We start from the raw sequence: 72,089 nt of genomic DNA on the forward strand, positions 1-72,089 counted from the left end.
CCAGGGCCAACCAACTTCTCGGCTGCCGCCAACCGCTACTCCGCTTGGTTGTTGCCGCTCAGCCCAAACTCCACCTCCCTGCCACCAACAGGGGGGCCTTTTTTTCCTTTAAAGGGTTTTTTGACAAGGTATTGGTTTTCTTGTCATAACTTGGGCAAACAGAGTTGAATTTTGAAAAATATTATATCACCGAAAAGCTCTTTTTGAGATCTATTTAGATTTAGAGGTGAGATTTGCTGATTTTTTCATTTTTTACCCTTTTTTTTCGTCAAAGTCAGAGCTCCTTTCTGCACTCTGGGAGCCATAACTTGGGCAAACAGACTTCATTTTCGGCAAACAAATAGGCATCAAAAAGGTCTTGAAGAGCCCTATTTAGATTTAGGATTCATTTTTTCTAGAAATATTATTAGGTACACAAGATATTCATCTGAAGCTTTTTTTTTCTCTTGCCTTTCTTTCTGACTCTCAGATTTTACTAGGGTTTGGTTTTTCATCTTGTGGGGGTGTTATTTTACTACTTTATGTAATTTCCTTCAGAAAATAAGAACACCTAAAACTAAAAAAAAACCCCTTCTGCATCCTCTATCTAGTCTAAAAGATTGCTTAATTAAAAAAAAAAAAAATCAAGAGCAGGTCCAGGTACAGGTACACATGGCAGATTCTTTAGTTGAGCTTCTTACATCCCAAAACTATCACCTCTGGAAAGCTTGTATGACGAGGCTTCTCAGATCAGGAGGGTTGTGGTCCTGTTTGGATGCAGATCATCCTCAATTGTAGTGTACTTTTGAGATTCTTCAGCACAAGAATAAGATGGATGAGGCTATGGGTGTCATCTCCTTACATGTTTCAAACAACTAGCTTTTTCACCTTGATGGTTTGCTCACTCCTCGGGCTATGTGGTCCAAATTTGATACTCTCTTTGGTACTATCAATGAGTTTAGAGCATTACAAATTGAGGCAGAGCTCTCTTCCTTGTTACCTAAGTCCTTTCCTCACATTAAGGACTTTCTGAACAAGTTTAAAACCACTAGATCTATTCTCCATAGTTGTGGTAAAAATAAGATAGACATAGAGTGTATCTACTCGATTCTCTCTAAGATTTGAGGTCCCTGTTAGATATTTGCTTCCACATTTTATTCTACTATGGATTGTTGCTATTTACTAAGTTTTCATTAGTTTTATGTCCAAATTCATTCTATATATACTGTAGTCGGTTATTTCTACCAAAATATTCAGTCGTTAAGCATAGTACAGTCGGTTACAGAAGTTACAAGTCATAGAGTTTAGTATACATCGAGCTGTCTACTGAGTAATGTTCCATGACTACCGAGCAATAATGATGGTATATCGAGTTGATACACACTGAGTGAATCGTGTTACTAGATTCATTGAACCTAGACACATATGGGAAACGTGTTACAAAGATTGAGGAACAAGAAACTGTTAACACATTGGAAATTGCACATAGATTTTATATGATTTTGAGGTCATCTATCCAATGAAATAATTTTGTATGGTTATTCATTTAATGAATCATGTTTGTAAGATCGAAGCATGAACAAGATCACCGTCACAAGAGATCTATTTATACAACATGAATTGAGGATCAAAATATATGTGAAAAGCAAGACATATGTGAAAAGCAAAATCATGAGAAAGCATAGAGTGTTATGACTGTTACGATTGACAGAGATACTCAGAGGTCACTGAGAAGGATTTCAGAGAACAGTCAAGGAATAGAGTAAACAAAAAGGTTTACTGAGTTAATTTATGATTTACCAAGGTATGCTATAAGCAAGGTAATTTCATTTTGAGCATATAGAATCTGCTATAACATTTCAGATGTGAAGTTGCAGATATTTTGTAAGATTTTGATTGTAATATTTTGAGTTGTAAGAGAAACCTTTAACAGGGTAAAAAACTCTAACAAAGTCTATAAATTGTAAAGCCTTTAACCAGGTGCAACATTTAGAATAAGTGTTGTAAAATCCTTTAGCAAGGTAGATCTAAAGATCTTGATACTCCTAACAGGGTAAGCTATCAGAAATAGCTAAACATGTAGCTCTAACTGAGCAACCTTTATTATTGCAGTAGTGAAGTTGTGGGTGCCATCCCCACCGCAATTTTTCTCTCTAACAAGGAGTTTCTGCGTAACCAAAATATATGTGTTATGGAGTGAATCATGTATGATTGTTATTTATTTGTTTTAGCATTATATTATGTTACAACAGTTTTCAGTTTATGCTTAACAATAAAGTTATTGTTGAAGAAAAGATTTGAAGTACTGATTCACCCCTCCCCTCTCAGTACATTAGCTTTCCATATTGGGCCTAACAATTCGTATCAGAGCTTTAATCTTGGAAAAGGGTTTAACTGCCTAAAGAGAAAGATCTTATCAATGGAAGGCTACAAACAATCTCAGAGAATCGTGATCTTCAAAATGAATTGGATCATGCTAATCAATGATTGCTGACATGCAGAAACAAATGCAAAAATCTCTGAAAGCTAGAAGAAGATTGTCTGATGATTTGCAGGACTCTTAAGAGCTGGTGGAACAAATTGAGACATCATCTCAGAATAGTATATCTGAAGAGATTGAAGAAATGATTGGAGCATTGAAAGAAAAGAACAAAACACTGACTGATCAGCTAAAAGCAATGAAAAGAGAACATGAACATTTTAGCACACAAATGACTGAAAATCTTGATGCATTGAGGGCAACCGAGGATAAATTAAGAGATCTAGAAAGAGAAAAACAATAGCTTGAAGCATTAGTATCTAAAAAGAATGTTGAAATCACAAGGTTGACTAGAATTCAACAAAATCTGTTAGAGCAATTGGGTTATGCACATCATGAAGCAAATCTGAAAGATGATGAGAATCAAGTATTGAAACTTGAAGTATCAAGGTTGATCGATGAACTTGAAACAAAGAAGAAATCCAAAGAAACACTGAAGAAGAGTTATGAAGCATCAAATATGTTAGGTGAGTAACTGAATACAAAAAGACCCAACAAAGTTGCAGGACTCGGTTACAAAGTAAAAGACTCTACTGAGAAGGGAATCCACAATACCAAGAGAGGAGAATCATCAAAGCAAGCTGAAAATAAGAAGAACATCAAAGGAAAGAAGCCTATTTGCAACTACTATGGAAAACAAGGACATACTACCAACATGTGCCAAATCAGAAAAAGTAAGCAACCGAATGTCACTAGGTCCAATGGTTATTGTTACAGTTGCAATAAATATGGTCACACATCTAACCAATGTAGGACAAAGTCTGCTAGTAATTGTTAGAAGGCAAAATTCAAAGGGTTTTGTAAAAACTGCAACAGATATGGACACAATACTGAGAAGTGTTGGTTTAAGTAGAAGAACTATATGTGGTCTGCACACCGAGCAAATACTAGAGGTTACCGAACTCACACAGATCTTAACCAACAGTATATTACAGTACCATGGGAGTGTAATACAAGGATATGGTGTGAATGTTGTGGAAGATATGGACATATAAGTGCCAACTGCTTTATAAGGTTTGGAGTGAACAACCGAAGATCATGGAGAAATCCTGGTATGGCATGTTTTCATTGTCACAAAGTTGGACACTTGGCTAGAGATTACAGAGATCAACCTAGAGAAGATATTGAAGAAATAAAAAGCAAATTCTAGATGATTTGGAAAAAGAAGGAAATTGTGTTAGATGAAGAAAGCACCTTATCTACTGAGTTAGGTGCATCTATTCCAAATTAATCAGTAAAGGTATGAAGGGACTGCATTCTCTCAAGGTTAAATCTTAACAGTTCCTATTTTATCATGTGCTTAATTCAAAATCTGCATAGCTAAGATGCATTAGCAAGTTTGAAATTTTATCAAGTCTTTTGGAGTACTAGTTAAGTCGGTAAATGCAGGAAGCCTGTCAAGTTGGTAAATGCAGGAAGCCTGTCAAGTCGGTAAATGCAGGAAGTCTGGCTACTCAGTAAAAGCATAAAAAGGAAGGTAAATCAGTTTAATGGAACCGAGTGCATTTAATATTTTCTGACCTAACTGCATGGAGCCCGCTAAGGTAAAATGTGTACTTAAAGCTTTTGCACGGTCATTTTACACTTACCAAGTTTTTAGAAAGCAGAGTGAAGCGATTCAAAGGCGATCAAATCTCTTCCAAAGTGAAATTCAAGGTATTTATATCAATCACAATGCATTGTCAAGCAAGTTAACTGATCATATGAGTTGTGAATATCTATGTTATATTTACTAAGAGGAAAGCATCTGTTGGTTAAAAGTTTTCAAATCCTAAGGATTTTTTATTAGTGAATATCCAAAGTTTGAAATGGCTCCTAAGATTCAAAAACCCATTGCTGTTGAAAACATTGAGAAGCCCTCACTGAAATAGTCTCTACCTACCAAAGTAGCATCTGAACTAGATGATAAAACTGCATTTTCACTCATTCCGGATAGGGTTTTATTAGTTGAGGATGTCAGATTCTTCACTAAGTGTTAGGTTGAGGAACTAGGTCACACAGAGATCAATGACATGTATGATGAATTGTGTACCGATGGAAAACTGGATAGCAAGTTTGAACATATTAAATTCAAGGGATTGACTGAAGCCCTAACCTACCCGCGAGTCTTCAAACCCCAATGGGTTAAATTTGTTTTGAGCAGAGTTCATGATGACTTTATGTGGTTAAAGGAGCAACCATTCAAGATCACTAAGGAAATCATCCACTTGATCACCGGTTACCCTATATTCGACCATGCTCGAGCTCAGAAAATGATTTCACAGAAGGAATTGATCACTTTAACTAGAGTTGAATCTGATTGCAGAGGTCTGAAACTGAACAATGTCACAGATGCAGAGCTGAAGTTTGCAATTAGAGTCATAGGTTATTGTTTCTTCCAATCGGCAAGAGAAAATAGTGTACCATGTGTAGATGTTGATTTAGCTTATAAAATTGTGAAGAAAGGTATGAAAATTTATCTATGCGAAGTGTTGTTGAAAAATCTGTTTGAAAATCTTAACACCATAAGGAAACTGAAGAAGAACAACTCGGCGAACACACTGAAGTTTGGATCACTCTTGGTATGCATGTTTTTCTACTTTGAGAAATTCTTTCCATCAATCAATAAAGTATTTTGGGAGCTACACCGACCAATCACCCATCAAATCAACGACTTCATTAAACAACTAGGTGATAACTTCAATGAGATTATGGATGATTAGTTTAGCAAGTTTTAGGAAAAGATGCATAACAGGCACAAGATTCCACCCTAGCTAGTGGAAAAATATAAGGACAATATATGTTTTGAAGTGGACACCAACTACTGCTATGTCAATGTGGTAGAACCAAGAACTCAATCTTTGCCGCCTATGGGTTATGAGATTGATTTTGACATTACACAGCAACAGATAGATGCTTTTCTTGCACTGCCAAGGCATGCTACCGAGATCAGATATGGTACATATGAAGAAGTCAAAGAAAAAGTTAAGATGAGCATTGTAGTACCAAAGGCTACAAGGAAAGCAACTAAAATGATTAAAGCATTAACGAAGAAATTTGGAGAAGGTTCTTCCTCCACTCCTATCAAGAGCATTCAAGTCATCACCGAGGAGGAATCTGAAGCCCAAGAAGCAGCTATTACATTGAGCACCGAGTTGCCAAAAGGAAAAATTTTGAAAAGGAAGAAATAGGATACATCACATGTATCACCGACTCCTTCAGTAAAGTGCCCAAACACTAGACCATCTGCAGTGTCACCGAGCAAGAAACAGAAAAATGTTGCAGTTCCAAAGGTAACAAAAAATTATAAGAAATCTACTCGGAGACTCATTTTGAATAAAGAGTCCAATGACACCGAATCTGAAGATGTAAGCAAATTTCAGATTGTTAAAAGTGAAAAGGAAGAAGTACATAGTGTTGATAATTTTTGCAATAGTTTGAAACAATATGGTGGATTTGAACCATTTAGATATGTAAAATATGACTCCAGATCTGATGCAGAAAAGAGACAAATAGAAGAAGCTGTAATCTGCACTCTTCTGAAATTTTGATTGGTCCCATTGGAAGTAACTAATTCTCTTCCAAAAGAATTGTATTTCCATATTGATAATAAGTGGAAATATGCCATGGACTCGAAAAAATAGATAAGAGAAAGAAGTCTGGTACATCTCTTTCCAGACATGTCAGTAGATGAGATAAGTGAACATCTGAAAAACTACCATACAAACTTCCTAGTCAAGCAAAGAGCCTTGAAACTGATGAATGGCCTTTATCTTGAAGTAGAGAAGGAAACAAAAGAACAGTGGCAAGAATTTTTTTGAATCAAGAGTACTATTGAGTAAGAAGAAGTTGAAATAGTGGACATCACCGAGTAAGATCCCGCTGAAACTATACAACCTGATGAGGATGTCATGGATACTGAGGAACAGGAACAGGAAATGATAGAAGGGAATGCTTATGCCAAACTGGTATCAAGTGAGTCAAGTCCTATCCTCCGCTAAGTCAACATGTTTCAACCAAGACACCTCAGGATACTGAACAAGGAAAAGAGGGTCACTAGTCTACAGAAGGAGAAGCTACTTCTCAGGCCACCGAGGAACAAACTTCTCAAGCCCCTTCAAGTACTGACAATGTTACAACTAAGACCCCGAGCAAGGATTCACCGAAGGCTACATCTGAGGCTAAAGAAATTGACAAAAGTGTTGCCTCTACCGAGCAACCTACCGAGGGTGAAAAAGCCTCATCCTCTAAAGAGAAGAAAATGAAAAAGCATAGTTTCAAGTTAGATTTGTCAAAACCAATTGTGTTACTGAATGTAGACATATCCAAATTAAAAGGGCAAGCACTTATTGAATTCGATGAACTATGCAAAGCCAAAGCAGAACAAGAGAAACAAATGGCTATACAACAGAAAAATAGAGTACTTCAGAAGGCCAAAGCACTATTAACAGAAATGCTACCTGAAGCTGCATTGACAAAAGATGCAGCCATCCATATTCAACTGGATGAACTCCTTAATAAGATCGAGACATCTAGAGTAGACGCATCTGAATACCTGAGCAAATTGAAGGACAAAGAGCTCACTGCAAAAATGATTGAAGAGGTACAGAAAGCCATAGCTATCGGTAAAGTAAAACTTGTCAAATTCATTGTTGAGTTGTCCCCTCAACTCAAGCACATTCTTTATTTATTTCAGAAACTCTGTACATTTTCTTTATTCATTAAAGATATCAAGAATAAAACAAAAGTGATTGAGAAAGAGATCACCGATCTCTCAAATAAATTGACCACTGAGCCAAATTCTATTCATAATTTCTATACCAAGTTACAAATGCTCATGGCTCAACAATTGGAACTTAGGAATGAAGAGCACAAAATAAGGATGGACATTATGACTCTTCAAACCTTATTCATTCCACACTTGTCCTCCATCCAAGAACAAATCAACAAGGCTACCTCCTTATCCACTGAGCCAGAGGGAAGCATTTTAGATGGACTAATTTCACTGTTAGCTGATATTACAACTCAAAATTCACTCATGGATAGTGTCAAGGATGCACTCTCTTCCACTCTCACCGATGCTAGAATAAAGTACAAATCCATTTTTGACCAGTTGCCTCCACCGAATGGTAACTAGTTTTTATGTTTGTCAAAAAGGGGGAGTATAGTGTATACCGAGCAGATAAGTGTACAGATAATTTTGATAGGGGGAGCAGTGATCACTGAGCAGTAAACCAAGCAGTGAATGCAGAATATTGATCACAGTGCATGCATAATCAGAGTTATGTACAGTATATTGATAAGGGGAGTATATCTGTGTATACTAGTTTATTGACAAATGTATATACTGTCAGTTTAGTCAAATTTTGTAAGTATATAGATTTTTGAGTTATGACTTTGAAAGAAGTTTTGTCAAACATTTCAAAACTAATGTCAAAAGGGGAGATTGTTACTATTTACTAAGTTGTCATTAGTTTTATGTCCAAAGTCATTCTATATATACTCTAGTCGGTTATTTCTACCGAAATATTTAGTCGGTAAGCACAGTACAGTTGGTTACAATAGTTACAAGTCACAGAGTTTAGTATACACCGAGCTGTCTACCGAGTAACGTTCCATGACTACCGAGCAACAATGATGGTATACCGAGTTGATACACACTGAGTGAATCATGTTACTAGATTCATTGAACCTAGACACATATGGGAAACATGTTACAAAGATCGAGGAACAAGAAACTGTTAACACATTGGAAATTGCACTTATAGATTTTATATGATTTTGAGGTCATCTATCCAATGAAATAATTTTGTATGGTTATTCATTTAATGAATCATGTTTGTAAGATCAAAGCATGAACAAGATCACCGTCACAAGAGATCTATTTATACAACATGAATTGAGGATCACAATATATGTGAAAAGCAAGACATGTGAAAAGCAAGACATATGTGAAAAGCAAAATCATGAGAAAGCACAGAGTGTTATGACTGTTACGATTGACAAAGATACTCAGAGGTCACCGAGAAGGATTTCAGAGAATAGTCAAGGAACAAAGTAAACAGAAAGGTTTACCGAGTTAATTTATGATTTTCCGAGGTATGCTATAAGCAAGGTAATTTCATTTTGAGCATATAGAATCTGCTATAACATTTCAGATGTGAAGTTGCAGATATTTTGTAAGATTTTGATTGTAATATTTTGAGTTGTAAGAGAAACCTTTAACAGGGTAAAAGACTCTAACAAAGTCTATAAATTGTAAAGCCTTTAACCAGGTGCAACATTTAGAGTAAGTGTTGTAAAATCCTTTAGCAAGGTAGATCTAAAGATCTTGATACTCCTAATAGGGTAAACTATCAAAAATAGCTAAACATGTAGGTCTAACCGAGCAACCTTTATTATTGCAGTAGTGAAGTTGTGGGTGCCATCCCCACTGCAATTTTTCTCTCTAACAAGGAGTTTCTGTGTAACCAAAATATATGTGTTATGGAGTGAATCATGTATGATTGTTATTTATTTGTTTTAGCATTATATTATGTTACAATAGTTTTCAATTTATGCTTAACAGTAAAGTTATTGTTGAAGAAAAGATTTGAAGTACTGATTCACCCCTCCCCTCTCAGTACATTAGCTTTCCATATTGGGCCTAAGATGGATGCCTTGGGTACACACTTCACCATGCCTACTTTTGATGTGTTCTGTGATTGCTTGACTTGTGAGCAAGTTCACCTATCTCAGTTGGACACTCTCATAGGATCAAAGAACAAAGCATTGGTTGCTTAGACATCTAAAGAGAACAAGAAGCATAAATCGAAGCCTAAGAAGGATTCAACTAGTAGTGAGAGTTCCTCCAAGCCACCACCAAAGACTGATTATAAACCAAAGTCATATCCCAAATAGGAGAAATCTTCTAAGTCTGATGAGTCTTCCTTCAAGACTAAGAAGAAATCAGATGAACTTTGTAGTTTATGTGGCAAGGAAGGACATCCAGTTTCCCGGTGTTGGAAACGATTAGAGGCTTTGGAGGAAGCCATGCATCAACATCATAGTTCTTATCCTCAACCTCCATCTTCCTCTTCTACAGGGAAAGGACATGCTCTTTCTGCATGAGCTATTACTTCTGCATCCACTTGGATTATTGATTATGGGGCTTCTCACCACATGGCACACTCACAATAACTTTTTACCTCAGTTGCTCACAGTGATACTTTACAGATTGCAATTGTGACTCAACACAACTTTCAATTTCAGGTTCAGGTTCTATTCCATTGACAGGTGGTTGTTTTTCAGGATGTTCTTTTGGTTCCTGACATTTCGATGAACCTCCTCTCTGTTTATCATATTTGTCATTCTGGCTCTGGTAAAACAATTGAGTTCTCACCACATGATGTGGTTATTAGAGAGCTCCATGATCCTGATTTGGTTGTGGCTACTAAGAGCATTGATCTTGATCCTCAGTTATACCGGTTTGATGGCTTTGAGAGTTCAGATAGTTCAGGTGTTTCTCTTGTAGCACATACAGATTCAGTGAGCAGACTTTGACATGAGCATTTTGGCCATGTCAATTATAAATAATTACAATAGATGAGAACACAGGCACTTGTGATTGAGATCCCTCAGATATCCTATATTGATGGTGTATGTCGAGGTTGTGCACTTGGTAAGCATCCCCGAGATCCTTTTCCTACAGGAAGAGCCACACGTGCTAAGGCACCCTTGAATTTGGTACATAGTGATCTTATGTCATTTCTGACTCCATCTTTTTCAGGGTCCAAGTATGTGCTCACATTCATTGATGACTTCTCCAGACGTACATGGGTGTACTTTCTTAAGTACAAGTCTGATGTCTTTGATTCATTTCGAGTCTTTAAGACATTTGTAGAGAAGTAGTCTGGTCTTTCTATCAAGAGGATATGCACAGATAATGGGAGAGAATATGTGAATTAGGCTTTTACAAATTTCTACATAGAGCATGGTTTGCAACATCAGTTATCAGTTCCTCACACTCCTTAGCAGAATGGTGTTGCTAAGAGAAAGAACAAAACACTATGGGAGATGGTCAATTGTATGCTTCAGTCACGTTCTATGCAACCTACTTTTTGGGCTGAGGCAGCTAATTGTGGCACTTATATTCAGAATTAGATGCCTCATAAGGCATTACGCCAGATGACTCCCGAGGAGGCTTGGTCCCATGTCAATCCTGATGTTTCATCATTATGAGTTTTTGGTAGTGAGGCTTGGGTATTTATTCCAGATTCTCAAAGGAAAGCCATGGAGAGGAAGATTTGACCACTCATATTTGTTGGCTTCTGTGAGGAAGTTAAGGTGTATAGGTTGTTTGATCCTGATTCTCGAGAGGTCTTGTTTAGGCAGGATGTCAATTTTGATGAGCGCCTTTCTCAGATGGATTCTCCATCACCAAATTCTCCCTCAATTCCTCCTCCTCCCTCTTCATCTTTTGAGGATTCCTTATTCTTTGAGGATGATGCAGATGATGATCCACCATCCCCACCACCACCACCACCGACAGCTTAGCCTTTGCCCAAGTGGGCCCAAATTACAGTTGATATTGTTGGTTCTATGACAGGCGATCCTTCAGACACTCATCATACTCATGCACATACATCTGGTTCTAGTCTTCTGAGTCATGTCATTTCAGATGATCCTCATAAATTTTCAGAGGTGACAGGTCACCCAGAGTGGGATAGGGCCATGGATGAGGAGTGTTCTTCTTTGACAAAGAATCATACTTGGGATCTTTGTACTCTTCTGAAAAAAAGAAAGTTGGTTAGGTGCAAGTGGGTGTACCATACTAAGTATGCTGCAAAAGGTTCTATTAATAAGTATAAGGCTCATCTTGTTGCGAAGGGGTTTTCTCAAGTGGAGGGTATTGATTACTCTAAGACCTTTGCTCCTGTCACCAAGATAAATTCTATTGACTTTGTACTTTCACTTGCAACTTCACAGGGATGGATGGTTTTCCATATGGATGTGAAGAGTGCCTTCTTGCATGGAGAACTTCATGAGAAGATCTATATGGAGCATCCTCAAAGATTTGTGCATGATTCTTCTTTGGTTTGCAGACTTCGACGTTCATTATATGGTCTCAAACATGCTCCTTGGGCCTGGTATGAGAAGATGAACTCTTTCTTGCTCTCCACATGCTTCACACGTTATCATTCTGATCCCACGGTATATATTCAACGTCAGGGGGATGATATAGTTATCCTTGTGCTCTATGTTGATGATCTTATCATTACCGGTAACTCATCCTCCTTGATTCAGGATATTCAGAGAGCCTTGATGGAGTAGTTTGAGATGACAAATCTTGGCCTTATGCACTATTTTTTGGGCCTATAGGTTATTCAGCCTTCTGATGGGATTTCCATACTTCAGCAGAAGTATGCTCTTGATATGCTTCATAGATTTGACATGCTTGCTTGCAAGCCTGCACCCACACCATTTCAGTCAGGTGTTGTTTTGTCTGCCACTTATTCTACACCTTCTGTGGATCATGCCTTATACAAGCGGTTGGTTGGCAGTTTGTTATACCTGACACATACTTGTCCAGATCTTTCCTTTGCGGTTGGTCTTGTCTCTAGGTTCTCCCATGATCCTCATGAGAGCCATTGGCAAGCTGCCAAACGTATTTTGAGGTACATTCGGGGCACTACACAGTTTGGCATTCACTATACTCTAGACACCTAAAAATGTCTCATTGATTCTACAATAATTATTCGTCTATTTAATTAAGTAATTATGTAATTATTTGATTAAATTGATCACATTTAACATTTCTAATTATCGAATTCCTATCAATTCATCATTTAATCAATTAACCCTATCTCAATTATTAATTAAATATCAATTATTTAATTAATTGCGACATTTTCCTTAGTTAAATAATCTTTATTATTTAATTAATTCATTTTCCTATGATTAAATAATTTCATTTAAATAAATAAATAAATAAATAAATAAATTAATTCTTCCAAATCTCCAAATTATAATTCCAAAAAATTCCATCTAATTTCATTTCTCTGAAATTCATATTTCCCCAAATTCGAATTTCAATTAATTTCATCTAATTCCAAATCATCAAATTCACATTTCACCAAATCTAAATTTCAGTTAATTTCATGTGCATTTCAGCATTCGAAAGTCAAAATTAAAATCCAAATTGAAAATGAAAATCAAATTCAATTTCAAAATCCTACAACACATGTTGAAATCATATCTGAATGATCAAATCAATTGACTAATTAGTAAACTCAGTTAACTCTTCAATCACCCCTTTCCACTCCAAATCAACTTTTTTTAACTAGTCAATCAATTCAGTCTTCTAATCAATCAATTCAGTCAACTAGCTAGTCTATTCAGTCTATTGGTTAATCAATTGAGTTCACTCTTCAATCAATCCTGTTAATAGATCAATCAAATAAGTTAACAAATCAATCATGACTAGTTCACTAATCAATCAATCTCAGTTTACTATCAGTTAGGACTTGAGTTCTAATTCTCACCTCCTCTATGTTGAAAATCTATATAAACAACATCATTTTCTTAATCAAGCTAGAATCACAGTCTTCAAACAATTGTCTAATCTATGCAGGAATTCCAGTGCAATACCTGAGAGCCACCTACTAGCACAATTCAGAGAAGAAAAATGGAAGCCACGATGCAGGATGAGGGAGTTTCATTTATTTGAATTTATTTTTATCTTGTTTTAATTTCTATTGGTTTATGTTTGAAATTTCTTTGATAGTTAAGGATTTGGTGATTCATTCTTATTTCCTATTTCTGCATTAATGATTATTAAGCATGAAACATATACTTTAGGATCCCCTCACATTGTTGGCTTCACTGACTCAGATTGGGATGGTGATGCTCATGATCGGAAGTCTACTTTTGGCTTTGTTTTTTGCCTCGGTTCTGGTCCTATCACATGGTCTTGCAAGAAGCAGTCTGCTATTGTATTATCATCTACAGAGGCTGAGTACCGAGCAACAGTGTTACCTAGTCAGGAGGTTTTATGGCTTCGACAGTTGATGACTGAGTTTGGGTTCCCTCTTGATAGTCCCACTCTTCTTTGGTGTGACAATCAAAGTGCCATTCACATTTACCGCAACCTAGTGGAGCACCAAAGGACTAAACACATTGAGCTTCACATGCACTTCATCAGACAATTGATTCAAGATTGCTTTCTCATATTGGAGTACATTCCTATAGAGGAGCAAGTTGCTGACATCTTCACTAAATGTTTGACCATCTCTGTGATATCTTCACTTGCGCTCTATGCTTGGGGTGAAGGAAGTTGTCCTTGGGGGGTCTCATTGAGGCCTTCCTTCCTTCATTTTTTTTTATAGCATGCTTTTCCTATCTCTTTTTGCAGTAGAGTTTTTTCCCATGTGGTTTTCTCTATTTCTCTGGTTCATAGAGATTTGGTTGTGATTGGGTACCTCATCAGGCCTTGTTGCTGGGACCCAAATTTGCCTTCTTCATGTAGTTACATTTTTCTTTCATGCATTTAGTTTTTAGCTACTCCCTAAGTTCATCTTAAGGGGGGGTGTTAGAGTTATCTTGTATTAGCTAATAATTATTTATTTAATTATTAGTCTATTATACTCTACACTTAAGCTAAACTTAGGCATTTAATAATATGGTAGGTATTTAATAATTATTCTAATTATTAAATACACTATCCCTTTAGGGTTGCACACCTTTAGGGGTTCACATCTTTAGGGTTTCATATTCTCCTTTTATAAGGATTGTATTGTATTTTTCTATTCGATTCCCTCTCTAAATGATAATCTTTTTCTTCAAAGCCATTATTGTGTTTTTGTCTTCAATCTTCTCTTGTGACAGGTAGTTTGTTTGCAGGTGCTCTTGGGATCTTTGAAGTTGTATTTTCTCAACTTCTTCAATTACTATAACCACCCTGAACCACAAGGAGAGGCTTATTTAATGACTGAGAATTTTGAGGGGGACTAGCACCTTGAACCGTGAAGAGGGGTTTATTAGGTGTTTCATAACCTTTCACATGTATCATATTGATCAAAGATGGATTGGGAACATGAGAGGAAGGTCTAGTAGAGCTGAAATCATTCAGTGGTTCATAGGGAGGATTATCAACCTTAAACATTTCTTCATAAAAAGGTTTTTATTTGGATTGAATGAAAGGGGCATTCTCATAGAGGGGATTGTTACTGTTATTTAACCCTTGTAACCTAAGATCATTCTCTTGTTCTAAAGTATCCTTACAAGGGGTATGCATTTTAGGAGAAGTATCAACATCATTCATATGGTAAGGATTACTAAAAGAATTGTTGATAGTCTCTTCTTGCACCAAAATTTTATCATGGATAAGATCAATTTGGGAGAAAGATTAGCACTAGTCATTAATACTTCATCTCTAGAAGGAAGGTTATTGAAAGAAGGAAAGGTAGCCATCATATCATCCTCTATCACCAAAGGATCCATATGGGGGAGACACGCTCTAGGAGAAGGATCAACATTACTCTTTAAAGCCTCATCCTTGGGAGGGAGATCTTTGAAAGAAATATTAACAATTATTTTTTGAACTAGGGTATCCTCATGGGTAGAACCAAGTTGGGGAGAGGTGTTGATTAGGTTGAAAGCACCAAAATACTAAGAGGGGGGCGTGAATCAATATTCCCACTTAATGAAAATAATAAACTTTTTACCAATTAAAGTTGTCCTAAAAAATATCAAACAAACTTGACTGAAGTAAAATAGTTAATGCAAAATAAACAAGAACACATCCACAAGATAACACCAAAATTTGTATGTGGAAAACCCAAATGGGGAAAACCGCGGAGAGTGTTAAGTCTTAGGAAAATATAACTAGTTATAGTTGTGTTTACAAATAGGTAGCTGATTGCTAGATTACAAAAATGGCTCACTGCCAGACTGCTCACTACAGATACAAAAATAAACAACTAACTGTTAGAATGCTCACTGTAACTAAAAAGGTTGAATTGAGAAGGTTTGCATCTCCAAATGCATGAGATCAGTTCCAAGTTTAAGCTCAAATTACAAATCTTAGATTTTATAGAAGATCTGGTTAGAGATCTCTACACCACTATTCTGCAGCGGATCCGGTAAAGGACTACTACACTTTTGTGACACTGATTGCCTTCGCTGTCTGCAACTCTCACATACATTGCTTCACTGCCAAATATATTCCATGCATCACACTCTCTCTCTTGATCAATGTCTCTATTCACCTCTCATTTACATGTATATATATCAAAGGGTAAAATTATAGAGTAGTGTGTTAGCTAAGCCCAACACGTTATCAACAAGCTCATGTCAACCTCCACAATACTTCTACACAATTCCTTTACATACTTTTGATTACTAATGCATATACAAAGATTATCAAAAAAGGGAAAGGGTCATCGGGACCTAAGAGAATAGACCTATCATCACAAGACTAAGCTCAATATCTACAAAATATAGACTGCACACATACCAAGGAAACCACAATCACAAAACTCGAAGAGATACTTTTGATATCCATCAAAAACACAAGCTCGAGCTACATAACAAATACCGGGATCAAGAGGAATTAACACCAGAATACTAGGATTGATGAGAACTCAATGGACCTCAAAAGGTCATCATCCAAAGTTGTCCATGCTACATAATAGCTTCAAACCAAAAACCACAACACCCGAACTACACATACATATTGACCACATACAATCCTTGCATAACTATATCCATAACATGCAAACTCTAAGCGATTTTCTTTAGGATACAATTAGTCAATTAATTTCATGCTTTTAAATTCAGAAAAAATTGTCCCAATGAGATTGGACCAACATTTGCAAGCTGGCTTGATGAATAGTAATTTGCAACAGATATTTGATAAAAAGATTATTGTTAGTTCTTAAGACTAATACAAGTGGAAAGGGCCCAACAATTGTTAATCTTCCTCTCTTATGTAACAAAATGAAATGTGTTGGAGACAAATCTTAAATAAAATTTGTTAAATGACACTTTGTAATGACCGAGCCCACCATGATGGATCATAATAGTGTTGAGAATAACATATTTGAAGGATTGTTAGTGGTACACTAAATTTGGCCCAAAAACCGTTGCATATAAAATCTATAGAAATACAATCTAAGTACAATTTTGATTTTTTATAAAATAGATTTGTCAAGAAATATAGAAAATAAAATATAATTTTATATGCCCCATGCATATATAAAAGGACAAAGAGAAGAAACAATTAATGAAATTCCACTACTCCTGGCTATATCTATGGTTTTAACTTAGAATACAAAGTAGTAACAAATATTGAAAGGTTGTTCAAAGTCTCAATAAGAGAATTTTTACTGTAAAAACATAATTGTTTAGGTACATATAAATATCCTTAACATCAAGTTTGATAATGATATTAAGAAAGGAAAGCACAATTAAGCACACAATTAATGATACTTTTAGCTTGATATTTGATTATGTCACTCTACATCACCATCTAGGAAAAATATATTAGCAAGGAGGATGCAAAATAACATGGTGTGTAGCCAAAAGAAGGACACATTTGAACATGAAAAGAAATTGATTCATCCAAGCAAGGATTCAATCAAGAAAGGAGTCTAAACTAGTAGTAGTAGAGATTTGAGAAGGGGAATATCTAAAGAAATGAAACAAGGGTCAGTTCTTCCTTGTGAAAACAAAGAAAATTTGATCTAACGTGCAAGTCAAGTTGTTCATATGGTTAATTGTTGTTCTCATAGCCTAGTTATTATATTCATTTAGCATTTACATGATGAAAAAATTGACTCCTCAATTAAGACATTCCTTTGACATTCCTTTCTTTCCTTCAATAATAGAGAACACAAAAAGTTTTAAACTTGCATACTTACCATTTTGTGCACTGTGTTGATACATTGTGGCTTCCTGATTCCTCTTCTCCACCACCACCCATTTTCTTGCACATTTATTCTTGCTTTAGTTCTCCACTATTTCTTTTTTAGTTAATAGAAACAAGACACTAGGATTTATTTATTTATTTTTTAATTCTCAAAATGCCCTATAGATTGTGTTCATATATGTTTAAATTGGATATTAAAAAATTCTAAGTACATGATGCATATTATGTCCAATAAATTTGATCATTTTAAATAATAGGTTTTTCTACAAACCAAGTGTAATGTGGTGAAAATTAGGGTTTCCACCATCACATGTGAGAAGATCACTAATTTTGCTTAGGGACCAATCAAATTAAAGAGGGTGAATCCAATAGATCTAGCCTCAATCCAACAAAGATAGGGCCGAGAATTTTGATTAGATTCACTTGTTGGAATTTAATACCCTCTTTTTAAGTTGAATTGTGAAAATGTTGAAATTAGGGCAAATGTGTGTAAATTGAAGCAATTATGTACAAACAGTGAGCTACAATTGCCAAACGGAGCCACAAACTTGGATTTGAGAAGAATGTTAATGTTTTGATCTTTTCCCAAAAGGTCAACCTAAATTTTCAGGACTAGAACACCAGTCACTCTGGTCCTCCACACATTTTGTCTTCCAACGGTCATGTGGAGCCACATAATTGAATTCCCACTAGAGAGATAGGACCCTTGCCCTATTTCAAAATAAGGCCCAACTAAGAGGGACTATGGCAAGGGTGCTTTAGTAATTCTCAGTAAGAGACCTCAATTTAGCCCTAGGGAGAAGGACACCCCTCCAGGAAATCAATTAGTGGGTGTACATGGCATCAAAACTGGAGATAAGGAACATAACATACCTAGATAGGAGATGAGGAGGGGCCATGCTAAATTAGGGGCACAAAAATGAGGTCTAAATTGGCTCGGTGATAATTTACAATACTTCATTTATCCCTCACTTTAATGGTAGTATGAGCCTATGCAAATACTGACAGTAAAGTAGACAAAAGAGATGAAGGAGAGGAGTAATTAGGAGCATAATCACAAGGAGTATAGGACATCACTAATTTTGATGAACTAAGTCCCAAATATTAGGATCTTAACTCACTAAAATACATGCAAGGACACACAAAACAAGACAAAAAACAAAAAGGCAAACAAAGATAAACAAAGACAAAAAGGAAAAAGACACTCACAAAAGGCTAAAAACCAAAACAAGACCTCAAGTCAACTAGCTGAAGAGACCTTGATATCAAAATGTCTCAACCACTAATATCATTCTTGAAAAATGTCATCTCAAGAACACAAGTGATCACACAAAAGAGAAAGAGTACACATCATCCATGAACTATAAATAACAAAGCTATGAGCTCATGAGAAGAAAGGAAGAAGCATGGAAACACATTATATATGTGTTTTTCTAGATGATCCATGAGAATAAGAATGAGAGAGGACATGGATACACATTTTAGATGTGTTTTTCTTGGTGATCCATGTTGGGGAGGAGAGTAGGAATAGTCTAGCTATGTTTTACTAGTTCCACTCACCCTCGTGCACGTGTGCAAGTGATGTCAGGTTTTAGGTATTAAGCATCTCGTATAAGAATTTTTTTTCTCTGGTTTTGAACATGCGACAACCTGTGTAAGACATGGAATGAAAATATAAATGTATTTGGTATGAGGAACATCTTGTATAAAAGTTTGTTTGCTTTGATTTTGAGGATGCGTAACCCCGTGTAAGACAAAGATATGCCTGGTTTGGAGGACATCCAATGTGGGAGTTTGTTTGTTCTGGTTTCAAGAATGTATAGCCTGTCTAAGACATATATGAATGCTACGTTTGGTTTTGGGCATGAAGCTTCTTGTGTAAGAGTTTGTTTTCTTTGGTTTCAAGAATGAACACCCTGTTTAAGACATTACAACAATATACTATAATATATTACAAAGAGGGCAATATGTATGCCCCCCCTTAAGATGTCAATATATTGTTGAACAAACTAGAATACTGAGAAGGGGGGTGAATCAGTATTCCCAAAATAAAACAGTCTCAAATTCTGAAACTTGATTTGGTCTCAATTAACCTTAGCATGAAATGATATATGCAATATAAATGAAATGAAAACATACACATCCACAAGAGAGACACCATAATTTTATATGTGGAAAATCCAAATGAGAAAAACTTTAGAGAGGGTTAACTCTCAAGATAATATAACTAGTTATATGGGATTACAAGGGCTCACTGCTAGAGGGCTCACTGCTTAGAGGGCTCACTTCCTAGATTACAAATGGCTTATTGTCAGAAGGCTCACTACCAAGGAAAAATAAGAATGAACTAAGAATATTGCATCTACATATGCATAGGATCAATTCCTATTAAGCTCATACATCACATCAACTACTTGTAGTAGATTTGGTTAAGAAACTCTGCAACTCATTTGCTATCTGCTTGCTCCAATCCACTCACACTCAAAATATTGTTGCACTCATTCTGCTTTTCTTCTTCACTTGCAAATGTCAACTCTCTCACTCTATCACTCATCACCTTCTTTTTACTCATACTTCACTATATACAATACATAATATGTATATATGTGTGTGTGTGTGTGTGTACTAATAAGAATATACATTAATTCGACCTCAAATACACTTTCCCAAAAGACACTCCAATGGTCAAATGAAACACTACAAGCACCAGAGAAAAACAATAATAAAAACATTCAAGGTCGGCTTGACCCATAATGAAAACATCCTCAGATTTCCACAAAAAACATGCTTTTGTAGCATAAAGAGCATGATCCAACTCAACATAAAGAAAGTTAAAGACATGAATAGTAGATCATCAAAACATACCAAAAAAATGGATGAAACCAGAGCTCATAGAACTATCAAACACTGCACAACCGAATACATCTCTGGAGCACAACTTCTGAGCACCAAAACTAGAATACACCAATCTCAAGTAATTACCACCAACATACCAAAAATGTGCTATCATATCTACAATGAAACAAAATATGGAGCACTGCAATCTTGACAACTATCAACTAAATACCGCTAGACTGCATTATCATTAAAGCATATACATCTGGAGCATGAAACCAATTACTACAACCAACACCAAAACTTAGACACTATGAGAAACATATCCACATACTAATACTACACAATTCCGGAGCAACCATCTACCGAAAGAGTATACCAACAACAAACTTACAACTACTTATGAGTGTCTTTCATACGTAAATACCTACAACCACTGTTGAGTGACTTTCATACATACATACATACATACTTACAACCACTGTTGAGTACCTTTTATACATACTTACAACCACCGTTGTTCTGCATTGCCAATGTCCTGCATACTCAACATAAACTGCAAACACTATATAATGCAATATATAGACCAATATGGATAATCAAGATTGACATCAATGACAACCAATCAAGTATTTCTAACAATATCCCCCTTTTTCATTGATGACAAAACATAAAAAAAAACTCGCCATACCTCCCCCTTAAATAATGTTGTTAGTCCCAACTGGTGCTGAGAGGGGAGGGGTGAATCAACACTTGATCAATTTTTCACAATTAAAACTTTTAACTCTAATCTGCACTTATCTAATATGAATAAATATACTTAATCATCAAAGTAAAATATGCAATCATGAAAAGTTGACAGTGACACCAATATTTATCTCGTGGAAACCCAAATGGGAGAAAACCACGGTGTGAGTAGGAACTCACAAAATTTGTACTCTTTTAGAGTACACCTAGTGAAGAGCCATCCCTGTTAGGAGATTACAAAGACACTGTTAGGTGCCACCCGGTTAAGGGATTTTGTTTAAGGTCAGTTAGTGCCTTTACCCTATTAAAGCTAGCCCGATTAAAGGACTTAAGAACATCAATTAATATGTCACCTCGTTAAGGGATTTTACAAAAGGGACTTGATAAAGTCCACCCGGTTAAGGGATTTATGTTTTAATGGTTAGAAAGCAACAAATGGATAATCTGCTGAATTAGCTACTGATAGCTTGATCATATCTCAATATGAATCACACTCTATCCACACTGGTTGTTTCTTCTCTTCACAACACCGATTTTTTTCTTACACCTTCAGCTCTTCACTTAGCCGGTCCTCTGTCCCTTGACTCTGCACTCTGCTGATCCTTTGACCTTCAGCTCTGCACTTTGCAGTTCTCTGTCTCTTGGCTCTACACTCTGTTGGTCTACCTCAAACACACTCTACTCTACTAAATCCTTTTAGCACTTCCTCTCTCTCTCTTCTCTTCACTTTGGATTGCCTTCAACAAGATCTGCTTATTACAAATTTCACGATCAAGTCTTTCTGAATGAACTCAAAAACATTTTATACATTTTTTATCGACACTTTCAAGTGATCCCTCAATCAAAGCAATCACAGATTTCAAAAGATTTCAAATTCAAAATCTCCCACTCTTTCTCTGCACGCCTTACAACATTTCCATCAAGTGTTCAACAAATTATGCCACCGCATCTTCCAAATATAGTAACTTTGGGTTGTGTTCAGTCAATTAAGTGCGAACCGAAAAATCCACAAGTAATCATGCTTGATTACATGATAACTGAAGTTAACCTTACCAACATGAGATTTGGCGTAGATACAAGCTCACCAATCGTCTCTTGTCACCGCAACTAAATAACCGATCACCACTCAGAGATTTATGGTGAACACCTATCTTCCTTCTATCATACCGGTGTACCGGTATGCCACTGCACTTCTATATTATCGGTTCATCGTTTGATTGCTGGTTTGTTGTGCTAGTATCAAGTCTCTTCCCCTATTTTCCAATGAGGTTCCGGTTTGCATACAACCTCAAGTTTTCTTACCTGAGTCATCGGTTGGCTTAGTCTATCTTTCCTTGAGTTGATTGAACTTTTGGTCATTTGTTACCAATGTTGTTTCCATATGTTTGTAATTCATCACCTTTTCTTACTGAAAAAATGCCACTCTACCGATACCACTTCACCGGTTAGTGTCTTCACTGGTTAGTGTTAGACATCAATGACAAGTCTTAGTGCATATACCGGTTCTCTGGATTGACCGGTTTATTCAATGCAAACAATCCAAAAATATCCCCCTTTGGCATTGATTGCAAACACTTTAGAATCTATCTAATCAGTTGCATGTTCTTCTTCTTCCTTCATCTCTGTACCGGTCCGGTCATTACTTCTGCCCTGAGTAATGAATACCTCCTCCAATCATTGGTAATACTCTGATACAACAACTTCATCTCAATCACTACTTACCAATGCTCAAACACTATAATCATATCTCCCCCTTTGACAACAATGCCAAAGATTCATTTTAGTATACTTACAAGAATTCTGTAGTCCACACTTATCAATCTAGTCTTAGAAAAAAAAACTTGAAATCATACCAAATGATGTAGAGCCCTTTTTCCTTACTTTACTACATGTAGGGGCACGTAATGCCCTACCCTAGTCAGCCTTGTAAAACCCGTTTGACCTTGGTTGACTTCCTATGTGGCATTCTTGAACGATTGATTTACTGTTATGCAATATGGTAGAATAGATAATATAAATAATTATGCATACCTATTATTTTGCTTTTGCATCGATTCTTGTGTAGATGTAATTGTTTCCCTAATTCTTGTTATAAATCTCGAGCTAACGCCTTCATAGAATATGTATATATATGTATGCTTGCGTGACTCATGGTTGTAGGAGATTGCAGGTACAACACCGCCTAGGTGCGAGGTTCATCTCCATCGGGATCCACAGGGTGGAGTATACCTCCTTCGTCCTTAGAATTTGGATTAGGTGGTCATAAAACTCTCATCTTGCCTTAGCCATGATTAGGTGAGCATCGTGTGTAGTCCGTTAGGATCCTTTGTTGTTTGGGTTGCGTGTCATGTGATGGGGGGGACTTTCTTGGTTTGCGCACCTTGCATGTGGGGAATGGAGTATTTTATCCTAAGTATTTTAATTCAATTTAATGTGTTGATTTACACATTAGTAATTGAGAAATTAAAATAGATAGGTTTCTTTTATATGATTAATCATTAATTTAAGAGATCGCTTTATTTATATTTGTAGCAATCTTAAGTATTTAAATTGAATTAATGTGTTCATTTACGCATTAGTAGTTGAGGAATTAAAATAAATAGGTTTCTTTCATGAGATTAGTCATTTATTAAAAAGATCGCTTTATTATGTTGTAGCGAGTTTAATTTAATAGTTAATTTTAAATAACGAATTTAATTATTTATGCGCTTTAAAAAGGAAAGATTTAAAGTCATTTGGAGATAGAAATAATTTAATCATTTTCACATTTTGGAAAAGAAAGATTAATTTTCACTATTTAAGAAAATCATTTTATTAGAAAAGCAAGTTTAATTTATATAAGTAAATTTGATATAGTGTGAAAGATTGATTTTGGAAATTAATTTAATTTAAATATTTTACCCTTGTCAATATTTCGAAATATAAATGTTGGCCTAATTAATATTGAGAAATTAAAAGAGAAGCATTTAAATTAGAAAATCAAGTTAAATTAATTTAATAATTGAAAAGAATTATTATTTCCTCTTTATTTTAAAAAAAATGCTTAATTTTCAAAATTAGAAATTAGGTCAAAAGTGTGATTCATTTAACCTAGGTTTTGAAAATATTTTGGGGGGGTTCTTCTTGAAATTTTTTTTTCCATGGGGATGGAGAATTTTTTGGAAGGAGAAGGGAGCTTTCTTGGAATGGCGGTTTGAGCTCATCTTCGAAATCTTGCCCAGAAATGCGATAGAGGTAGGATTCGAATGTACCTCTTGTTTCCTTTTAGAATTTTGGGTATATCTTTGAAATATGTTCTTGAAGATCTCTTCCTCCAAAACCCCCATGATTGTTGTTTAAATGTAGGATTCAGTTTTGAAAATATGGGTTGTTCTTGGATCAAAATTTTCTTAATGGATTTGGTGTTTTAAACTTGCTGAGAAGATATTTTCCCATAATGATGGTTTTGGTAAAATCTGGAAAATAAATGGGTCTGTGATAAAAGAAAGAAATGGGGGGGGGGGGGGGATTTTGATTTTTGGGTTTTTCATTATCCTTATTCAAAAAAAAATTTGACTTTAAATCTAAACTGTAAATCCTTAAAAAAAAAAAATATAAATAAAAAAAAGAGGGGAATTTGGGGGTTTCCGGGGGGGGGGGGGGGGGAGTCGAAGCTCAACCCGCCCCTCCCCATGGTGCCGCTTGCAGCACCTCCAGTTCCACATAGTGGGGGCCGAAGTGGACTACGTCCCCCGTGGAGGCCACAACAACCCTCGGTTCCACTATGTGGAGGCCGAAGGGGCTGCGACCCCCACGACAGTCGCAGTAACCCCGACACCACTGTAGGTGGAGGCCGAGGGCTTGCGTCCTCCGTGGAGCCCAAGTTCCTTCGGCTAGGGCACGACCGCCCTAGGGTTTGGCCGCCCTCATTTATTTGTTTTCTTTTTTTTTTTCCGTTTTAAAGGTTTTTTTTATAGTCTTCACGCATGGAAAACAAATGAGATATAATAATAAAAATATATTAAAATTAATATGTTTGTTATTATTAAAAAAATGATTTAGATAGACATTGCTAGGATATAGAAATAAGTAATGATGGAATTATATATATATATATATATATATATATAAATATATATAAAAATATATGACTAATTTAGATAATATCTAATTAGTATATATTTTTAATTTATATATTAACCATTGTTCCCAATATAACAATGACTTCCATTGAATTAACAATTGTTGAATGTTGTATTTATTTTTATTTACTTTAGTTGGCAAATATTGGGACTCATATTTAGATGCTAATGAGTAAATCGAATGGTGAAATTAGTTTAAAATGTATACAAGGGAATCTTAAATTAGCTGGGAGATGATTTTCCCATTTCCCTTATTCTCTTTTAATGTATTTTGTTCTTCATAGTAAAGGGTAATTTTTGAGTTGTTAGAAAAGGGGCTAGAGTATTGTTGTAAAACCAACTTGTCATTGATGTTTATCTAAGGATTAAATAACTTGTTTAGATGCTTAAACCAACATGAGAAAAGGCTGTATTTACTCGTTAATGCATGTGCATGGTTTAATATTTTTGTAATCGCTATGTCTATAGAAATAGCACGTCCTTGATGGGTTGCTGGGTCCCTATCGTCTGGTTGCTTGTGTCTGGGTCATAGTCGGTCAAGCCTCTATTTAGGGTACCGACAGTTAAGAAACCCTTGTAGTTGCTTTTGATGTATTTAGTTGGATCCGCTTCAAAAGGGATCATTATGTAATTATCGACCGAGGTGGTTGTTGTATAGAGGTGGTGTTCGCCTAAAAGGAAGAGATGTAATTGACATGAGACCTATGTAATCTTAACTTAAATAATTGCCAGAGGGGTCTTGCAGTTGAGCAGACCCGGAGATGTAGCCCTCTAGGGGTGAACTCCGAGATCATATCTGAGTTATGCGATGCTTTTGTCTCTCTTATTTCATACTTTAAGTTATCATGTATGGTTGCATTTTGTAAGTGTATAATGGGAATTTAATGAAGCTAATTCTCAAGTGCATGAATTTAGTCATCTTGTTAAATGTAGTAATTAGGGTCATAAAAGATTGTAAATATGATTATGGAAAAGTGTTTTGTTAATATTAATAAAAAGAAGTAATAATGGAAAGAATCTCACTAGGTATCAATTATTGGATTAACTTGTCATAAAGTTTGAAAATCGAACGAAATGTATGGATAACAAATATTGGATTAACTATCATAATACCTAATTTGTAAATCTTACGGTTGAACATTTTTTAGTTACTTACCTCTTTATCACAATAAATGAGCATCGTTATATTAGCCTTATTTCACTAAATTGGATGAATCCGTCTAGTTATTTACGTTTTATTCTAAACAAATAATCCTCACCAAACTAGTTGTATAATTGGATGAACTCAATAGGTTATCCGCATTATAACCTTAATACATGAACTTCATCATAATAGCTATAATTGAACTAAAATGGGAGAACTCATTTAGTTGTTTATATCTTAATCTTAGCAAATGTTTTTCTTCATATTAACTTTATTTTAACTAAAATGAGTGAACTCAATAAGTTACCTATATCTTAACCCTATTGGATGATCTTCATTTGGCTATTTACATTTTATCCTCTATAAATGAACTACGATTTAATAGTTGGTTATGGTTAAACCCTAATGAATGAACTTCATTTGGTTTGTTTACATCTTAATTTGTAATGTATGAATTTCATCTTATTAGCCATATTTTAACTATAGAGGATGATCTCATTTGGTCGGTTATTTTTAAACCTAAATAAATGAACCTCGATATATTAGTTGCACTATATCTAAAATGGATGGCTCGCCAAGTTAACCATATTTAAACCTTAAAGGGAGAATTTCTTAAGTTGCCTACGTTTAAAATTCATTGAGTAAATATCCTCATGTTAGTCTCATCTCCAATCATATTAGATGAACGCTCCCTAAATTCTAAAATGTCAATTCAATGAACATAATATATCCATGTCTTAAGTATTAACTTGAAATTAAGATATCCAGCCTAATTGGATCAAACATCGCGAATTGAGTTAGGTGTAAGGATACGTAATCACGTTGGGAAACTCCTTATGTTCGTTTAGTCTTCCACTGTGTTATCTAAGCGTTAGATAACTCCAAAGTATCTTAATGTTGTGACTTAATATTAACACTCTTATTATTATAAAACTATAACTCTAAAAAAAATAATAGTTACACTCCGTTTGAGTGTTTTAGCTTTCACCCTTCGGGGTTTCCTGGAGGGGCATTACATTTGGTATAAGAGCCCATGTTGCAACACTGGGATCTCTTGTTTTGCATGTGCCCTTAGTTGGTGTGAGGTGTATCTACCTTATGTTGTAGGCTTGTCCTCCTTGTTGTGTGTGTGTGATTGAGCAGACCCTAACTTGGGTGTAACAAGTGTGTTCACACCTTGTTCTCACCTTCTTGATGTGGGTGCTTTGGAGTGATTGTATGTGTTTTGTTACTTATTAATGTCTTGGTCTATGACTTCTCTTATTCTAAAAGAGAATCGTATATACCTTCGCTCTTGATTTGTTTTACACTTTTAACTAATCCATCTAGGTTGGTTGGTATTATCTTGAATCTAAAAGTATGATATGTGCTTGTCATGGTTATGATCTATCTTAATGATTGTCCACTTGAAGGACTAATATGGCAAATATTAATGCTTATTATGTAGTAAATTGAATGATTATGACTCTTCCTCCTCTCTCTCTCTAGAGATTAAAATGTAGCTGATATGGGTAATTATCTCTTATTTAAGTTTTCTTATCGCAAGAGAAAGGATGATATTTCTTGAGCCCTTGTGTGAGCCTTATAACGCTTATGTGTTTTAGATTGTGAAAGGGGTTTGGGTTGAAAGTTAACATTGGTTATTGAGAGAAAAATTGTATGTTTACATTAAGGTTTCTCCATGTGCTTTGTAAGAGTAATATAATTAAGGTCCATCTTAGGTAAGGTGTAGTAATATGCACATAGTTGATTTTGTGAAAATTGCTTTGTTGTGAAAGAAGTACCAAAAGAGAACATGTTATAGTAGCTTCAAGAGTGTATTGATGTGTTCCTCGAAAGATTGTTTTATGTGCATCTTCAAACCAGTTGATTTAGGACCTATTTTAGTAATGCACCATTTAACTTGCTTTGGATATAGATAATTGTCTTATTGTGTTTAGAAAGAGCAAATGAAAGACTTGTTAATTTGTATGCATTAATGTGTAATATCTAGTAGATAGCTCCTCATTTACCTTCTTGTCGTATTTTGAATTTTCAATGTTAGGTTTGATGTGTTATTGTATTGTATTACGAATAGTGAGTGTTCTCAAGAAGACTTGTATTACCAAAAAAAAAATTGTTTGTCTTGAAATTCTTGTTCGGAAAACTAGAACATTATATTGCAACAACAATAATTGGAAATGTCATGCTAGGTTGTTTTGGCACCCTCCTAAAAGATAGAGAAATGAAAACCATGCAACTAAAATGATAGACTTATATCTGAGCATATAGTGTGATCTTGTAGATCTTGTGTATTCGTAGGAAAAAAAGAAAAAGAAAAAAAAGATGATTTTTCCAACTCTCTTCCTCCTCTTGCCTAAAATATAAGGTTGTTGTTTTTGAAATGCTATTAAGAATGCAGTGATTTAAGAAGAATTTTTATAACGCATATAAAATTGTATGTTTGCTTTGGCTTCTTATTGAATGAGGAAAGTTTTTCACTTTGGAAGAGAAAATTGCATAGTTCGTATGGTGAATGAAAATGCTTAGTAAAAATTGAGAAAGATATTGGAATGATGTTATTCCCTTGTGTAAATTTGAATTGTTAAGAATTTCAGAACGTGTATCTAGAGTAAACTTTATTTAGTGATTCATGTGTAAAGCATAATCAAAACTTCCCTTAAGTAGATGTTAGTGTAGTGTAAAGTACTCCCCGTAAATGTGACTAAACCAGTAATGGTGCTATTCCTTGTGTGTTGTAAGAAACCCGTACTTGTTATGTATGCCCATGGGATGGTGAAGTAATCAACCATGGAGGATATGTTTGCTTATGAGTATGGGGAAACCATACCTATTTATGTGATGATGCATATTTGTTCCCTTACTGAGTGCCAACCCACGGGTTGTTGATAAGTCCGTATGTGAAGGGGTAGTATTAGGAGTCACCATTCCTTGAATAGTATGAACATCGTACGAGTAATGTCGACGCGAAGTGACTTTAGCTTCCCTATCTCGAGGAAAAATATAGTTATATAATGAAACTGTATTATAGGTGTACTCAATACTTTCCCTTGTGATGAACCGATTTATGAGGTTCATGTGTGCCAGCCTAATTCCTATCCCTTATTTTGAGCATATAGATGACAGTTCTTGAGCATATTGATGGATTTTATTGGAGCATCTTTTGCCTTGTCTTCATGAGAGGCGTGTTATTTTTCTTACATGAGTTGCCAATTGACTAGTGTTGGTAGGCTTGTGGGCAGACCTTAGCCATGTATACCTCTGGCTTACGGCGGGTATCCTGAGAGGAACATCGCTATGCGGGGTGTGACCGGTGCATGCCTTATCTGCAAGGTACACTGCCATGCAAGATATGTCCATTGCGTGCCCTTTCCACTTGGATTATTGCCATGCCGTGCTGAGACACGATGCGGGATGTAGTAGACATTGCCATGCGGCCTACCGATAGGTATAGGGTAGAGTCATGCCGCATGATGACGTGATGTGGGGTGATGTCAAGGTGCACACTACCATGCCATGCGGATGTGTGACTTGGCCACACCACATGATGAGCTACTATGATAGCTAGATGATTGTTCCTTCCTTCTTCATTGGTGGCTAGCTGCTAGTCACGTAGTGATGTAATGTGCACTTATGATCTTCTTTTATTATTTATTTATTTCCTTGTGGGCCAGAAATTTATTTTATTTTGACCTTGAAGGTTTAGCCACAATCTTGCAATCTTGTTCTTACTTGATTTGATGTTGCAATTCCGGAAATTATTTTCTTGCCTTATTATTGGAATTGACGATTATTATCTTTATACTTCTATACTTTGGTGGCTAAACTGGTTTATCCTTATTGTTTTGGTATGCTGGTCTTGTGTTGCAATGTGAATTCCTCTCCAAGAACGTAGGAGACGGTCTTGGATGAGTGTATACGAGGAAGTAGACGCAGGGAACCTTGAGGAAGGAGGTATGTGAGGCTGTGAGACAGCTAGGATCCACTACCTACCTATGAGTGGTGATTATCTCTTGGAGGCTAAACACCTTACACAACAAGGGATGTTCACGAGGGTCTTGTATGGAAGGTAGCACTACTATGGTGTACCCTAGCACCATCAAGCCCTTGAGTGAGATGTTGGATATTGATGGTCATGTTATTGTTCTGAGAGCAGGCATAGAGATGCTGATCGTGCATGTTATCTTTGACTGAGCATTAGACATGCTCACATGTGGCCTTTTGTGTTGAGCAATTCTAGTTATGTGGATGGTTATTATGTGTAATCATGGATTAAATGGTGTTAACCTGCCACTATGTTATGGGACATAGTTATTGGAAAAGTTCTTATATGCCTGGAAAGTGTAAACAATTAAGTGATATACGTTGCTCTTATTTAATGAAAGTTAACTTGGTTGTAGAAATTTATATTTGAAGCTAGTACTATGGGATAAAGTTTTGCTAAAAGAGGTATGGGTGAAAGAATTTGATCTTGATGGCATATTTTCTTGTCATGTTTGATAGATGAGTATGATAACTGTGTCTATATCTTTTAATTGCTTTAGTTTGGTGTAATGAAAGGAAAGAAAAATTCTTGTTTCTCTACTATGATTGTGTGCAAATTCTAGAATAGTTTAAAAAGTGTATGATTTTAGATGCATTCTGTTAATGGATAATGACATTCGTAGAGGATTTATAAATAATGTTTTAACTGTTGACAAAATATTTATTTGTGCAAATTGATAATTGCTAATTGAGTTTTAGGGCTAATACGTGTTGTATGATTTCCGCTTAGCCTTGCGACTTCCAGGAGTAAGTTAGAGCCTAGGGGGGGAGAATGTAATGCCCTACCCTAGTCGGCCTTGTAAAACCTATTTGACCTTGGTTGACTTCCTATGTGGCATTCTTGAACGATTGATTTACCGTTATGCAATGTGGTAGAATAGATAATATAAATAATTGTGCATACCTATTATTGTGATTTTGCATCGATTCTTGTGTAGATGTAATTGTTTCCCTAATTCTTGTTATAAACCTCGAGCTAATGCCTTCATAGAATATGTATATATATGTATGCTTGCGTGACTCATGGTTGCAGGAGATTGCAGGTGCAGCACCGCCTAGGTGCGAGGTTCATCTCCATTGGGATCAGCAGGGTGGAGTATACCTCCTTCGTCCTTAGAATTTGGATTAGGTGGTCATAAAACTCTCGTCTTGCCTTAGCCATGATTAGGTGAGCGTCGTGTGTGGTCCGTCGGGTTCCTTTGTCATTTGGGTTACGTGTCGTGTGATGGGGGGGACTTTCTTGGTTTGTGTGCCTTGCGTGTGGGGAATGGAGTATTTTATCCTAAGTATTTTAATTCAATTTAATGTGTTGATTTACGCATTAGTAATTGAGAAATTAAAATAGATAGGTTTCTTTTATATGATTAATCGTTAATTTAAGAGATCGTTTTATTTATATTTGTAGCAAGCTTAAGTATTTAAATTGAATTAATGTGTTCATTTACGCATTAGTAGTTGAGGAATTAAAATAAATAGGTTTCTTTCATGAGATTAGTCATTTATTAAAAAGATCGCTTTATTATGTTGTAGCGAGTTTAATTTAATAGTTAATTTTAAATAACGAATTTAATTAGTTATGCGTTTTAAAAAGGAAAGATTTAAAGTCATTTGGAGATAGAAATAATTTAATCATTTTCGCATTTTGGAAAAGAAAGATTAATTTTCACTATTTAAGAAAATCATTTTATCAGAAAAGCAAGTTTAATTTATATAAGTAAATTTGATATAGTGTGAAAGATTGATTTTGGAAATTAATTTAATTTAAATATTTTACCCTTGTCAATATTTCGAAATATAAATGTTGGCCTAATTAATATTGAGAAATTAAAAGAGAAGCATTTAAATTAGAAAATCAAGTTAAATTAATTTAATAATTGAAAAGAATTATTATTTCCTCTTTATTTTAAAAAAAATGCTTAATTTTCAAAATTAGAAATTAGGACAAAGGTGTGATTCATTTAACCTAGGTTTTGAAAATATTTTGGGGGGGTTCTTCTTGAAAATTTTTTTTTGGGAAAAAGAAAAATATGGGGATGGAGAAATTTTTGGAAGGAGAAGGGAGCTTTCTTGGAATGGCAGTTTGAGCTCGTCTTCGAAATCTTGCCCAGAAATGCGATAGAGGTAGGATTCAAATGTACCTCTTGTTTCCTTTTAGAATTTTGGGTATATCTTTGAAATCTATTCTTGAAGATTTCTTGCTCCAAAACCCCCATGATTGTTGTTTAAATGTAGGATTAAGTTTTGAAAATATGGGTTGTTGTTGGATCAAAATTTTCTTAATGGATTTGGTGTTTTAAACTTGCTGAGAAGATATTTTCCCATAATGATGGTTTTGGTAAAATCTGGAAAATAAATAGGTCTGTGATAAAAGAAAGAAATGGGGGGGGGGGATTTCGATTTTTGGGTTTTTCATTATCCTTATTCAAAAAAAAATTTGACTTTAAATCTAAACTGTAAATCTTTCAAAAAATAAAATAAACATTGTTTACGATGAGATGGATACAACAATAACAATATTGGAAGACTAAATGAATTCAACCACTAAAACCCTAGCCTAACAACAACAAAGATCCACCATAACATATGAAGATTACCTAAGACAATGCAAATCAAATGAAATCACAAAGATTATACCATCACATGTCCAATAGGGTTTGAATCTCCATTCTTCCTATCTCCATTGATCTTGCTTGATATATTTGCTCTCAGATTTTGTGTGCACAAGAGCTCAACAAAGAATGGAATGTGGTTGCAAGTAGGACCGCCTATGAAAAGCGTAGTGTAGTCAAGTAGTCAATTGATCAAGTAGTTAGTTAGGGTTGATAATGAAGGAAGCATCTCCTTATATAGAAGACACCATATGAAATGGAGGGCTAAGATTGAGAGGTGTAAAAGGAGGTCGGCTATGATTAGAGGGTAGGTAAAGAAAATAATAAAATAATGAAAGGGGTAGGTAGTGTATGAATTAAGAGATGAATGACATGTGTCATGGGTAGAAAAAGGCTAATGAATTAATTAAATAAATAAAGATTCATTTAATTAATAGAGGAAGTGGGATCAATTAAATAAATAAGATATTTATTTAATTTAAGAAAATGATAATTTAAATAAATAAAAGTATTTATTTAAATGAGAAATAAGACTAGAAGAGGATAAATGAATTAATTAAATAAATAAATATTTATTTAATTAATAGAAGAATTAGGCTTAGATAATTAAATAAATAAATATTTATTTATTTAGACTGGACAATTTTAGGTGTCTGCATTTTGCCCCTCTTTGAGACAATGTGGCTTGTCGCGTTGTTTCAAAGAAGATAATATGAACTGATACAAAGTTGCCCCAAGATGGGAATGATATGCCCCCTTGAGAGATTGGATGAAAATGTTTGAAAATATCACAGACAATCTCTCGATAAGAAAGAATGGCTAGAAAGGATTGACCGAATAAAATGACAGAGTCACGGGATAATGAAGACTGACTCGGGAAACGAGGGCTAGGGTAGGATATAAAATAGACCACGAGGGGAAAACATCCTCATTGTCATCTACACCTTCAAGAGATCAGAGTGCAAAGCGAGATAGAGCAACAACAGTCAGCAGCGATGGCAATGATTCACAGATTCGACCGCGTTTGTTGATTCCAGAGGCCAGCAGATGCAAGAGAGCCAGTAAGTACCACAAAACCTCCTTGTACTTTGTTGCATTTATTGTTGTCATTAATGCATGCTAGATAGGGTAATAAATGCGTTCTAGGATAGGGTCCAAAAAATGTCAAAAATGTCTAGGCGTGTCTGCGTTGGTGCCAGGTGCGTCTATGCTCGCTAGGCGCGTCTGCGTTGGTGTCAGGCACGTCTGTGCAGAGTATAGGCACGTCTATGCGGTCTATAAGTGCGTTTATGTCATGAAAGCGCATTTGTGTCAAAAAAAGTGAATTTGTGTCTTCTAGGTCAAATCGGCAGTTCTGTGATGAACATACGCTGTCGATTGGATAAGCTGCTGAGAGGATATACTCAAGCAGGTCCTCTAGGGAAGACTAGGATAGCAAATAGGGCTAGGATTGACAATTCTGTGATAGAACATACATTGCCAATTAGGAAACTACTCAAGAGGATTCACTCAAGCAGAGGCCCTAGGATAGGATAAATCAAGGCACTTTGTGATGAACAGTGAGTACCAAGACATAGTACTTTGTGATGAACAGGGAGTACCAAATATGAGTAGCATTGTGTGATGAACAGTAAGTGCAAATGTGAGCATCACTTTGTGATGAACAGGGAGTGCAAAACACGTAGTACTTTGTGATGAACAGGGAGTACCACCAGGATAGAATACCATATGTATGTAGATAAAAAGTAGCATTTTGTGATAAACAGTGAATGCCACTATGACTGACATGATTGATTTTCTTGACTGCAGGAGTATCTGCCTATGCTAGAGTCACGGGAGAGATTCCCATCAACTCAGAGGTTGTGACTTGAGTTGACATTCGAGGATCGAGCTGCGATTGAGGCTATGGGATTGAGACATATTCTGTATGTGCTTGAGTTTCGGGCTAACATGGGATTGCTCACTGCACTGGTGGAGAGATGGCACTCTGAGACTTGCACGTTCCATTTGCCGATGGGTGAGATGACAGTCACCCTGGAGGATGTATACAGGATTCTATGGATACCGATCGATGGGGAGCTGATTTCGTATGATCGAGATGGAGACAGGGATGCCCTGAGACGAGTATTCCAGGATCCGGCATTGGAGATGAGGGCTGGACATGTTGCTTGGGATACCATGGCAGCGACAGAGTTAGCGCTACCAGCGGTACTGGGAGGAGTGATTAGTGGGTTCTTGTGTCTAGACAGAGCGACACGAGGGTTGGCTGTGGGCTGGGGAGGTGCACTAGAGACACTAGTTACTCAACACACCAGATATGCCTGGGGACCGTGTGTGCTGGCACATTTATATTATGAGCTGCATCAGTTTGTGTACCATAGATCAGTGGGATTGGGCTGCGGAGTGACATTGCTACAGGTGTGGGCATATGAGTATCTACCAGTGACATGGCTGATACACTTCAGGGGCAGGGGCCATGGACACAGTTTTGTGCATTTGTACGATATGATCACCTCGCAGCCATGGATTGACAAGTTGGAGTACTGGCGGTGGGCTATTGATGATATTGATACAGTGATATGGAGGCCATACTTGGGATGCGAGCAGTGGGAGGATGATGCAGTAGAGCTAATCTACACCTTTTAGAGCAGGTATCTGATTGGGCGGATGCCCTATGTACTGGAGAGGCAGCTGGTTGACAGGGTGGGCAGGAATTTTGGTAGGATCTAGTGGATGCCACGAGGTTCTGGTATGTACGCGTGGACGGTCAGGGATCAGGCGCATTTTGGTCCGTTACTATGCTAGTGGAGATGATGCCCTTACCCTGGGATATGTGGCTAGAGATCGAGGATGCCGACATGGATGCAGAGTACACAGCGTATTGGGCCGAGCATCCATTCCCACGCCTGACAGATCCAGGAGAGCCGCTAGATGAAGATGGTGGTGGGGATGGTGATGATGATGGGGATGATGGGGGTAGAGGCTGATGGAGGAGGCAGGGTGTAGTTGGAGAGAGGAGGGTGGTGCCGTGGAGGGAGGTTGGAGAGGACAGACAAGCTCGAATTGTGAGGGGTCGAGGTGGATTGCCGCTACAGGTGCCAGCAGCACAGGGTCCCAAGACAGGTGCAGGGACAGGGACAGAGGTAGGTACATGTACAGCCACTGATACAGGCACAGGCATAGGGACAGGCACCCGTACAGGGAGAGCCACAGGCAGAGGCACAAGGGGCCGAGGTGGAGGAGGATGAGTTGGTTGAGCTGAGGGAGATCTGCCAAGGACAGGCAGATGAGATTCAGGACTTAGAGAGGGAGACGGATAGACTCAGGAGGTGGCTCAGAGATACTGAGTGGGAGTGAGACTAGGCTATACAACACTACACAGAGGCTAAGACAACACTGAGGGCTGGGAGGCAGGCGACAAAGGACATAGGGGCTGGATATGCCTATGTCCTACGAGCAGGAGAGGAGATAGGCTACTGGTGGGATCTATATTATGGTGCAGTGCCACCAGATCAGCGGGCTAGGAGCTTCCAGAGACCATCACGTACAACGATGGCTATGGGAGGGAGCCAAAGGAGACAAACATCCAGCGGTGGGGTTATGGGTCCTCCACCACCACCAGATAGGGGGGACAGGAGGGATGATCCTAGGGTGGGTCCTTCCAGGGCTCAGATTCCGTCCAGGCTAGGCGGCTCCGAGGGAGGGAGTTCATCATAGCCATAGAGGGCTCCCTATGTATCAGTATTGTACCATTTTGTATTATGATGTAGACACCTGTGGGTGATTGTAGCCATATGATTTTGACATCATTGTATCATGACACTTATGATTATATATATGAGATGATTCATCTTTGCGGTAGCTATATGCATGTGTACCTATGTGATGAGATGTTTAATGATGCTTATGATATGGATGCAAATATGTACATGATGGAATGCAATATTTTTGTTCTTTTATGTTTTTAATATGTTATGTCAATGCAAATGTGAATGTATGAAATGTAAATGATTAATTACATGATGAGAATGTGCTAACATGTGTTGTGTGCAGGATGTGATGCAAATATGATATCTATATGTATGTATGAAATTCTTATATGTGGTAATGCAGGTGAATATACATGAAATGCAAATATATATATATATATATATATATATATATATTTGGTGTGTCATTATACTCAGTCATGTGATAGCAGGCTACTCGGACTGGGGAAAGATGATGGAGGTCAATCAAGAAATGGGGATGGAAGATAGAAGATATGAAAGTGAAAGAGCTTCTTGTGCATTATCATCATTGAGTTTTATTATGGCAAGTAGGTTATGACAATCGAGGCATATGTTCGACCCAGAAAGTCATTGTACCCGTTTGCATGGAGATAAGATAGTTACAAACAAGGAATGCCCCAGTTCATACTAGACTCACAGTGTCCTCATATCCTTGGACAAGTCATAGCATTACAAAGAGACAATCCACAAACAACAAAGAAAAATAGGTGACGATACCCCATCCTCGCCTTTCTAGTCAAAGACATCCTGGAAAAGCTAAAAGACATGTCACCAAAAAGATAAAAATCAAAAGAAAACCAAGACTCGACACCAACATTCACTGTAGTCCTCAAGTTTAGTGTCTCTTGTCACTTGTATAAGTCTTATTTGATTGTGGTCACAATGTTTACTTTCACAAAAAAGATAGATCGCACTGAACCATAATGTTGTCTGAGTCTGTTGAAAGATTTGATTTGTTGAAGCCCATCGTTGCTACTGTGTCTCATCTGAAACCGACTGAATCCATGAAACCAATACTTTATTGCGGATTGGCGATGCAAATGTTTCTTTATTGCGGGTTGTGCGTGAATAGACTGAAGAAAGATGGAAGAAATTGTACTCCTCGAAACATGTGATGCTCTTAGTTCCAGACCCCTCACTAGATGTAGGGTTTGCCTTAGCCACATATAAGAGCTGATTTATTATGGATGGAAAGGGGTGAAAATGAAGGTTATTATGAATGGTGAACCAATCTTGGGTAGATCAATAACAAGCCATGATGGGAATGTGTAAGTTTATTATGGATGAATATGTTGTGGGTGTGTGCAAAGTGAAAGGATGAAAGTGAATCCTGAAGGAGGGAGGAGCAATGTATCTATGCATGGTGCTGGTGACCCATTTTTCACCATGGTACTTGCCTAGGGCACCACCGAAGTGGTTTTCACTATTGGACGAAATTATTTCTCTTTACTTTTTTTGTTTTTTCAATGTTTTTTTGTGTCACAAGGTGCCTGTTTGCCAGGTTTTCACCAAGTACCGATTTTTTGTTTTATGATTTTTTTTTGTTGTATTTTTAGAATTAGGATATTCCAAAGAGCTATGTGTAAAACCTGTGAAGGTGCATGCTATTGATAGGATCCTCTAAAGGTTCACCCTCTATGGTTGCGAGTTGATATGCACCAGATCCATATGCTGCTGTAATGATGTAAGGACCAAGCCAATTTGGTTCGAACTTGCCCTTCTTCTCTCTGTCTTGCTGATTTTTGGGGTTTTCTCTGAGAACCAAATCACCTACCTCAAATGTGCAAGGCTTGACTTTGTGATTGTAGCTGCGACTCATTCGTTGTTGATAAGCCTTGAGATGATTAAAAGCAGTTTGTCTTCGTTCATCCAATAGTTCAAGTTCTTGTAAGTGAGAGACCCTGTATTCTTCATCACTGATAATGTTTTGCAAAGAGACTCGTAAAGAGGGTAGCTCAACCTCAATAGGCAAGATAGCTTCAACGCTGTAGACAAGTGAATAGGGTGTAGCTCTTGTAGGTGTGCGAACACTTGTGCGGTAGGCCCAAAGTGCGGGATTAAGTTGGATATGCCAATTACGGTCAGCATCATCGACTGTCTTTTTTAAGATTTTAAGGATTGTTTTATTAGATGCCTCAGCTTGACCGTTACCTTGGGGGTAATATGGTGTGGAGAAATGATGGGTAATATGGAAACGGTCACAGCGTTCATGAACATCCTGATTTTTGAAGGGACGCCAGTTATCGATGATAATGGAAACAGGAATACCGTATCGACAAATGATATAGTTGAGAATGAACATAGCAATTTGTTTTCAAGTGACTTGCATGAGAGGCACGACTTCGATCCATTTTGTGAAATACTCTGTGGCAGTGATAATGAATTTATGACTGTTGGAGGATGGAGGGTGAATCTTGCCTATGAGATCGAGTCCCCACTGACAAAAAGGCCAAGGAGTTGCAATCGGTTGAAGTTCTTGTGCTGGCGCATGAATGAGGTCTCCATGAAGTTGACATTGCTTACATTTATTGACAAACTGATATGAGTCTTTTTCCATATTGGGCTAGTAATATCCAGTCCTGATGAGTTTCTTGGCTAAGGTAGGACCACTAGAATGTGGACCACATATCCCTTCATGTACTTCACGTAATGCAATCTGAGCTTTGTTGCTTTCTAAACATCTAAGAAGAGTTCCATCTAGACCTCAATGGTATAGGACATCGACTAAAATGACATATGGAGAAGATTGGCAAATGAAAGTGCGACGTTGGTTATTGGATAGATCAGGAGGAAGGGTATTATCACGAAGGTATGTGAAAATTGAACCATATAACTGGGACTTAGGACCAACGACACATATCATCTCAGTAGGAGTGATTTCATATGAGGGAACCAAAAGGTTATCCACCAAGAACTCATAGCAAGTCTCATTTGGAGGTAGATTGATCAGTGAAGCAATTGTAGCCATGGCATCTACGACTCGATTCTTCTCTCTTGGTATCTGCTCAAAGTCTATCTTTGTGAAATGTTGTTTCAAGTCATCTACCATTCTTTTGTAAGGCATTAATTTCTCATCCTTTGTTTGGTAATCATCAGTTTCTTGACGAATTACTAGTTGAGAGTCCCCAAAAACATGAAGTTCCTGGATCTTCCACTGAACTGCAATTCGTAATCCAGTTGTTAATGCATCATATTTCGCTATGTTATTAGTGCAAGGAAATGATAAGTAGTATGATTTTGGTATAGAATCCCCTTGAGGAGTTATAAAGAGGATGCCAACTCCTGCTCCATGCTGTGTGTATGAGCTGTCAAAGTATAATTGCCATGGTTTTGCATGTGACACTGTTAAAATGGATTCATCTGGAAATTCTAAAATTAGAGGAACATCATCTATCATGGGAGTATCTGCTAATTGATCTGCGATGGCTTGTCCTTTTATTGCTTTTCTATCCACATACTCAATGTCGAATTCACTCAGGAGCATCACCCATTTGGCTAGTCGCCCAGTAAGTGTTGCTTTATTGAGAAGGTATTTCAATGGATCAATCCTTGCAACAAACTTAGTCTTATGAGTTAGCATGTAATGTTGTAATTTCTGCAAGGCAAAGACCATGACGAGACATGCGTGCTCAATTGGTGTGTAGTTTAGCTCATATCCCACCAATGTGCGACTGATGTAATATACTGCCTTTTCTTTGCCTTCAGTAACCTGTTGTGCTAAGAGTGCTCCCAGTGCTGTTGAAGTAGCTGATATGTATAGTAGTAGAGGCTGATTTGGAATTGGTGGCATCAAAACTGGCGGATTTAGAAGATAATCTTTGAGTATCTGGAAAGCCTGTTGATAGTTATCATCCCATTTGAATTTGATGTTTTTATGTAGCAGGTGCTGAAAAGGATTACACTTATCTGCAAGTTGTGCTATGAATCTTCGTATGGACTGGAGTCTCCCTTGCAAAGATCGAAGTTGACTGATATTTCTTGGTGGCTGCATCTCTAAGATAGCCTTAACTTTTGCTGGATCTGCTTCGATTCCTCTCTTTGAGACAATGAATCCCAGGAGCTTCCCGGAGGTTACTCCAAAGACACATTTCTGGGGGTTTAATCTTACTTTATATTTTTCCAACCAATCAAAGATGACTGAAAGTATGTCCAAATGTATATCTCTGTCTATTGATTTACCCAAGAGGTCGTCAACATAATCTTCTACAGTTACGTGCATGAGATCATGAAAGATAGTAGTCATGGCTCTTTGATATGTAGCGCCCGCATTTTTTAGCCCAAAGGGCATGACATTCCAACAAAAAGTTCCCCAAGGACAAGTGAATGCTGTTTTGTGCTGGTCTTCGGATGCAATTTTTATTTGATTGTAACCAGAGAATCCATCCATCAAGGATAACATCGCATGACTTGCTGTGGGATCGACAATTAGGTCAATATTTGGTAATGGAAAATCATCCTTAGGACAAGCTTTGTTGATGTCTTTGAAATTTGTACATATTCTGATACTTTGATCTGGTTTACTAACAAACACTAAGTTGGAGATCCATTCGGGATAATCAATTGGGTGTATGAATCCGACATCCAATAATTTCTCAAGTTCTGCTTTGACTAGTAATGCCACTTGTGGATGCATCTTTCTTAATTTTTGTTTCACTGGTTTTGCCCCCGGTTTAATTGTCAAATGATGCATTACCAAATCCGGATCCAATCCAGGCATATCAGCGTATGACCATGCAAAGTTGATTTGTTGTTCTTTGAAGAAACTTATGAATTTTGACCTTTCTGACTCCGTCAAAGATTGGGCCAGGAATATGTTGTGTGGAGCCTCTTCTGTACCAATATTTGTTTTGATAGTCCCTTCTACCAACATGGATGAATTTTCCTCATATGATGCTGGAAGAATGTCGAGCCTTCCATCTTCGGGTGCCTTAGAGAAGTGTTCGCCCTCAGATACGTCCTTTCTTTTTACTTTTTTGGGATCAGACAGCGCCACAGTGTGGTTTTCGCCATAAGACGCTTGGTTTGTTTTTATTTTTATATTTTTGTGACTAGAAGGCCTGACACCCTCACTAAAATATGCCACGCTATTGAGTTCTATAGTGTATCCCACTTTATGGTCCCCAGCGGGAAGATCATCTCGTATGCCAAGATAGTCAATAAAAACTTCATCATTTTGGAATGTGTCAAGTTGTGCAGGTCCTTCATGATCCCAGTCAATGAGTTGGTGATGAACGAGAGGAAGGTCTTTAATGTCTTTGAAGTTAGCAGGGCTAAGAGTGAAGATGCAATTATATTCAGGTATGTCGAGGTAATTATAGAGGTCATCATTGGCACTCTCCTCATCAGTCTCGATCATAAACGAATCCAAATTATCATCACTAGTAGCGCATTCTGGGACAGGTGTTCTCATTCTATGTGATTTCGACCTAGAACCTAGAGACAAAGACTGTATGGGTTCCTCTGGAGTTGTTTCTTGACCAACTTTGAATTTCCTATTAAATTCCTCTTCTTCTGTTGGTTCACTTGGTTCTCTGAATATCTTGGTGAGCTCATAGTCACTAGAGGATTTGTCTGAACCCCATTCCCATTCATTGGAGTCTATGGAATAACGATTCTCTTGTTGAATTTTGGCATCTTTGATTTGTAATGCTTCTTCTGTCTTTTGAGTTACAAAACCAAGTCCTTTGGAGCGTTCCTTTTTGAATGTCAATTCAGGTTGTAAAGGTTCAATGATGCCTTCCTTTCTTAACCCAAGAGGACTTTTGCCATCATACCCAAATTTTTGTAGAATCTTGAATCCTTTGCCATACTTTTCACATGGTAAATTGATGTGATCTTGTGTATCATTTACAAGGTCTTTGTAAAGCATTTTGTATAAGCCTTCCTCTTCTAGTTCACCCCATTTTTGGAAGATTGTAGGATCCCATTCAAGTGTAATGATAGATACCCGCTTAGTAGGATGTGGTCATCCATATTCTTTTGGTGAATTCATGACTTGTTGTAAGTACATGGTCTGATTCAAAGTGTATTTGCCCATGCCTTTGTCCTGGAATTTTCCCTTAAGTTCACCTTGTTTTGATGTCGAAGGTTTTAATGACTTAGGATCAATGTACGCAGAAGAAGGAACAGCTTCGCAATTACTAGGAATGATGGTCTTAGTTTTTGGTCTCAAGTTATTGCAATATATGAATGGATTAGGATCTCCATTGACTGTTATTTCAACTCCATTGTGAGGAAACTTGATGCATTGGTGATATGTAGATGGGACCGCCCTCATTTCATGAATCCAAGGATGTCCTAGCAATATGTTGTATGTGAGATCAAGATCTAGGACTTGACAAACAACGTCCTTCATAACTGGCCCAACTCTGAGAGGTAAGGTGACTGTGCCTTTGGATGAATGCTCTTCATCATCATATGCTTTGATGGTGATTTTGTTTGTAGAATTCACAGCTTTGTCAGAATATCCCAATTGTTTAATAGTGCTCAATGTACAAATGTTTAGACCTGCTCCTCCATCTATCAAGACTCGTTTTATGCGATGCTTGTGTATGAAGGCTTCAATGTGTAATGGTGCATTATGTGGCTGACTTACGGAGGCGTCATCAGCTTCTGTGAATGTAAGAGAGTGTGGAATGGAAAGGTATCCCACCATGGCTTGAAACTGGTCCACGTTCAGATCAGTAGGGATGAAAGTTTCTCTCAAGATTTTGTCAAGAACGGATTTATGTGCGGGGGATATGCGTAGGAGCTCAAGAATGGAGATGAGCGCGGGTGTCTTCCCTAACCGTTGTACAAGTTCATACTCAAGTTTGGTGGATGAGGAAGTGGTGTTTTTAGCTGGAGCACCTTGCAAAGTGAATTTACCTCGACGGGTTGTAACATGACATTTAGAGGTAGGTTCGGAAGAAGATCCAATGCCTTTCAAAACAATCTTGGGTCTCTGGGTAGAATTCTCAGGGGTTTTGTCCTTGATGATAATGGTAGAGACATAATTGTCCACTAAGATGTGATTGATAGTTGAATCATAGTTATAAGATGCTCTGATATAGTTGGTTTGGTCATCTGTGGCTTTAGCTTTTCCCTTGTCATGCTTTGGGAATGGTTCCTTAAACATCTCATGTTCTTGATTGGATGAGTGTCCTTCAATCTCAATGTCACATCTATCAATGAGATCTTGTATGATGTTCTTTAGTCGATGACAATTTCCTGTCTTATGACCCTTGCTCTTATGAAATTCACAATACTCATCATCATTCCACCAATTTGGTTTCACCTTTGGCTTATATGGAGGAAAATCTGGAATTGTGATTACCTTGTTCGCCACTAGCTTCTTGAAAATTGACTCAAGTGGTTCTCCCAATGGAGTATACTTCCTCCGTGATTTAGAAGTTGTTTGAGTATTCACTTGATTGTTTGTAGAACTTGATCCTGAAAAAATGAATTTAGGTCGCACTGTATTGGCATCAACAATACCATCATTGACTGTGTTCTTGTTTTTGTTCCAAAATCTTGGCTTATCTTTTCCTTTAAAGTCATCTTTGTTTTCTTTGAATATTTTGATGACTCCTTGTTCAATTAGGACCTTTTCTGTCGCTAAGCCTTTTTCAATGACGTCCTTAAAGGTGGACAAACAAGCTTTTCTTAGATCATAGCCAATGTGTTTGTTAACATTCTGAGTGAACATTTCTACCATTTGTTTTTGTGGGATTTCATAAGAGCATCTGCTGGCTAGATTCCTCCATCTTTGTAAAAATGATGTAAAAGACTCTCCCTCTTTTTGCTTGGTGTTGCACAAAGTAGTGACTGATATGTCTGTCTCTATGTTGTATGAGAAATGCTGGATAAATGCCTCTGCTAAGTCACCCCATGACTTAATACCATGTGGAAGTTGGGAGAACCATTCCATAGCTTGATCACCTAGGCTTTGTGGGAATAATCTCATCAAATATGTCTCTTCTACTGCTACCTCAATGCAGGCTATGAAAAACTGTCTTATGTGTGCCTTAGGATCCCCTTTTCCTCTATACTTATCAAACTTAGGTGTCACAAAGTGTGTAGGAAAAGGAGGCATTGGAATGCTCTTGTCAAATGGATAAGGACATATGTCTCTCATTGTGTATGTTGGCTTCGGTGTATTTATGTCCTCCATTTTCTTTTGTAAGTCCTTGATTTGTTGTTCCAAATTGCTCTTAGGTGGAGATCAACTTCTTGGACCATATCCCATGCTTGAGGCACCAATTGGAGGAGGAGCATGTTGCATATATGGATGATATTGGTCATACACATGTTCATATGGAGGAGGTCTGTAATGATGCTGCATAGATTCATGTTGAGGAGCGAAATATCTGCTTTGTCCATGTATACCATACTCTACAGGCATGTCATGAGTTTGTTCTAGTGTGTTGTCCCCAAATTTGACATGGGGTTTCCTTGTGTACAAATTTTGAGCATGCCTTTGAACACCCAATTGCTTTGGTGGTTGATCCTTAGCATTGGTATTTGATTGAGCATATTTTTCTGCATAAGACTTCCATAATGGTTCGTGAAGGTGAGTATCATATGCTTGGCCATGTGTGTATGGGACCTCTGGTTTTTGAAACAAAGATGATGGTGATTCAGGCACCATATGTGGTCCTCTATTGCCTCCACTATTAGGTCTCCTTTGATCCATGGTGGAGTGAGTTTGTTGCAAAGGTCTATGTTCCATTATTTGAGACATGTCAAAATCATGAGGTATCTTGGCTCCACTTTGTGCCATCATTTGTAAGAAGTATTGTCTATCCCTCCTCATTATTTCCTCAATCAATCGATTGAAACGGGGATAATAGATTCTTCCACATCTGCCAAATGTATGGAGAAGTTGTCCATATTGTAATTGTGTGTTTCATTAATGTTTGTAGTGTCCATGTTCTCAACATTTGGAATGTTTCTATAGGCATCCATGTCAGGTAATGTAGTATGATCAGAATTGAAAAAGATATCATTGTCATACTCATAGGAACTCATGTTTGCGGACACTTGAGCCTCTTTAGTTTCTCTCCTAGACTTTTGGGAATGAGTTTCAACCATGAACTAGGTATTGACCAAGATGTTTGAGACTAGATGAAAATGAAAAGAGTATGGAAGACCAAGAGTTTGGATGGAATGTAAATGAATCTGAGGTGTACTTGCAATATCCAAAATGTGAGACCAAGTATGTATGTAGTAGAGTAGGTGTGGCTTCCAAAGAGAGGATAGTTTCTCTTGATGAGGTAAGCTGACCTTGACTCTAAGTAAGACCAAATGAGACCCAAAGGTGATTGACCTTGATGAGGGACCACTTAGTAAAATGTTGTTGTATGTAGTGTGTTGACAAAAGCAAGATGAGGACAAGCAAGTGACCTTTTGACTCAAGTTTAGACAAATGTGAATGTAATGTAAGGTGTAAAGCAATGATGGACTATGTGAGACCCAAAGATAGGTTGAATGCTAGATAAAACCCTGGAGAAATAACCTAGGAAGCTCAAGAATTCCGAAACTGACTGTGTTTGTTTGTTGGACTGTAAAAGTTTTTTCGATTCTGAACACAGAAGTGCCTGTATACTGTACAGACGCGATTTCCTGACACAGACGTGGTTCTGTTAAACATAGATGTGTTTCTGAGATTTTTGTAAATGCAATGTTGATACTGAGAACACAGACGCATTGCTGCCCTTCACAAACGTGGCTATACAACACAGACGTGGTTATATCAAACACAGACGCGTTTCTGCAAAATTGGTGCAATTTTTTTCTAATTTGTGAAGCTATTTTGTGACCAAATCTGAATGTTTGACTACTTTTCGTGACAAGAGGACACAGTGCTGATGAGGACTCAATGTTTGCAAGTGTCTAGACAAAATGACTCAAAGAAAAGTGTGTTGTTTGATGTAAAAATGTTTTGCATACACTTGAAGACACAAAAAGACACAATGTTTTGTTGTTTGGTCTTGAATGTTTGATAGTTCAAAATAAGACAAGCACAATTCTTATGGTTGGCCAAGACAATAGTTGTTGATCCCACATGGGGTTTTACCCCTGAGGCTATGCTATTCAGAGCGGATACTTTGATGCTTGACCTCACTGGCTCCACCCTCGGTACTCACTTCTTGGGTCAGCCAAGCATCAGTCCCCACGAAAACTCCCCATGGTGAACTTTGTATCTCTACTAAGAACTGTATGTGTGTGGGCTGCTACCAGAGGTCCGACCTCCTACCCCAACAACTAGAAGGATTTTGGCTTCTAAAACAAAAAGGTGCTAGTAAGGGCATCCGCTCGTGTGGCCATACATGTGGCACTTTTAGCTCTATAAATACAGAAGGCTCCCAGCCGGTAGGGGTTACGCCCTACAAATGATCAAATAAATTTGATCAAACGGGTTTATGGGGAGGCATAGTGTCGGTATGAACTAATCAGCACACGTTATTCATAGTTTTCACCATGAATACAATCATTTATAGTGGTTTGGAAGAAGATGGCTTTTCTTTGCTACCACTTGGGTCATTCTCTCCTCACTAGTAGTCCTAATGACCACACGGGGAGACAGACCCTCTAAAGATGAGACAAAAAGAGCCTATTGCTCAAGACACAAAAGACAATGATTCGATTTTAGTGCACCAATTGAAGTGTTTGCTAATCTATGAAAAATAAGGCACACAATAAAAATCCAAAAACCCTTGCTAAGGACCTGCAACAAAGATTTGTTAGTAGTTTGGATTGTTTGAAATAATCACCCCTTCCTGCAAGCACACAAGTTAGGTAAATTTTAGATCCAAAAGACTTTGTGAAAATAGGGGCCTTCAACAAAACGATTTTGCTTTCAAGGCAAGCTGCACCAATTTCATTAGCTAGATCTGCAGATGTTAGCTCAAAATAAAATCGAATGACTAAAAACTTGAATCAATAAAAAACCAAAATACAAATAAGTGTACACAGATGCGGTTACCCCAAACATAGACACGGCTCTCTGACGCAGACGCGCTTCTATGAAACACAGACGCGGTTTCAGAACGCAGACGCGGCTTTTGGACACAGATGCATCTAAAAACACCATAGACATGACTAAAGAACACAGACGCGGTTTTCAGAATCTGCAAAAATAAAATACTGTCGAGGATGTAGACGCGATCCAAGATGTCACAAACGCGGTAGAAAATCATAAACGTGATCCGAAAGTACGTAGACGCGAGAATACCAGAATGCTGTCGAAAATGTCAGATCTGCAACTTCAAAATACAATATCTGCAACAAGGATGTTAAATGCAAAAGGGACAAGAGTCCCATCGGGCGTGCCAAAATGTTTACAGTGAAATGGATACAACAATAACAATATTGGAAGACTAAATGAACTCAACCACTAAAACCCTAGCCTAACAACAACAAAAATCCACCATAACATATGAAGATTACGTAAGACAATGCAAATCAAATGAAATCACAAAGATTATACCATCACATGTCCAATAGGGTTTGAATCTCCATTCTTCCCATCTCCATTGATCTTGCTTGATATATTTGCTCTCAGATTTTGTGTGCACAAGAGCTCAACAAAGAATGGAATGTGGTTGCAAGTAGGATCGCATATGAAAAGCGTAGTGTAGTCAAGTAGTCAATTGATCAAGTAGTTAGTTAGGGTTGATAATGAAGGAAGCATCTCCTTATATAGAAGACACCATATGAAATGGAGGGCTAAGATTGAGAGGTGTAAAAGGAGGTCGGCTATGATTAGAGGGTAGGTAAAGAAAATAATAAAATAATGAAAGAGGTAGGTAGTGTATGAATTAAGAGATGAATGACATGTGTCATGGGTAGAAAAAGGCTAATGAATTAATTAAATAAATAAAGATTCATTTAATTAATAGAGGAAGTGGGATCAATTAAATAAATAAGATATTTATTTAATTTAAGAAAATGATAATTTAAATAAATAAAATTATTTATTTAAATGAGAAATAAGGCTAGAAGAGGATAAATGAATTAATTAAATAAATACAGATTTATTTAATTAATAGAAGAATTAGGCTTAGATAATTAAATAAATAAATTAGACTAGACAATTTTAGATGTCTACAAATATAAAGAAAAAAAAATATAAATTAAAAAAAGAGAGGGAAATTTGGGGGTTTTCGGGGGGGGGGGGGAGCCGAAGCTCAACCTGCCTCTCCCCATGGTGCCGCTCGCAGCACCTCCGGTTCCACACAGTGGGTGCAGAAGGGGACTGCGTCCCCTGTGGAGGCCGTAGCAACCCTCGGTTCCTTTATGTGGAGGCCGAAGGGGCTGCGACCCCCACAGCGGTCCCAGTAACCCCGACACCACTGTAGGTGGAGGCTGAGGGCCTGCGTCCTCCATGGAGGCTGCAGTTCCTTCGGCTAGGGCACGACTGCCCTAGGGTTTCGCCGCCCTCATTTATTTGTTTTCTTTTTTTTCCGTTTTAAAGTTTTTTTTTTATAAAGTCTTCACTCATGGAAAACAAATGAGATATAATAATAAAAATATATTAAAATTAATATGTTTGTTATTATTAAAAAAATGATTTAGATAGACATTACTAGGATATAGAAATAAGTAATGATGGAATTATATATATTAAAATATATGACTAATTTAGATAATATCTAATTAGTATATATTTTTAATTTATATATTAACCATTGGTCCCAATATAGCAATGACTTCCATTGAATTAACAATTGTTGAATGTTGTATTTATTTTTATTTACTTTAGTTGGCAAATATTGGGACTCATATTTAGATGCTAATGAGTAAATTGAATGGTGAAATTAGTTTAAAATGTATACAAGGGAATCTTAAATTAGCTGGGAGATGATTTTCCCATTTCCCTTATTCTCTTTTAATGTATTTTGTTCTTCATAGTAAAGGGTAATTTTTGAGTTGTTAGAAAAGGGGCTAGAGTATTGTTGTAAAACCAACTTGTCATTGATGTTTATCTAAGGATTAAATAACTTGTTTAGATGCTTAAACCAATATGAGAAAAGGCCGTATTTACTCGTTAATGCATGTGCATGGTTTAATATTTTTGTAATCGCTATGTCTATAGAAATAGCACGTCCTTGATGGGTTGCTGGGTCCCTGTCGTCTGGTTGCTTGTGTCTGGGTCATAGTCGGTCAAGCCTCTATTTAGGGTACCGACAGTTAAGAAACCCTTGTAGTTGCTTTTGATGTATTTAGTTGGATCTGCTTCAAAAGGGATCATTATGTAATTATCGACCGAGGTGGTTGTTTTATAGAGGTGGTGTTCGCCTAAAAGGAAGAGATGTAATTGACATGAGACCTATGTAATCTTAACTTAAATAATTGCCAGAGGGGTCTTGCAGTTGAGCAGACCCGGAGATGTAGCCCTCTAGGGGTGAACTCTGAGATCATATCTGAGTTATGCGATGCTTTTGTCTCTCTTATTTCATACTTTAAGTTATCATGTATGGTTGCATTTTGTAAGTGTATAATGGGAATTTAATGAAGCTAATTCTCAAGTGCATGAATTTAGTCATCTTGTTAAATGTAGTAATTAGGGTCATAAAAGATTGTAAATATGATTATGGAAAAGTGTTTTGTTAATATTAATAAAAAGAAGTAATAATGGAAAGAATCTCACTAGGTTTCAATTATTGGATTAACTTGTCATAAAGTTTGAAAATCGAACGAAATGTATGGATAACAAATATTGGATTAACTATCATAATACCTAATTTGTAAATCTTACGGTTGAACATTTTTTAGTTACTTACCTCTTTATCACAATAAATGAGCATCGTTATATTAGCCTTATTTCACTAAATTGGATGAATCCGTCTAGTTATTTACGTTTTATTCTAAACAAATAATCCTCACCAAACTAGTTGTATAATTGGATGAACTCAATAGGTTATCCGCATTATAACCTTAATACATGAACTTCATCATAATAGCTATAATTGAACTAAAATGGGAGAACTCATTTAGTTGTTTATATCTTAATCTTAGCAAATGTTTTTCTTCATATTAACTTTATTTTAACTAAAATGAGTGAACTCAATAAGTTACCTATATCTTAACCCTATTGGATGATCTTCATTTGGCTATTTACATTTTATCCTCTATAAATGAACTACGATTTAATAGTTGGTTATGGTTAAACCCTAATGAATGAACTTCATTTGGTTTGTTTACATCTTAATTTGTAATGTATGAATTTCATCTTATTAGCCATATTTTAACTATAGAGGATGATCTCATTTGGTCGGTTATTTTTAAACCTAAATAAATGAACCTCGATATATTAGTTGCACTATATCTAAAATGGATGGCTCGCCAAGTTAACCATATTTAAACCTTAAAGGGAGAATTTCTTAAGTTGCCTACGTTTAAAATTCATTGAGTAAATATCCTCATGTTAGTCTCATCTCCAATCATATTAGATGAACGCTCCCTAAATTCTAAAATGTCAATTCAATGAACATAATATATCCATGTCTTAAGTATTAACTTGAAATTAAGATATCCAGCCTAATTGGATCAAACGTCGCGAATTGAGTTAGGTGTAAGGATACGTAATCACGTTGGGAAACTCCTTATGTTCGTTTAGTCTTCTGCTGTGTTATCTAAGCGTTAGATAACTCCAAAGTATCTTAATGTTGTGACTTAATATTAACACTCTTATTATTATAAAACTATAACTCTAAAAAAAAAATAGTTACACTCCATTTGAGTGTTTTAGCTTTCACCCTTCGGGGTTTCCTGGAGGGGTATTACAAGGCATAACCTCCAACTTAGCTCTGAGATTGTCAAAGGTGTCCTTATGTAGTGGCTTGGTGAAGATATCAACCACCTGCTCTTTTGGGGGTATATACTCCAACATCACTTCTTTTTCTTGAACTTGTTCCCTTAGATAGTGATATTTGATGGCTATATGCTTTGTTTTGGAGTGCATCACAGATTCTTGGTTACATCAATGACACTGGTATTGTCACAATGAATCACTACCGGTCCAATCACTATTTCTTGGATACCTTCTAATAGTTGCTTGATCCAAACTATCCGTGTGTAGTTGATTGCAACAACTACGTACTCAGCCTCAACTGTGGATTGAGATATGCAGTTTTGTTTCTTGCTTGTCCAAGATACAATCCTATCTCTGAGAAAGAATGCACCTCCACTAGTGCTCTTTCTGTCGTTAATGTTTCGTGCCCAATCTGAATTAGTGAAGACACTTAAGCTGAAGTCTCCCTTATGTGGATACTAGAGACCATACTCATCAGTCCCCTTGAGGTATCTAAATATTCTTTTGACTGCCACCATGTGAGTCTCTTTCGAATTTGCAAAAAATATGGCAACCAAGCCAACAACTTGTGCTATGTCCGGTCTACTATGTACTGCATACTGTAACTTACCGATCATGGACCAGTAAAGTGTCTCATCCACTTCTTCAGCCTCATCATATTTAGAGATATTTCAACCTATAACTATTGGTGTTGTAACAGGTTTGCAATCTTCCATTCCAAAAGTTTTTAGAATTTCTCTTATGTACTTAGTCTAACTGATGAAGATGCCATTTTTCAGCTGTGAGACTTGCAGGCCAATAAAAAACTTTATCTCACCAATCATGGACATCTCAAATTCTTGCTTCATTTGTTCTGCAAATATTCTTCTCATCTCATCATCTCCCCCAAAGATGATGTCATCTACAAAGATCTCAACAATTAGATGTTTTCCTTCAGCTCCACTCTTCAGATATAGGTTACTGTTATCACTGGTTCTTTTGAGCCCTATTCTTAGTAGATATGAGTGTAGCCTCTCATACCAAGCTCTTGGTGCTTGTTTCAGCCCATATAGCGCCTTATGCAACCTTCATACCATATTTCTTCCATATTCAGATGCAAAGTTGCAAACCCTTCCAGTTGCTCTATATAAACTTCTTCCTCTAACACCCCATTTAAGAATGCTGATTTGACATCCATTTGGTAAACTAAATTTTTTATAAGCCGCATAGGCCAACAAAATTCCGACCCCTTCCAGCCTGGCCACCAATGCGAAGGTTTCTCCATAGTCCAAACCTTCTTCTTGAGCATAGCCCTTATAGACTAATCTTTCTTTGTTTCTTATCACTTTACCAGTTTCATCCATTTTATTTTTGAACACCCACTTAGTGCCTATCACATTTTTGTTTTCCGGTCTGAGCATTAGAGTCCATGTATCATTTTTCTCAATTTTCTCCAATTCTTCTTCCATGGCTTTGACCCAGTCATCATCTTTTAGAGCCTCCTTTGCTATTTTGGGCTCAAATATGGAGATCATACAACCATTCTCTCTTGCTTTTCTTCTGGTTAGAACCCTTGCATCTTTGTCACCGATGATATTTTCTGCAAAATGATTATTTTTAACATACTTAGCCAATACCGGTTCACTTCTTGGATCTTCTTCTACCAGTTGTGCAGGTTCTACTTCACAGGCTTCTTCATTTGCCACTTCAACAGGATCTTATTTAGTAGGTTCCATCGATATATTGTACTTGAACCCTTTATAGTTCTCCGGTTCACTCTTACTATCCTGTTCATTTTTCTCAGATTACTCATCTACTCTGACATTTGCACTTTCCACAATCTTACCGGTCCTTTTGTTCAAACATCAGTATACCTTACTCTTTGTGGAGTAACCTAAGAAGGTTTCTTCATCACTCTTGGGATCAAATTTTCCAATGTAATTATCCCTCTTGATATAGCACTCGCTTCCAAATACTTTGAAATAACAAACATTAGGTGAGTATCCACACCATAATTCATAGGGAGTTTTATTTGTCCCTTTCTTTACCTGTATTCGGTTAAAGGTGTATACATTAGTGCTTATTGCTTCTCTTTAGAAAATATGTGGAATGTCCTTTTGTATCATCAGAGTCCTTGCACAATCAATAAGAGTTATGTTTCTTCTTTCTGATGCTCTGCAAAAAGGATTAGAAAATCTGTTTGATGGCAACACACACAAGAGCACAAGAAACAAATGTTAGTGTTAGCAACAAAAGATTATCCTAAACAGGCATATCAAGAGAGATATTAAGCATGAAATAGAAAGCATATAAACATAGAATAAAATAGCTAATCAAGATGCTCATAGTTGCTCCTCCCTTGTTCCTCTCCTCTCCAAGTCCCAAATGAGTGTAGCTCTTAGCTTTTAGCACTAGCCATGGATGCCATATGGAGATTCAAGATGGTTGAATATGATAAGCAAATACTATGCAAGAGTAGATAGTGATGCTATGAAAAAGCTCTATGCTAATGCCAATATAACAACAATACTCTAATGCTTCTTTTTTTTGTTTGAGGAGAAGGGTTCTATTTATAGAAGAAATGGGGAAATGAAGGGTTAAGATTGAATGGTTTAATCAAGGGCCAAGTTTGAAAGTTGGGGATCCATGTGCACAATTGGCACCAATAAAATGGTGACAAGTGTCAACATAGGATTGGGTTGAGAGAAGAGGTTGGAGGCATTAAAGGCCTGAGAAGACCTCATGGTTATCTAGAGGCTAAGGGTCAAGTCCAAATTAAGATTACCCACTGGATTAAGAGTTAATCCAAGGATAAACCTTTGTGCAAATGTTTAAGAGATAATCATGGTCAAAACATTAATGGCCTAATGAGACCTTTGGGTTGGGTAGAGGTTGAGTCAAAATAAATGTTTTAACCATGTGGGAGGGTTTGAGGTAACCATTAATGGTTATTGGAGACTTTGGGGATTAAGTGGTTGAAGGTTGAAAGCCTTCAATGGTTATTAAAGACTTTGAGCCATTTAGTGGTTGAAGGTTGAAAGCCTTTAATGGTTATCAAAGACTTTGAGGGTTTGAGAAGTGACTTCCCTTTTGCTTAGGAATGTGACAAAGTTTAGAGAAGGGGTTAGGTTATTTAGAAGTGATTAGAAAATTCTAGAAGGGGTTTAGGCATGCAAGTGGATTTTGTAGGAAAATGCAAGTGGGAGAAATTTTGGTATTTTCAATTAAAATAAAATCATTTATTTCAATTAAATGGTGTAATTTGCATTTGGATAAATATTCAAATAAATATTAATTTATTTAAATGAGAAAAATGAAGATAAAGCATAAAAATGCTTGAAGACTTTGAGGGAAACCATTAAAGGCTTGAAGACTTTAAGGAAAACCATTAAAGTCTTAAGAAGACTATAGAAGGAAGCCATCAGGTTTGAAGACTTTAAAGCCATCAAGTTTGAATACTTTAAGGGAAACCATTAAAGGTTTCAAGTGGGTGAGGATAAATAGGATTTTAAATAAATAATTTATTTAAAATAGTTGTGCAACTTGCTTTTGTAGGAAAATACAAGTGGGTGGAGGATAAAGGTGATTTAAATAAATTATTTATTTAAAATAATTGTGCAACTTGCATTTGTAGGAAAATGCAAGTGGGTAGAGGATAAAGGTGATTTAAATAAATGTTAATTTATTTAAATGTGAGAGGTGGGATTTTGGGGGATTTAAATAAATATTAATTTATTTAAATGTGAGAGAATATTTAATTAAATAAATATGATTTATTTATTTAATTAATGGTCTGAATTTGGTTAAGTGAATTAAATCAAATAAATTGAATAATTTATTTAATTAATAGGAGAAGAGGGTTAAGATGAATTAATTAAATATTAATTTAATTAATTATTAATTGATGGTTAAATAATCAAATAAATACTAAGTATTCATTTAATTAAGTGGACAGATTTATGTGACTACACTTTCAATAACCCCATTCTGTTGAGGTGTTCTGGGTGCAGACATTTCTCTCATAGTCTCATGTTCCTCGCAGTAATTCATGAACTCTTGAGAGGTGAACTCTCCTCCTCTATCTGATCTCAGACACTTCAAATTCTTACTAGTTCCTCTTTCTTCTTGAGCCTTAAAAACTTTAAACATGTGAAAGGCTTCAGATTTTTCCTTCAAGAATACAACATACATCATTCTTGAGAAGTCATCCACAAACAACATAAAATATCGGTCTCCATAGAAACTCTTGGTTCTCATGGGACCGCACAGGTCTATATGAACTAATTCCAGCACATTTTCAGATGAAAAGGTTTTACTACTGAAACTAGATCCAGTCAACTTTCCTAGTTGACACTCTTTGCACATAGCATTTTCAGGTTTCACTATGTTAGGCATACCTCTGACATATTTTGCCTTACTGAATTTTGCTATGCTATCAAAGTTAACATGACACAATATTTTATGCCACAACCAACTGTCTTCTACCTTAGCCATTAGACAACTACCTATGGTGGTATCTAGGTGAAACAAATTGCCTCATGACTGTTTACCGGTAGCAATCAGACTTCCTGATTTGTCATTTATTTTGCATATTCCTTCATTGAATTCTAACCAGTAACCCTTATTGTTAAGTTGTGCAACACTTAACAAACTATATTTTAACCTTTCTACCCAATAGACATCATCACAATTTGTTTTATCATTCAGGGCTATAGATCCCTTACCTTTTACTGCACAAGGAGCATCATTTCTGAATCTCACAGTTCCTCCATTGCAATCCTCCATGTTGAGGAATTTGTTTTTGTCACCGACCATGTGGTGAGTGCAACCACTATCAATCACCCATTCTCCTTCCTCTGTGCTATCATCCTTGACTACCACAAATGCAATTCTATCTCCATCAGATCCTTCTGATTCTTAATCAGTGACTCCTTCTTCTACAAGATAACACTCCTTCTTGTTGTTGTCCCTATTGCTTCCGAATTTATCCTTCCTGTCTCTATCATTGTCAGGACATCTTGAAGCAATATGACCTATCTTATTATAGGAGAAGCACTTTAAGGGTAATTTACCTTTATACTTTCCTTTTCCTCTTGTCAATCTTCTTGCCAATAGAGCTTCAATTTCATCTTGCTCCTGTTCCTCAGATAACAGATTGTCACTATCATGGGAATGACTGGTTCTAGTAGTAAAACTACTTCTGGTTTCTTTCCTTCTCCTTTTTGGTGCATGCATCATGGAGGCTTTGAAAGCAACATCAATCTTTGGTACCATGTTGTCATAATTGCTCAATTCAAAAGCAATCAACTTACTGATGAATGAGTCAAGAGATACATTAACTGTTCCCAAGGATCCGAGTTCCTGGATAGCAGAGACCCTTATGGCATATTGTGGTAGCAAGGTTCTTAGGATTTTTCTAACCACATCATCCTCCTCAAGCTTTCCTCCAACACTTTTAATGGAGTTTACTACATCCTTTATTCTCTTGCTACATTGCTCTATGTTTTCTCCTTCCTGCATCCTTATCTCATCATATTTTCCTCTCAGGCTGTCTACTTTGGCCTTTTGAACATGAGGATCTCCCCCATAGACTATCTTCAACTTACTCCATATTTGAAAAGTTGTTTTCAAATCTTGAACCTCAACAAATTCATTATCAAAAAGAGTGCTAACAATTAGATCCGTAGCTGTAGTATTATCTTGCCTTTCCTTGATCCGATCTGGAGTAAGAGTCCCTGAAGGTTCAATGTACTCTGTATCACATGATTCCAGTAGTGTTCTCCTAGGGATCTTAGATAGAGTTTCATTCTTCCACACTGTAAGGTATAATTCTCCTTAGAGAACTTAGGACCCTCCTTTCACATCATCTTGGATCTTTCTTTAAGCTAATTAAGCTTCTTTTGATTCTAAGGACCTGATGCTCTGATACCAATTGTTAGTCCCAACCGGTGCTGAGAGGGGAGGGGTGAATCAACACTTGATTAATTTTTCATAATTAAAACTTTTAACTCTAATATGCACTTATCTAATATGAATCAATATACTTAATCACTGAAGTAAAATATACAAGAATGAAAAGTTGATAGTGACACCAAGATTTATCTTGTGGAAACCCAAATGGGAGAAAACCATGGTGTGAGTAGGAACTCAAAAAATTTGTACTCTTCTGGAGTACGCCCGGTGAGGAGCCATCGCTGTTAGGAGATTACAAAGACATTGTTAGGTGCCACCTGGTTAAGCGATTTTGTTTAAGGTCGATTAGTGCCTTTACCCTGTTAAAGGTAGCCTGATTAAAGGACTTAAGAACATCAATTAAGATGTCACCCGATTAAGGGATTTTACAAAAGGGACCTGTTAAAGTCCACCCAGTTAAGGGATTTATGTTGTAATGGTTAAAAAGAAACAAACGGATGATCTACTGAATTAGATATTGATAGCTTGATCATATCTCAATATGAATTATACTCTATCCACACCAATTGTGTCTTCTCTACACAACACCGATTTTCTTCTTACACCTTCGGCTCTTCACTTAGCTAGTCCTCTGGCCCTCGGCTCTGCACTCTTCCGATCCTCTGACCTTCAGCTCTGCACTCTGTCGGTTCTCTGTCTCTTAGCTCTATACTCTGTCGGTCTACCTCAAACACCCTCTACTTTGCTAAATCCTTTTAGCACTTCCTCTCTCTCTGCTCTTCACTTTGGATCGCCTTCAACAAGATCTGCTTATTGCAAATTTCACGATCAAGTCTTTTTGAATCAACTCAAAAACACTCTATATATTTTCTATTGATACTTTCAGGTGATCCCTCAATCAAAGAAATCATAGATTTTGGAAGATTTCAAATTCAAAATCTCCCACTCTTTCTTCGTGCGCCTTACAACATTTCCACCAAGTGTTCAACAAATTCTGCCACCACATCTTCCAAAGATAGTAACTTCTGGGTCATGTTCAGTCAATTAAGTGTGAACTAGAAAATTCTCAGGTAATCATGCTTGACTGCATGATAACTGAAGTTGACCTTACCAACATGTGATTTGGCATAGATACAAGCTCACCAACTCATCTTTTGCCACCACAACTAAATAACCGATCACTACTCTGAGATTTATTGTGAACACTTGTCTTCCTTCTATCATAGCGGTGTACCGGTATGCCACTGCACTTCTATATTACTAGTTCATCCTTTGATTGCCGGTTTTTTGTGCTAGTATCAAGTCTCTTCCCCTATTTGCCAATGAGGTTCCGGTTTGCATACAAGCTCAAGTTTTCTTACCCAAGTCATCGGTTGGCTTAGTTTATCTTTCCTTGAGCTGATTGAACTTTTGGTCATTTGTTACCAATGTTGTCTCCATGTGTTTGTAATTCATCACCTTTGCTTACTGCAAAACACCACTCTACCGATACCACTTCACTGGTTAGTGTTAGACATCAATGAAAAGTCTTAGCATATATACCAGTTCTCTGGATTGATTGGTTTTGTCAATGCCAACAATCCAACAAATGTTTCCTTAATTCTCTTTAATTCTCAATATTTCTCCCAATACTCAATATTTCTCCTCCTTTTACATCAAGGACAAATGGTAAAAAAAGGTTACCAAAACTGTTTGTTTGTTTTTTTGTCATTGATGTCTTTGACCAATTCTTGCAATTCAAATTGTTTTTTGGTTCAGTTGAGCTGGTTAAAGTTTCTTCTGAGAGTGTTTTGTCATCGTCTAGCTATGTTGGTTGTCTCTCCAGATGGTTTTCGTATCACGGCATTTTGTGATGGCCATGTGGCGCAATTTAAGCTATGTTTGTCTTCTTCAATTGACCATGTTGAGTTTGGTGGTTGTCAACTATCTTCTGGCTGTGATGTTTCCAATTGTCTATTACTTTCAACGAAGCAGAATAATGATAGGGGTAAACATTTTTTTGCAGAATAAGTTTTGGACATTTGTTTTGGGAGATATGTGTTAGTTAGCCTTATAAGTTTTTTTTTGGTTTATGTGTTTTGGGGAGAATGTTGTTCTCAACCTGAAAATGGTTTTTCTGTGGCTCAACAGATGTAGTGTGGCAATATCATACAAGATCATGGAGAAAGAAAATATTTTTTTACCTTGCAGAAACTTCCATTATGCATCAAGTAGGTCAAATAGATTTGAGATGATAGAGTTTTTGAGTGCATTGTGTTAAGTATGGTCACATAAAAACGATTCGATTTGTATCATTTTTTCTCTTTATTCTTTTTAAAAAAAATGTCAAATTTTGTTTTTGAAATGTGACAATCTTTATGTGTTTCTTCCTTGTCGTAAATATTATGACACAAACTAAAGAAGTTCATGTGTGTGTTTCTTTTTGGCTATGATAATGTAACGCCCCACCAAGAAACCCTAGAGGAATTGACTAACATTCCAAAAACAGTGAAATAATTTTTTTTTTTTAAAGAACATTTAATGAACATCAATAACATTAATATGATAAGATTACTCTATAATACACAAGCAAAAGACTTCTAAAACATTTCTCCTAAGGTTTCTCAATGTGGTTACTTAAACTAACCATATATCACTAGAGGAAATTAATCTAACTAAAGATAACATTAATACATACATATACTTAAGCAAGATAATCAACTAAAGTAATCCATCTAAGAAAATTATTGAATCACACATTTGCATTTCATAATATATATTTTTCTAAGGCTACATTCATCATGAACACATATTATTGCATAGAATCAATGTTTCCATTTACTGATATAAAATCCTACCATCTAAGTTTCATTTCATATACATCAAGTTTACAATATATGTACATCATATTTACATCATTGCCACAAAGGCATGTATATACATAGGTTTCATTTGATACACATAAGTACAATTGACAGATACATAAAATTACCATTTTAAACACTGATATGACCAAATCTAAGAGAGCAAGTTGGAACAAGTATGAAGCCAAGCCATGCAAGACCTTGGTACAAAATCCTTGATGGAAGAAGGCAACTACCACCTAACCATGTGAACCCAAAAGGTCCACCCCTTGTGTAAGGAGATAGACATAAGACTCTCAAGCAAATAAACAAGGGAATACAACACATGAACCAAACACACTTCCACTGGGTAAGTCACAAGCAAGACACACATAGACAAAACTCAAAATGGGAGTACTCCAGAGGCTGCAAACACAAAGACATAACACCAATTCTCACCAGGGGAGAGTGTCATCGCATAGCTTGCTATGGGTTACCCTGGCAGGTCTTCATAGGCCCTGGCACCCATCCTGGGTTATCCTGGCAGCCTCTCCCAACCCCCGACCCCCATACAAGTCTCATGCAGAACCAAAATACCTTTCATGAGGACAAGTTAGTTTATCATGCCATTCCAAGCCTTCCACATCTCATCTTGAGCCTAAACGAGCACTCAAGCCATGAGTGTTGGCATTATAATAGACAAAGGGAGATTGTTGGCATTCCAATTACAATGAGAGATTGTTGGCATTATAACAGACAAAGGGGAGATTGTTGGAATTTCAATAAGGATATTGAGAAGGTTGTTGATGATTATGGATATAACTGATTAAGGATGTTTACTGTCTTAATATTATTATTTTGTCATTGATGTCAAGAAATTGATTTTCTAATTCAGTATGATGTTGCCATATCTTAAGAAGTTTGATTTGATGAGTATAAAGATGTCGGTAAAAGACATAGAAAGAATGTGATGAATAAGGAGAGGAATAAGTTATTCAATGGGCAACTATTACCGAGTTAGACAATGATGAGATCATGATGTTTGGATTATTTTGATATCCTACATATGTTATTGATTGTAAGGTTAATACTATACTATGTTACCGAGCAAAGAACCTAGTCGGTAAGCCCTAAGGAACCTAGTCGGTAAACCCTAAGGTTATCGCTATCGGTTAATGAAGGTTGAATGTCTATCGAGTGAAGTTTAGTATTTACCGAGTTGCAACCGAGTAATAACAGAATGCATTGAATGAATAAAAGCATTATTTAATGAAGGAAGCTGATGAGCTGGTTATGATTAAATGATTGGTATGCCGTGAATGAAGTTTGTTAAGAATCTATGGCAAAGGAAAATCGACAGGAAGATCTACAGCTCAGATTGAACCGCAATACCCTAGCACAAGTTCCAAGAAATATATGCAAGTTCCAAGGCGGGGTAAAACATTTTCAGATCGAAGGATACATTGAACTTGGTCAAGTTTGAAGATCTGATGGCTATGATTGATCATGGGATATGTGATCAAGGAGATTAAGTGGTTGGCAAATTGTTTATAAATAAGGAACTGTTGATAAACAATGTATGTGGGCAAGTGTATGCACAGGGATGCTCCATAGTGATTACCGAGCTCAGAAGCTTGAAGACCTGTTTGAATAACAGAGTATAGAGCCCAACAGATGGACAAGATAAGTCCTATTGTATTGAGCAAATAAGAATCCGCTTTAGCATTTTTAGATGTGAAGTTGCAGATAGATTTTTATTACTGTTATTTTGTAAAGTGACAGAAAATCTCTTAACCAAGTAGACTTAATAGTCTTATTTGTAAAACTGTCTAGCAAGGTGACATTCTAATTGAGTGTTTGAAATCCTTTAACAAGGTCGCTTCTAACAAGGTGAAGATCCTAACACATCTGAGGGAAATCCCTTAACCGGGTCACATCTAGCAATGTGTTTGTAATCTTTAATGGGATTTTCTTTTAACCGAGCATACTCTAGAAGAGTATATTTCTTAGTGGGCCTAAAATCCCACAGTGGTTTTTCCCTATTTGGGTTTCCATGTTAAATCTGGTGTTATAAGTGTTATGATGTTTATATGCTTATGAGTTTGCATGTTTAGCAGTTTTGGTTATATTGCTGAAGTATATGTTACCGAGGTTGAATCTGTTGTTTTTATGGAAGATTAAGTTTGTATGATTTACCCCCCCCTCTCATCTTATTAGCTTGGCATCTGTACTTAACATTAAGTATCAGAACTATCAATGAGCAGGGCATCCATTATCTTGTTTAATGTGTTTAAAACCCAACCCCCTAGTTCATTAATTAGGTTATCACTTATTAAAGAAACTTACAATGGGTTATCCTGGCAACCACTTTGGGCCCTGACCCCCACTTGGAAGCCACTCTCCCTTATGACACAAACATACTCAAAACCAATCATCATCAAATGAATCTTCATAAAATAATCTCATGAGTCTCATAAAAAGATCAGAAGCACCATTAAACCATAAGGTGAGTTTCCAACCAAATCTGGAACATTATATCTCAATCCCCATAAGCATAAAAAACATAAGCTTCCATCAAAGAGTTCAATATGGCTCAAACCCATAAGGAGAGTAATGTTACAATGCCAAAAGACAGATGAACCACCATAGGCATCCATAAATAAAGCCGATGCAAAAAAAGAGAGCGTGATATTACTAACAATAGAGATAAAGCTCAAAGACCAACCTCTGGAGTCCCTAAAAGACATTCGAGCCAAAACAACATAAATGACAAAAAACATCGACACCTATAGGTATAGGTTGCTATAACATTTAAGGACAAGGGTTGAAGAACTTGTTTTAATAACAATGATATGGAACAATTAGAATAAAATCACTTACAACCTATAAAAGGATTCAAAATGAAATTACATAAATGTGAACGATTTTATACACCATAGCCATTTAAATTATATAAAACAACTTGTATAACCATGATAATAATAGACTTCGTATCATTAAACAAACATATTAAAATAACAAATTCCTTTCCAAAAAAATAAAAATAAAAATAAATTTTCAACTAAATTACTTATTATATATTTAATTCACTTAATCAAAATAAATTTCAAAATTAATAATATTAAGTATACATTTATAAATATTTCAATTAATAAACTAAATCTAAAATTAATTCCACATAAAACATCTTTATAAATTGAAAATTAACTATATTAAATACTAAATATGCTAAATTCCAATACATATCCATAAGGGAAATTATGAGATATCTATATTAACTAAACCATGTATTAATATTATAAGATCCCTTTGATATATATATATATATATAAAAAATAATAATAATAATTCTTTATGAATTAGAAAAGTAAAAGTTCTAAATCTAAGCTAAGAGTGAGTCAAATTCGCTTTCTAACTTATAAAAAGTGATTCATATATTCAAACAAATTAAACTAAGAGGAATCGAATGATTGAATGAACAAAGGTATGCATAAGTTTATTTTTTGTTTTTTGTTTTTCTATACCCTGTGACAAGTCCCCACGGTGTGGGTGGAGACTATGCCTCCTCATACTCATGGGTGGAGGCTTGCCATATATATATATATATGTATTTTGTTTTTAATACATTTTAATAGCAGGAAATTAAATAAATGTGAGAAATGATTATATATGCATCTTAAAATTTGCATAGACTTAATCGGTTGAACCTCCAAAATTCACAGGAGAATAAAGTAAAATAAAATGTTTCATTGAAATCGCAATCATCCGCAATCAATTTTCACACATAATTAATCGATAATTCTCATAGATTCATTCAGAATACAAACAAATTATCACTTGAAATCCAAATCGAGAAAGACAAAGATAATTTCATTTTTGGAAATAAACAGAACAATGGCGATTAAAACCCTACCTCAAAATCGCAACCAGAAAAATAATGAAGAAGCACCAAATCCAAATGATAACACGAGCCACTCACGTTGAATCTACCCAAAATTCGACAACGCATGCAAAAATCCACATTCTCCATTTCTCTTCCCAGAAACCCCAAAAAAAAACATGAAAAAAGAAAAGATCCCCTTCTCTACGAATTTTCCTAACAAATAAATGTTTCCTCCAAATTCCTCTTCTCCGGAAAAGCAACTCCATTTTCCAATTTATTTCTCCCATTTAATCCCTTCCAATTTTAAATTTCCATTATATTTATTTAATAACTTTCTAATATTAAATTTGTTTATTCATTAATACTCAATAAGTTTATTTAATAATCTTTAATCAATACATCATTTAATTAATAACTTATTTTATTAATTAATCATGCTTACAATTTATTTTAATTATTTAAGCATTAATATTAATTTGTTAATTAATTAATAAGGCGCTATTATGCAATTATACATATATATTTATTTTATTTAATACACACAAGTAACTATATTTAACTAAACTTAACTCAAATTCAAATAAAACCTTACAATAAAAAATTATAATAAAAATCTACCAAAACACGACGACAAATTAAAACCCAAATGCATCACACACAACATACCAAAGTTATCGAACTTTGCCTAAGTGGCATTCCGATCGGGTTGACACTAGACAATAAGCATTGCTCTAATACCGAGCAAAGACTAGGGTTTGAGAAACAAATGAGCCTTATGCTATCTCCCACAACTTCCATTAAGATTATGTAGGTATGCTCAGACCTGTGAATCAGGTGGAGTCGATGCCTTGTACGTGCAACCCTGCATCACAAAGAAAAACAAATATACATACATCCAACCATTACAGGCAGACCGGTGAAGTGGAATCATGACATTCCGCATCTCTCCGAAGTGAGTGATGGAAGATCATCCCCTCGATACAAAGTCAAACACATAAAATAAAACATAACCTATGATACATCTCATAAATTAAGCAAATATGTCAATCCACAGGTCAGTACACATAAATAAAATCTAGCATCTATTCATCCATAAGATGACATGCATAACCAACATATATCAAATCAAAACATCATAATATATCTCAATCAAAAGAAATTCAATTATCAATAAGGAAATCAAAAGCACACATGAGATTCATTAGCATCTAACATAACTATCATAAGAATGATTCCTGGAGGGGCATTACAGATAAGCCCTTTGTATGGTGAGTGGCTGCATATTCGCCTTGTGAAGCAAATTAAAAAGGGAAGCCGTGAAAGGTTAAGGGATTTTTTTAATCATTTTTCTTTGCCAGTTTATCATAACCATAACTTTTTGGTCAAGTGTGGAATTTGAGGGTGTTCTTGGTGAGTTTTCTTTCCCGTGTGAAGATGATAACAAGTCTGTGAAGTATGGGTATCAGGATTTTTTTTGGAGTTTGGAAAATGGTAATGAGTGTTTTTTAATTGACTAAGGATACAGTGGCAAGGCAGTTAAAAAATCTAGACATGATATTTTTGTGGGTGTAGACTATCTATTCACAAGTATGTGCATCATATGTGCGAGATATGAGTTATGATTTTTGAAGCTAAGTTTGGGGGTTTCATTTTGATGAGAAGTGGAACAAAATGGAGTGTTTTAAGTGTTCATGTTTTGGTTAAGTTTTGGGCCAAAGAAATACAGTTACAATTATTTTTTGGTCTTCTTTTATTTGCTCGTAGTATTTGTTGAAACTATAATTCTATGTGTTCAAAAGATGACAAGAATTATTGTACTAAACTGAAGACTTATAAACACATATGAGTTTTCATGAAGAGGAATGTGTTTCGTTGGAGCTATGATTTAACTATGTATTAAATCATATAATATTTAGTGTAAGAGTGCAGAGACATTTAAGGGTTTACTCATTTATGAGTAAACATAGAGCTTACATGTTTATACAAAATTTTGAACTTGTACATTGAGAGCTTGAGTAGGTGCTCATTAAAGCTGGAGTACTTATACTGAGTTGGTGCTCATTAAAGCCGGAGTACTTATACTGAGTTGGTGCTCATTAAGGAGTTGGTGCTCTTGGTTGTAATTGGGTTGGTTCCCACTTTGTTAATAATAATTCTTGTAATACATGGTTTTTTACCTGAAAGGGTTTTCCACGAGAAAATTTTTGTTCTTGTGCTTTGATTGTCTATTGAATGTCTTATTTTAATCAGTTGAGTTTTACAATATTGATTCACCCCCTCCCCCTCTTAGTATTGTCTGCATGTTTTCAAAAATTGCACTACAAAAGAAGTTTTCAATTACGCTTTGCCTGAAAAATTCTCTTGTACTTCTCTTTGAGTTCTGGAAGAAAGGTCTTCCAAGAATTCACGGTCAAACTAAGACTCACACCTAAACTGACATTTACTATCAACATATCAATAGGTTCAGATAAGGAATTCGGGTTGGAAGGGTTCCACACACACTTTTCTGCTTCATAAAGGAGATTGGAAAGATGTTCCAATATGGCTTCAACTAACTCTTCACTTTCTAGAAAATATTCACCACATCTTCTTTCCGCCTCTAGAAATATATAAGGCCAGACTGCAAAGAGTTTATCTTCTTTCTTTGTTCACCATCTTTGTCACTAAAAATGTCAAATGGTTTGCCCATAGAATTCAACTTAGACTCAATGGATACAATTTTAGCTTTGAACGGTTCAATAGTCGCATGCCACTAGAGATAATACCTATACACTTTGACTGCTTCTCCAACACAATATTTTATTTCCTTAATACATTCAGACAATCTCTTTTGAGCGTAGACACATCTTTTCTCAATATCTTCCTGAAATTCATCTTTTCCAATATATTCTCTAGGAAGTTGCTTCATACGGTCCTCAAGCATTTTAAATAAGACATTTGAGAGGATATTTGCAAGATTATTTAGAGTAATGTTATTATGAAGCAAATAATCAACTAAAACTTCTTCAATCTTATCTTGATCATACGAGGGTCGCACAAGCCACAAATCTCCAATCTCGTTTAAACCATCTGCTTCCTCAAGCATACTTAAAATGTTTTCAACTTTGCAAGGGTCATCTTCATCCATATTGCCTTCAACTAAAGCCAAATTTCCCTTAGCTTCTATAGAGGGTTCCAAACCATCAAGGGAAATTATCTTTCTTTTTATCACTCTTCACCTTGTTCATCGGTTTTGGAGAAGACACATCAACTATTCTCTTTAAACTTTCTCTATCGGAGGAGAGACTCTCCTCAGGAGTACTAAAAATACTAGGAACTAGACTAGAGCATAACATCTTCAGAAGGTTCATGAAATGATTCTTGCATACCTGATCTTTCTTTTAATGGTAAGGATCTTGTGAAGTAAAACATTAAGTACATGACCAAAGAACCAAATCAGAAAGGATATCCTTCATTTTTCATCATAGTAATATTTTTTGCTATTTGTGTCTGCAATAACTCACACAAATGAAAATCTCTACTTTCTTTTATCATTTGATGTGCAAGATATATTGCTATCACTGAAGTTGATCCTTCTATGTTTTTAAAATAAATTTTGTAACAAATTTCATAAGCAACATACCTCACCTCAAGTTCAATGATTGTATCAATTATCAATGCCCAATGATCACCCATGACACCAATTAGGGTTTCAAATTCTTTGTTCTTAATAGATCTCTTCACCGAATGGATTCAACATCACAAAGACCAAAAATAGCTGATATTGCTTCCTTTGAAATTGGATAGGGTTTGTCCAACATAGTATGATCATCCTCAATATGATTTAAAAGAAATTGGATTGAATCCTCAGCTGCAAACCATGGAAACTTGCTCCAAATAGCCAAGCCTTTGTGCCCCAATTCCCTGATTTTCTATGATTCTACATTTGACAAAGAACTTTCCAAATTTCTTATCTTCTCATGATTATATTCCTCTAATTGCACCTTTTCAATTTTTTGAATCTTTTTACCAATAGATTCTCCTGAAACTAACATCTTAGGATCCATAGAGAAGAAATATGAAAAATACCTTTTACGCTAACTCTACTTTGAATTTCGTTCTGCTCTTCAACAACTCTACACTTCAAACTCTTCAATGCATAATGCAAAAATTATCTTGAAAAAATTAGATATTTAACTTGCTTGATATACGTAGGGTTCTGCCACTAAAAAATGTCTTGTCATAATGATGTCAACTGAAATTTATTCTTCTACATACACAATCTACCAGAGAATATAATGCATAACACCAACATAATTAACATGACCAACACCAACATGCACAAGCTACCACATGTATATCCTTTGTGAGTGGGGGTACCATTAGATCTTTCTTTGAAGCTCCCTCTAAGCCAAAGCTATTAGATCAATTTTTGGAGTAAGAAGCACCTATACCAGACTTAGGTGCAACACACTCAGTCGCATATTTCTTTCTACATACCATAGAATTCTTCTTCTTGGGTTCATTTGATTTTATTGAAGTATTAGCACTCACGTTCCTGCATTTATTAGCAAAATGTCCATCCTTGCTGCAATTGTAACACTTGATATTCCTCTGACCCAAATTCATCAAAATTGTTATAGATCTACACTAATTAGATCTATGAACAAATCTATAGCATATGTGACAATAACCTTTAAAGGGCTTATTCATAAGTGGCCCATTTACTCCATTCACAAATAGTCTATAGGTTCTATTCTTGACTTGATTACTACAGTTATTAGCTTTATGTCCAAAACTTTTACAGTTAAAGCATTGAGTATTCTAAATTACTTTGCATCTGCATTCTACAACTTTATGTCCAAAATGATTGCACTGAAAACAATAACCATTGAATGATGGGTACCTTTGAGCATTAGGTTGCTAAACCGAAGGTCTATTTGTAGCAGGTCTTAGATTCTAGACCTTGTTTGAATCTTCAAGTTTCTTCTCAGCTTCCACCTTCTTCTTCCCTTTTCTTTTGTCATTCTGATTTAAGCATTCTCTGAAAAATCCTAATCCTTCCTTGTCCTTATGAGATTTCTGCATGGTCAATATTTAATCCAATAATGAACTGTTTTCGCTAACTTTTGCTTTTGACTTTAGCTTCAATAATTCTTGTTTAATTTCCCACATGCTTCTGACTTTTGATTAATTATATCCTTCAGACATTCTTCCACCTTTTTACTTTCTTCAATTTGCTGCTTCAGACTTATAATGGTTTCATTTTCTTGTTTTAATTCCTTGTTAACTACTCGATGCCTTGCTTTGAAATTCCATATTTGATCTCTTAGCTTCTTGACACATTCATTTGCTACCTTAACATTTTTTTTGAAATCTTCATTCTTAGATTAAACACTCTGTAGAAATTCAAGGGATATCTTCAATTATTCATCCAAATAATATTCTCTTTTCATATCCAAAGGATCTATTTGTTCAAATAAGATCTCCCTCAATTGGTTAGGCTAGCAACAAGGGACCAATATTTGATACCAATTGTTGAACAAACTCAGAATACTGAGAGGGGCGGGGGGGGGGGGGGGGGTGTGAATCAATATTCCCCAAATAAAACACTCTCAAATTCTGAAACTTAATTTGATGTCAATTAACCTTAGCATGAAATGATATATGAAATAGAAATGAAATGCAAAATATAAACATCCATAAGAGAGATGCCAAGTTTTTTTTACGTGGAAAACCCAAATTGGAAAAACCACGAAGAGGGTTAACTCTCAAGATAATATAAATAGTTATATGGGATTACAAGGGCTCACTACCAGAGGGCTCATTTCCCATATTACAATGGCTTACTGTCGGAAGGCTGACTGCCAAGGAAAAATAAGAATGTATTAAGAATATTGTATCTACATATGCATATGATCAGTTCCTGTCAAGCTCAAACATCACATGAACTTCTTGCAGTAGATGTGGTTAAGAAACTCTGCAACTTATTCACCATCTGCCTGCTCCAATCCACTCATACTCAAAATAGTATTGCACTAATTCTACTTTTCTTCTTGTAATGTTGGAAAAAATGAGTGAATGGTGGATCTAGAGGAAAGATTTTCTTCCCTCCGAGGAGAGATGAAATTTTCACTTCGGATTTCCCTTCAAACACTTTTCCCGCATTTCATTAGAAGAGGGGGGAAAATACACTAGATTGAACCTCTAGAGAAGGAGATTGAATTTTGAGTGATATGAGAATAGTAAGTTAATCTCCTCTTCTGAAATGAGATTTGAATTGATTGAATTATGTGCTTAAGACCAAGTGATAAAGTGACAAAGATCTGATTATAACTTGAGATAGAAGCATAGGATGAAGTTGTGCACCTGGATCTAGCAATAATATGTCAAGATGAACCCGCCTTGCGAATTTGAGGAAAATTTGCTTGGACTATGGCGAGAATGTACACGGTCCTTCGAAAAATCCGTGAAATGAAAAGGGTTTTTCTACCTCTGCAAATGGAGTCCAAATCCTAAAGTACAACTATGCACCTGCAACCTCAAGGGAGGTTGTGCTAGAAATGTTGATAGAATTTCTTATATGAAGTTGAATGTTGGAATGAATCTCCTCTTCAATGGTTGAATCCTTGACTTGAATGCAACACCTAGCCTTGAAAGGAGACTTGAGAATGCTCAATGTGAGAAAGAAATGCTTGAATGCTCTTAAATGTTCTTGAATACTTGATCTCATGCCCACCTTATCACTTATTGAACTTATACAAAATAGGAGGGTGAATGTGACTTATATACTTGTCAATTAGGGTTAATTGATTGATCTTCCATCATAGGTTGACACTGGGGGAGTTCTCTCGCTCAATGCATAACCACCAAAGCACCATTTGAAGGGTCCTGCCCCAAAATAGAGTAGGGGACAGGGGTGCCATACCCTTGTCCTACCTTTTTTTCCAGGATAGGATGTAGTTCGAGTAGTGCAGAGGGAAAGAAAAGAGCAGTCTTCAGGTGCCGAGAAAGTCTCTGGTCTCCGATCAGGCTTAGGGATTTGATTCGCATGCTTGAGGACCCTAATGTGGTTGAAAATTGCAAGGGTGTCAATTTTATGACACTACATTTAGCCCCCACTTTAGCGGGAGTATAAGTGTACACCAATACTGTCAGTAAAGTACAAGGAAACAAGATTGAAAGATTTCTACCACACCAAGGAGGCAAGATGCACCAAGCCCCCAGTGGACTAAGGATCTTACGACATCGATTGATAAAGTAAAAGGGAAGATCAAGAAGGGAAAACCATGATTGCAAGTAGCAAGGTTCCCCTCACTATGAGTCATGAAAAAAGATACCAAAATTAGGAAGCAAAGCCAAGTTCACTAAATAATTCTAAGTATCGAAAAGGAAAATATGAGCGGAGTGTATGCCCCCACGTTAAAGCGATCATGCACGCCTTATCGGGAGAGATTTATTTAAGGTAGGATACACCCAAGAGAGATAGAAGAGAGGGAGCACATTATCGCAAGGACTTAGCCCCCAAGCGATGAATAAATCCAAGGATAATGAACACAAAACATGAGGCAACTTCTCTTTCCTCGGGGTCAGTATGCTGTATGATAACTCATGTATTTCATATATGTATATGAATATAATAATCATCATTCCCCCAAGAAGGACACTACCTTGGAAGAAAGGGAAGAGAGGATGTCTTCCGAGTCAACATGAAAGAGACAAAAAGAGATCTCAATGCTTTTCATCGTCCCCAAATAGACATTAAGGGAAAAATAGAAGAACAAGGACACACATAGAAGAATGGTCACAAAAGAGCAAGAAAGAAGAGGGAGAAGATATCTACGGTGCTAATATTGCTAATCTAGCATGACATCTGCCTCCCAATCTTGTTGATCACTATTTTGGGAAGGCGAGAAACATGCTAGAGGAGCGAAATCGAGCACAACAGATGGAGCTATCACAAGATCCAAACAAGGACTATGCTCATGTGGTAAGTCACTTTGTTCGATTCTAGGAGCTA

This window comes from Cryptomeria japonica, chromosome 11, assembly GCF_030272615.1.
Source record: "Cryptomeria japonica chromosome 11, Sugi_1.0, whole genome shotgun sequence".
In the NCBI taxonomy this organism is placed as follows: Eukaryota; Viridiplantae; Streptophyta; class Pinopsida; order Cupressales; family Cupressaceae; genus Cryptomeria; species Cryptomeria japonica.